Below are 72089 nucleotides of genomic sequence, written 5' to 3'. Positions count from 1 at the left end.
AATTTGATTTTGCAAGAATTCGTGATTGGTAAAATTTACAACCGTACTGCATTGAAACAATAAATATATATAAAACAGTTAGACTGATTTATTTTTGAAAATATTTGAATTTTTGATCAATTTAAAAAAGATATAGTAAGCAAGAAGGAAGTTGCATTGTCAAGTTTCTCTTTAATATTTTTCATGTTTTGCTACGCTAGACAAAGTTTATAAAAATCAATTTAAAAAAAAAAAAAACAGAAACAAAATCTATGTATAAATGATAGCACTCAAATCACTCAAAGCAAATAAAAATATTATTTTGAGGATATTAATTCACATGCGAAATTCAGAACAATTGTTGAATCAATGCCGGACAAAAAACGTAAGCAATTTTTTAAAAAATTCCTTTAACCTTATAGGCACATAAAATACGTCACTAGATTTAAAATGGATTTCATCGAATAATTAAATTTATTTCTTAAAGCTGCGATATTTAGTTATAGTTACAGATGTTTATTAAATTGAACTCTCGTGCAGAGGATTATGCAAATTGCAAACTAAAAAAAAATAATGAAACTTATACAAATATATGTTTTATTGCATTACAACTTTAAAAAGTTAAATTTTGAAAAATCCGTTTACTATTTATTTCAAATTGAAACCCAAACTGCTTTCGAAATAGTATAACGTGTATAAATAAATTTACACATACTTTCTCTGCTATTCGAAAATATTTGAAATTATAGTATATTATTTTTAGTGTTTCATACGCTATACTATGTTTACTTTTACAAACTATTCCTAATTGAAATATTTAATAAAAACATGTAATGCCTGAAGTTCCTTTTCGATTCAGTAGATTTGAATTCTTTAATGCACAATTAGAAAAAAAGGCAAATAAGAATCATTCTACAGGAAAATACGCAAACTAAAACACACTTACACACCCGCGCAGGACGGTTTAATAGGCTTTTATAATAGGACGCTATTACGGTCCACAATAGTGTGCTGTTAATTATATAACGGGTGATAAGTTTTCATCAACACACAACCGTGATACGTAACAACTTGGAAAACGAAAGTTCAACTTTTTTAGCCATTAGGGAATAAAAAGTTGAACTGTGTGCAACATAGAAAAGTTTGATTGAGATTTCAGTATTGTTTTCGAAAGATTTAAGTAAATACTAATGATTAATTTGTCTTTCAAAACAATTAACACTAATTTCTTATTTTTTATTGAGAGCTGTAATTTTCTTGACATTTAAAAATGCTTTTTAGGTATTACGATATCAATTTGTCGGTTTACAAACAAGCAAATAATGTTCCAAAATCATAATGAAGCAAAACATTTTGGTGATATTTTGATAGTTGAAATTTTAACCGTAACTCCAGTGGATGAACCCTATAAACTGCAGTATAAAGCGTTTATTGTTGTCCACTTTTTCGTCTCTTCATTCTCCTTAAATAACAGTTTAAACAATAAAACAGTTAAGTCACCGGATACAGTTCAGTCTCGTCAAAATAAAGCGGTTCCCTGCATGCCAAACATTATCAAAAAATAATATCAATTTATCATGGCGTGGCTTGAGTCTTGTATATGACGTCAGCGTTACTCGATCATTTGGTGTTATATATATAAAGATTATACTAGCGACAAAAGTTCATGTTTTATATATACTACATTAATATTTTAAAAGGTTAAAAAATATCTAACTGTTTTCAATGCTCGTCTAAACAATAAAAAAAGTGATAAATTTTAAGTTTTAATTTACAACTTTTATATTAAATCAGTATCACAACTTAGCATGGAGTGTTGATTTTTAAGTAGATTTATTCATTTATTGCGGCACAAAGGAATTGAAAAATCAAACTAGGCTGTAGAAATGTGTTTATGATATTTTTTTATCTAATGTTAAAACTTTTCCAATGACACTGTATGATTATGTTCGTTTTCAGTTTCCTGTACACAATAAGGGAAGCATTGCAGTCAAGAATGTTTATTTAATTAAATTTATGCTTAAACTTAAATCAGACATCAGTTTCGACTTCAATTTTGAAGGCGTCTGGACGTATTCATTTACAGAGGTTTTTAAAACTTAAGGGCAAAAACTTAAAGGGTGATAGAAAACAACTAAACAAGCAGGAGGTTGTATAGGAACATATGGTCGAAAAGACTGCCAGAAACGCAAAAGACGCAAAACAGGTCACAGACTCATTACCTAAAGAATATTTAACACATAAATTTAGCTTTTAAGAAGGATTTAAAGCGGAGGTTTGAAGTTACGAACTGTACCTCTAGGACACGTTCCAAAACAACAACGAAACGATATGTAAATTCTGCTCAGAATGGCTAATCGCTGTGACAGACAGTAAGTTGTCTGGCAAGCGCATGTAACAACTGCTTTAAACCACTGTTAAAAGCTAAAATTTGTGTAAAATTGTGTTTCTGTCTTAAGCTAGTAACATGTTTTGTATCCTGCAGTTTCTGGCTTTTTGCAAATGATTATCAACATCAGCATTGCCTCTACGACCATATGCTTTAGATCATTCTTGATTCTTTAGATATTTCGCATCCCTCCCCCCTTAAATTTTAGCCTATGAGCAACAAATCCAAAATCAATTTTACCCTTTCCAAGCCCATTTGAGTAAGTTTTCTGTCAGTACGTACGGACGCATGTGTATAGGTAATAATCCACAGGTGAATTTGAACTGACATCATATTTTTAAGCATTTCTTGGTAACGATTTAGATTTTATAACTAACACTAGCAGTACCCGCACGGCGATACCCATGCTAAGAATTTAAAGAAAGTTCGTTGTATAAAAAAAATTAAAAAATCCACGCAACATCCCCCTCCCACTGATGCAAAGTTATCATTTTTCTTTGACTAAAATGCGTACATACCTTTTCAAAAAAAAAAAAAAAAAAAACCTATTAAAGTTTCTTTGGAATTTAAAGCTACTCGTCAAAATATTTTAAAACTTGAAATAATTCTCCAACTGTACAGTTCATCGCTTAACACGCCAAGCAACCACGCTACCGTAACACCCAATTAGCGAGCGAAGCGAACTCCGACCGATTAGCGATCAAATCTTTCTAACGGAAACGTTTAAACGAAATTTCAGTAGCAGAAAAACAACGTAATTTAAAAACACGGTACATCTAGGACAAAAAGAAAATTCCGTACCCTGTAAAATGTTAGACATGTAAGAATTTTTTTAAAATATGCTTACATCGTCGTTATGTTTGCTCCGTCTTTCCTAATTTCTATTTTAATTTAACGTTTGTATTTATTTATGATTCGATATTTCATTTACCAAATAATTTTACACGTTAAAGTATTATTTAAAGTCTATTTTGCGAATTACTTTAATTGGGTTTTTCCATTTATCGGATTACTTTTAATGACTTGGTTTAAATTATTTGGAAAACTACTTCTGTGTCTTGTTCAAAAAGTACAGTGACAAAATAATGCATGGTTTTCCCAAATAAGTAGTTTATACGTCGGTTTAACCAATCATTCTAACAATAAGCTAAACAAAAACAATCGCCAAGTTTAATAAGGTGCCGTAACATACCTATAACGGAAAAAAACCGTGTCTCCGATATAATAAAGGTAACAGTTTTCAAAGAGCATCGACTGCCCTTTAAAACCCTTGTCTGGAATAGTTTTGAAAATATTCATTGGAATGGGTCTAATAGCATGAAAAATACCAAGGATATTTCGATAATTGGGAATCTGGGGCGGTCGCCTTATTTTTGGCGTAAATAGTTTTGTTTTGGTAACCCTGCTGATTTATAGTAACCTTTTGTGAATAGATGTTTCCGTTCGCATATCGACCGATCCCAAGCGGTAATTCTGTAATCCACGCTAGGGCTTGGTTTCTTCTATGCTCGATAGATGGCGCCACTACTTTTTCATGATTTTTTTTTTTTTTTTTTTTTGATTTCTTTTCAAAAATGTCTTACGATCAAAACGAAAATTTAACTTACAGAGTAAAAGAAATCACTGATGAAAATGCTGAAAATATAAGTTTTAATTTTTTTTCTTAATTTAATTGTGGATAATCCCGGAAAAAAAATGTTAATAAAGGGACAGAACAGCCGATTTAAATTATTGGAATTTAAGAAAAAAATGTGAAAATTCATGTGCCTAAAGGTTTAACGTTGTAATTAATAATTTAACCAACGGTCTAATTGATACAACTATATCAATTAGATAACATTATATGCAGTATTCGGGGGGGGGGAGTACATATATATAGTGTGAAATGTAAGTCAGAACAGCTCTTTTACAAAAGTACTCCAATAGGCTTTCTAGTTTTTTGTTTATTTATTTATATATTTTTTGAAAAACACAAAGACACACATATATAATAAATGCCAATGATTTTTTTTGGTGGGGGGGGGGGGGTGATCGCTTCCTTTTGGCGGGGGGACACATTCACCCTTAGTTTTATTTACCCATGTTTTGTAGCATTTTTTAAAATTAATTTTCGGTTTAGTTTGTTCTTTAACTTTTGTTGTTTTTCCACCAGTACTTACATGTTCTTTACTAAATTGCTATATTGGGCCTTTTTTGGTTAAAGATTTTTTAGCTTGTATTTGTGTTTCAATAAAAATTGAATTAATTTCTCTTTTGAATGGCTTATTCAGATTTAACTTAAATATGCTTGTTAATTTTATACACAGAACTGGTTAAATCAACCGATTCCGATCCGCCAATATCAACTAATTTCAATCCGCCGGTCGAAATGCGATCCGAAAACTGCTGGAAACGACAGTCCGTTTTGGAAAATTATAGGCAATTTTTTACTTGAACTTTTTGATCGCCAGAAAAAAAGTCTTTGTTCAGTAGAAATATTTTTCGAAACAATCGGGACTGAACCCCATTCGGATAATTAGAACCAGAAAATGTTCTATTGAAAAAAAATAATTGAGTGTATGTGATGTTACTTAGTTGTAAAATATTTTATTGAAAATGAAATAATAAAGTAAAATTGCAAAATTAAGGAATAATTATTTGAAAATGGGACTGATATTACACCAAAAAAATTATAATTTAAAAATGAATAAATAGAAAAATGAAATAAAAATGAATTATAAAAAAAATTGTAAACAAATTTTCAGAACTTATAAAAATTCTCCCCGAAATTCAAAAAATCCCCCCTGGAATCTGAAGTAACGGGGGACATTCCCCTTCTAGAAATTGAACCTTATTTCAAACCCTGTTATATATACATTTAATTGAAAGTAACTTGCCTTTGTATTGTGATTGTCAATTTAGCAGTGCATCCTGTATGCTTTGAAGGACCATCCCCAGAAACTATTCTGTCTGTCATGCACACAGCGATAGCTGATTTTGTATTTATTAAATCTCCCTGATTTCCGATATGTTGTTGCAACACGCCAAGTACTTTTTGTATCTTCACTGTGTCGCTGTAACCAGTTCCGTGTATAAAATTAACAAGCATATTTAAGTTAAATCTGTATAAGCCAATCAAAAGAGAAGTTAATTCAATTTTTATTAAAACACAAATACAATCTAAAAAATCTTTAACCAAAAAAGGCCCCAACAATAGCAATTAAGTTAAGAACATGTAAGTACTGGTGGAAAAAACAACGAAACTTAAAGAACAAACTAAACAGAAAATTAATTTTAAAAAATGCTACAAAACATGGGTAAATAAAACTAAGGGTGAATGTGTCCCCCCCCCCCAAAAGGAAGCGATCACCCCCCCCCCCCCACCAAAAAAAAATCATTGGCATATATTATATATGTGTGTCCTTTGTGTTTTTCAAAAAATAAATAAATAAATAAATAAATAAAAAACTAGAAAGCCTATAGGAGTACTTTTGTAAAAGAGCTGTTCTGACTTACATTTCACACTATATACCATGTACTCCCCCCCCCCCCCCCCCGAATACTGCATATAATGTTATCTAATTGATATAGTTGTATCAATTAGACCGTTAATTAAATTATTAATTACAACGTTTAAACCTTTAGGCACATGAATTTTCACATTTTTTTTTAATTCCAATAATTTAAATCGGCTGTTCTGTCCCTTTAAGAATATCTTTTTTTTTTTCGGGAATATCCGCAATTAAATTAAGAAAAAAAATTTTAAAACTTACATTTGCAGCATTTTTCATCTGTGATTTCTTTTACTCTGTAAGTTTAAATTTTCGTTTTGATCGTTTGTAATATTAATATTTGAATAAGTTAAAGCCGGATGATAAGCTATCCATGGTTAAAACTTCAAAAGACACAAGACATTTTTGAAAATAAAACAAAAAAAATCATGAAAAAAGTAGTGGGCGCCATCTATTGAGCATTGATGAAATCAAGCCATAGCGTGGATGTACAGAATTACCGCTTGGGAACGGTCAATATGCTTTCCGTTCTCTTTGTTTAGATTTGCAAACGAAAAATATCTCTTGCGCAAGAGCTGAAGCCAAAAATTGGCGCCAATAAAGAAATACCTTTCAAATAATAGAAATATTCCTCAATATCGTCATTAAAATAAACATATCATTCTCCCTTAAAAATTACGTTAACAAAACCAGAAGGAGTCAGACATTTTTAGGACTACGCATCCATTAAAACCATACATGAAAACACCGACTTGCGAAAACCTAATCAAAAGGGAATATATTTTTAACGCCCTGCTACAGACAAAGCCCCAATGCGTTAAAAACCAATTGCAAGGAATTTTACTTCTTGATACTCAAGCAAGAAATGGCAACAAATAATATTGTTCAGTTTTTCTTCTAGCTAAAATTAATCTCGCGCAAAAAATGGAGGAAGAAATTTCTTTTTGAAATAAATGAATTTTTACTTCAAATGCTTATAACTTTTTTTGTCTTAATTTTTCGATGTCCGGTAGCTTTAAACCTTGCGGATATTTACGAAATGATTTTTTTTACTGGCTTTCCAACTGTACAAAAACCGAAAAAAATCGGACCATTTTTTGGCATAGACGTATGTTTAAGTAGACATAAAATTGAGTTTTTAACTAATATCTCCGTTAGTTAGTATCCTACGTAGGTGAGGCTTGATTATGTGTAACATTCGTAAAATTTAGAATTTTTTAATACCTGGTTCGACCCTGAACTCTGTCATTTATGTTTTAAGTTTTAGCAGATTGGCAACATCGAGAAAACAAACCACGTAACTTGATACTGGAAAAATATTAATTTTAAAATTGTACTGATCAGAATTGTTGGTAATAAAATCATGATACAATACTTAACATGGTGTCAGAGTATTAAGTACTCACGTAGCCAGTAACTAGAAGCAAAAAGTGCTTTTCATTAGTCCTTTTATTTGTAAAATCTGATTTCGGGAGTTTAAGAAAAAAAAAATGGCTGCAAATCTTCCAACAATAGCAGCTTTTCATCCCGGCTCAAATCCATCCGAGGCTTGGCGCCATTGGCGAGAAGATTTTAACGATTACGTAGAAGCATTAAAATATGGTAAAGAATCGGAAAACACGAAAACGGCTCTCTTTCGATACGTTTGTGGCGATGAATTGATGAAGCAGTTACGAACTTTCAACATTACGCCTAACAGTGGATCAAACGAGGTAACATTGCAACAAATTTTGACTGAATTTGACAAATACTTTGAAGATTATGTGAATGAAGTTTACGCCTCTTTCAAATTCCTGGAAATAAGCTAGAAAATTGAAGAAAAATTCGTGGATTACTATTCACGTTTACGTTGCGCAGTAGTGGAATGCAACTATGGTGAACTTTCAGATTGAATGCTTCGTGATAAAATAATTCAAGGACTTGATGGAACTACTTTGATATACCCTCCCCCCCCCCCCCTAAATCGGCAATTTGGCGACTTTTTTTTCTTGCCAAGCAAAATACTTGTTTTTGGCGTTGGCGCAAAATACCTGGTTTTCAACATCAATATACAGTATACGCATAATGAAAGCTAAAAGATAAAAATCTACTATAATATTAAAATCTGTTCGCGTCCGTCCGTCTGTCTGTCTGTCTGAAGATCGATCTTCTCGAGAACCGCTGCGAATCGAGAGTCAAACGAGGTACCGATCAATTCGAAATTTTCCAAAGAAAACAATAGTACCAATCTCGTAATTGTGGTTCTTTAATTAGCGGAGATATTAATTAAAACGTTAATTAACATAACGTTATTCAGGAATTTTTATTTCTTTCCTGTTGCCATTTTGCATATGCGTGAGCAAGTAAAATTCTAATAATTGTTTTAAAAGAGATTTTTTTGGCTGCTGTCCAAATCTTAAAACAACACTTTTATCTAGAATTTCATTTTAAATTAGTTTAAAATTGGTTGCCCTATTCGGACATAGCCTTTGTTTTATCGTCTGTCCTTTTTTATTTTTTACATTCAACGTTCTTACCTCTCTTCAGCATATGAAAGTTGTTTCTTCAGCTATGTTTATTGATTGTAGTGTAAGTTTATCATTCACCGTCATAATATTTTGGTACACTTAGGATGTGCGACTAATTATGTTTATTTTGTTGGACTTTTTCCCGTCATATGGGTGAGTTTTCGAATTGTAAAAACTCTCTTTTTCCTTCCTGTTTCTATTTTCAAAATACAGTTTATATTGTTAAAAGAACATGTTAAATTAAGATTGTTTGGGTTTCTTTGTGAAACAGAGTTGAACAAAAAAGAGGATTTTTCAAGGATTTTAACTAAAACTAAATTGGAATCTGATGACTTGGTATTAAATGAATGCTTATTGGTAGTTATTTAGTCTTGGTGCTTTAATTTCACGTAATCAACCAAAAAGTATACGTCATTCAATGTAAAAAGCTGATTGTAATTGTACATAAATAGTTCAGATATAGTCTATCAGATGTAATTCATTTTAACGTAAGCACAGATTATAGTTGATAATGCATATATTTTCATCTTTTATGCTAATTGAAAATACTCATAACTTGTATCATTGATAACTATGATTAACGTTAAAGAGATTTTTCACAAAAATATGCTTTACTGGTGTTTTGCAAACCTTGCATTACGCGTATTTATTTACTCCTTAGCGCTTTAGAAACTGATGTCAGAGTAATACAAAAGCATCAATTAAACATCTCCTTCATTTTTTAAGTAGCCCGTGCAACGCCGGGCACGCAGCTAGTAATTAATAGAAAAGGTGTAACTTTGATATACACCCCCAAAAATTACACGCCAAATCTGGCATTTCCTACGGACTTTTTAGGGTTGCTGTTTCTTATTTTGGTGATGCCAATTTAGGTTTTTTCAGCTTTTAGGTTTTTGCTGTTGCCAAATTTAGTATTTTCTTGTATTTTGTACCATTTTTTGAGTTTTTTTTAAAGTTTTATGGCAACAATTTTTGTGGCAACAAAGTTTTGTGTCAACAAAAACAAAAAAAGTCGCCAAATTTCCGATTTGGGGGGGGGGGGTATATCAAAGTAGTTCCATAGAAAAAAATATAATTGGAAAATACAACCAGATTTGCGGCAAAATACAGCAAGTCAGAAATCTGCTTGATCACTTCACAAAGAAATGGCGAATGAATGAAATGGCGCTAAAACATATATGAAATCCAAAAACTGTTGCCACAAAACTTTCATTAAAAAAACCTCAAAAAATGGTACAAAATACAAGAAAATACTAAATTTGGCAACAGCAAAAACCTAAAAGCTGAAAAAACCTAAATTGGCAACACCAAAATAAGAAACAGCAACCCTAAAATGTCCGTAGGGAGTTTCAGATTTGGCGCGTAATTTTTGGGGGGGTATATCAAAGTTATACAGACTTGATGATAAATCGTTACAAGAGCGATTGATTCGGGAAACTTACAAAAATAAGAAAACTCTGCATGAAATCGTGGCTGAATGTAAAACAGCCGAGTAAAGTAAATTGGAAGCGGGAAAAATGGGTGAGAAAGTTGAGAAAATTAATTTAGATGATGTAAAATACAAGGAAAATCGCACGTATTCGCAAAGACGCGAATTTCTGTTTAAAAAAGTGAAAAAAGTCATGCGCATTGAAGATGTCCTGCATTTGGCGATAAGTGCCGAAACTGTGGCGGATTTATATAGTAATAGCTAATTCCGTGCCTGATAAAAGCGGTCAACTTAGACAGGTGATCAACTTACAAGGGTGGTCAACTTCACAGGTTTTACTGTACTGAAAGGTTCACGCAAAACGTGTGTTCTGCCGTCGTAGTTGAACCATGTGACCGGATCGGTGCATTAGGTTTTCCTAACCAAATGATCAGAAAGTACCGTACCTAGCAACATTTGTTTCTCGGCTGAAATCCATCTAAGCTTTGGCACCAATGTCAAGAATACTTTAAGGATTATCAAACTAATCAGTACATTATTAAAGGAAAAGATGAGGGAATTTAAAGACGAAACAAATTTTATTTTGGTCCAGATAAATTACAACAGTGTAGTTCTGTACACAAAAGATCAGTGCAGTGGAAGATTTTTATCTTTGGTGGAAAGAACAAATCAGGCAATATATGAAGTTTTAAAAGTTTTCATTCAAAAGGTCGGATTGCTAATCCGTCGGAGTTGACTTCTCTCACTGATCGGCTGGATTACAGTAACGTGGTGGCTTGGCGACTTTGGATATAAACAATAGAGTTGCGTGATCATTTGTTTACATTTTAAAGCTACTGTTAATGTAATTTATTGTATTTTTTGGTTTATTTGGCGAAATATTTCAAATTGCAAAGAATTGCTTTTCGTTTTTAAAGAGTTTTAAGTCATTTTAGTAGAAGAATGTGTTTATTTTACATCGGGAGGAAGGGGGAAGGAAGATATGAGCGATTTTCGCTTATTCAGAGAACTGTTTTTACCTTAATAATTTTTTTTAAAACGATATCCTTTCGGTTGTTTTATTCTTTTTCATATGGGGGGATGTTGCAGTGGGATTTCCCGTTTATTCTAGATGGATAGTTAGTTATTTACCCTTAATATTTGAGGACGTTTTTTATCCTTTGAGTATGGCGGAACAAACCATCAAGTACAGGAGAAAAAGTGGTTACTAAAACAACTGCTCAGTGGGCATAAGAAAAATCAAGTTGTAATAAATGTACACATTCTGACACCAAGCATCGTAAAACATTTTCTTTATACACTTATTTTTTCAACAAAACGGTTCAAACACTTGATACTTTAATGAAATTTTTTAACTTTTTAAATTTACAAAGTTTGAACAGAACAACGTCTGTCGGGTAATCTAGTTGTTTTATAAAATGACTCTTATTCGGTGTCAGCAGTTGTGAAGGATACGCAGATCCTAATCACAGCATTACGATGCTGCCAGGTTAGGTTTCCCCTTCTCTAGTCCTCAAATGTCAAGAAGGGAGATTGGATGAATAGCGGAAATCCCTCTCACCAAGGACAATTGGACAAAAAGAATGCCAAAGCGACTTTAAACAACTATGAAAGAGATTTATCTTGAAAAAATAAAATCTTTAAATAATAAAAAAGTTTGTGTGTGTCTTGTAAATTAATATATATATATATATATATATATATATATATATATATATATATATATATATATATATATATATATATATATATATATATATATATTACATTTTTAAAAACACGAATTAAGCGCACTTTCTAAAAAAGAGTAACGTAAAATCCGGAATGTTTCAACATGATGAGTATAGCATTGCTAGGGATTAGCAAAAAATAACGTCGGACGTTTGCAACGCGCAGCGTAAAATCGAGGTTCCACTGCATTTTAAACTTTTTAGACATCTTTACTCTGATACTTTCAAAGCTTTAAACAGTTTTTGCTGTAAATCTTTACTAATAATAGAGCTGAAAGTCTATCTGTCTGGATGTCAGGATCTATATGACGCGCATAACGCATAGACCGTTCAACCGATTTTCATGAAATTTGACACAGAATTAGTTAATAGCATAGAGGTTTGCACCTTGAAGCCATTATTCAAAAAATCCATTTTGTTCTTTTTCTATTCCAATTTTAAGAACATTTTACCGAGCAAACTATCACAACGTGCACGACTAAATTATTAAATTATCATCACTTGGAACCGTAACATGGGCTAGCAAATGAACATAGCAAATTGGCGAGAAAGTAATCATTCATTACTTGTAAATATACAGGCGAACAGAATGACCTTTTAACTTTCTACTACAGGCAAAGCCTTGCGGGTACCATTAGTCCAAAAGTAAAATACACGAGATGATTTTTAAATAATAATGTTTATCCCTTAAGTATAAAATTTGATTTCGATTAAAAAGCAAATCACAAAAGTATAACACCCGATTCAAAATAATCTTCAAATTTACTTAAATAAATTTATTCTGAAGTAAAACTCTCGACGAGTCCCAAAAGGCAAGCAAGATTTTGATTATTTTGTTGCGTTTAAATGAAACTTTATTAAAAATCACTTGCTGAAAATCAATATAGGGAGTCATTTTCGTTCCTTTGAACACATTATTAAGATTTTTCTAAAGCATCCTCTAATAACAGATTCTCTAATAACAGTTGTTTGAGTTGATATTTGTTTAAGGCAGTATTTGATGACATATTAATAATTCTTTGCCTTCGAGAGGAAGTCTTTTGGAAACTTTAATCAAGCGTCTCCCTATATTTTTCTTCAAACTGATGTTTAAGATTTCCATTTTCAGACGGAAGACATTTTCATTTATTTTTATTAATATAAATAACGAAAGGAAGATATTGCTTTATTTTACTTATTTTTAGGAGATTGAAACTGGTAAGTTAAACTGAAAATACTCTTAAGATGTTGCAGTATTACTTTATAATTTAAAGATTACTTTATGATTTAAATAATTGCATTTAAAATAATATAAATTAAAATAATAAAATGTTTACAATTTTCAAGCCGACTTGCTTAGAGAGCCATAATTTTCATTAAAGCTAATTTTCTATTTCAGTTCATGACTTACGATTTTTGCAAAAGGCATAGGGTACATCGGGTCACGTTTACGAGGACTTTTTTCAATGAATTTTTTACGTTTTATGTTTTAATGTAGGAAATTTTAGACTTTGCGGTTCTATTAATCAGTTATTGTAGTCAAAATTGGTATATTCAGTTGTTGCTCAGTTTGTGTTTATAATCGTTAAAAAAATATTTTTGAGTCCAAGTCAGTTGCGTAAACGTTCCCCGGACACGGGGCACGTTTACGCATAGGGTCTGGTGGGGTAAAGTAATCATAAAATCGTAGGTTTTCAACTTAGGTGGATAATAAATACAATAAATTCTTTAAATACTTCAACATTTTTTGTTATTATTTTACATTGCATTATTAAAGAACACGTACATTGAATTTCAGGAAAAAAAATATTGATTTAAGTAGTTTTATAACATTTTCATTTCCCTTTGTATTTATGACCACTTTACCCCATAGGGTGGGGGAAAGTGGTCATAGTATGGGGTAAAGTGGTCATAGTTAAAAAACAGCTGCAAAACTGTTACAAATTACCCTATTATTTGTATATTTCGGTTATTTTTATAGTTAGAAGTATATGTACGAGTATATGCGGGTATGCACGAGTATATACGTGTCGTGTAAACAAGAGTAAACATGTTCATATATGAATAAATACATGTATACATCAGATACATGCATGCATGTGCCTACTCAAGTATATTCGTGTATACACGAGCATATAAGCATGTATACGTGATTGCCTACAGGAGTGTATACGTGTCTACACGACTACTACTACATACGAGTCACGTGTATATGCGAGTATATACGCGCAAAACGAACATCATTTGTGTGTTTGCACATGTATCTCGAGTACATATTGCATACCTGAGTTTCTGAGTATATACGTGTATAGTCGACGTATATACGCATATATAAGTGTACATAGATACACTACTGGCCATTAAAATTGCTACACCAAGAAGAAATTGCCAGAATGAAGCTAAATTTTACACACGTGATAGTAAAATTGACATTAGAAAGTGATTACAAAATTAAAGCAAATTGATCATTTATGGTTGGAAAAATCTCGAATAAATGGAGGTTTAAGTACCCTGTTAAGCCACCTCTAGCGTGAATGTATGATGTACTTGAAGCGAAACAATCGGGCATTGAGACATAACAGTCTTCTACGATATCCTGCGTCATCTCGTGCCACTCATTCGATCAAACTCATACGTGTTAGCACTCACGACGGGGCTCCCAGGAACCATTTTTTTAACATGACAATGCTCGGTGAAACACAGCAAGGGTGTAAAGGGATTTCCTCTTCCGCATTATCACTTTCTCTGGTCTGCGTGATGCTCTGGTCTGCGATTTGTGACTTGTCACAAATTGAGCATATCTGGGATCACTTGAGACTTTAAATTGGACAGCCTGTAAGTTTGATCTAATTAGTGGCGCGTTTACAGCAACTGTGGTACGAGAAGACGTAAGACATCGTACGAAACTGCTGTACCTCAATGCTCGACCGTATCGGTTCTTAACCCATATTGGACCGCTGTCCTATAAATAGGACAGCTGAAATAAACAAGTATAAATCACAAATAAATAGACCGATTTTTATAAACTTTGTCACATACTTTTTCTGACGTAGGTGTGTATAATATACAAGCAAAAGTTTGACAAATAAATTTAATTTAAATTGGGAAATAACCATTAAACTTAGAACTTAATAAACACATGTTATTTTATGATTAATTAAAAATTATACATTCATTTTAAAAAGAAATTTATGAATTTATTTTTCGAGTAGTAGAACAGTGCTTTTGCTATAAATAATAAAATTCAAGAAAACAATTATATTTTATAGGTTTATTTAGCGAAATATTCGGGTGTCCTAAAAACAGGACAACAGTCCAATACCAACCCTTATTTTTTTCTGTTTCACATTCCTACAAAAAGAGTCGTGCAACAAGCTGTATTCATACAATAACAAACCAAGATCAAATGGATGGAGTTTTAAGGTGGAAGGGTGTCCAATTGACTGACAGAAGCTTCCCCTTTCCCCACTAAGTAATATTTTGGTATGTACAAGATATGTAAAGATTTGCATTCCTTGAAACGAAATCTTTTGTATGCGTACACCTGTTCCCTTTAGGGGAAACCATTCTGAAATTTAGGACTCCTTTAAGAGCGGAGTATCATTTACTTTTTCACTCGCTTTGCAGTGCAGGGTGTTTCTTAGATGATATGTGAAATAATGAGATTTTTATAAAATGACGAAAAAATTTCTGACAGTTGAGGAAGCTCTTGATTATATAAATTCTCTCTCTTGATGATGAAATTGATGAACCAGAAGTGATTATTATTCCTCCCGAACCTGATTTAGTTAGTGACGAATATGAAATAGACGACTCTTTCACAAATTGTCATACACCAGCATTGAATGACAATTCTGATGTATAAGATGCTGCTGGAACTGTAGAAATTTTTACGAAAAACAAACCCGATGCGGCTATTTTCGAAATGAAGGATGTGAAGTGGAAAAATTGTGAATCAAAATAACTTTTTCATATAATGGCTGAAGACATGATATCACACACCGTTAGAGAGACGAACTGATATGCTTCCCAAAAGAATGATCATTCTTTTCTGAGAGTGAATTCAAGCTGTTCCTAGTGTTATGTTTTATAGCGGTTATCACAGTTTATCTCGTGAAAAAATGTATTGGGAAAATGCTCCAGATATATGCACAACATTAGTAATGCAAAAGAAAAAAATCAAGAAAAAAATACAGTGACATCAAACATTATCTTCATTTCAATGACAATTCCACAATCGACAAAAGAGATCGTTATTACAAAATTCGATCATTGTTTGAAAAACTTAATGTTGCTTTGCAGTAGTTTTGGAGTTTTTTTTTTTCAGAGAATCTAACAATTGATGAAAGAATGGTGCGTTATTTTGGTAAACATAGCTGTAAGATGTTCATGAAAAACAAAAAAAACAAACCAGTAAAATTTGGATACAAATTATGGATGCTGGCATCTTACGATGGCACTTTCAATATCATTCTCTATCAAGGAGCTCATGAAAAATGTAACGAAACACTTTCTCAACGCGTTGTTGAAAATTTACTATCTTGTGAAAAATCCTGCATTTCACAAGGTATACATGGATAACTTTTTTACCTCCCATGGGTTACTTGTTCGATTGAAACAAAGGGAATTTTGTGCAACTGGGACTGTAAGAGACAAAAGGATGGCAGAATGTTCATTGAAGTCTGTGAAAGAGTTGTCTAAGACAGAAAGAGGTACTTCCGACGCAGCATTTCACTCTGCCAACAAAATTGCTGCTGTACGCTGGAATGATAATCGTGTCGTTTCTTTGATGAGCAATTTTGAAAATACAAAAGTAAAAAACAAAATAGAACACCGGGTCATGGAAGGCAGAAAAGAAGTCGATGTGCAATATTGTGTCACCACCTATAACAAATATAAAAATGGAATAGACCTTTTTGACAGTCATGCTGAAGTTTATTTTGCTTCAATCCAAGGAAAAAAGTGGTATTGGCCACTTTTCTTGAACTGCTTTGAAAACTGGTAAAAAATGCTGATGGTTACCAAAGAAGATGCCAATTGAAAAATTGCAAGCGGAAACCAACAACTATATGCCAAAAATGAAATGTTGGACTTTGTTTAGTATGTTTTCCAAAGTTTCATTTGTAATTTTTTTTCCTCAGAAGGTAAGATAAAAATTTGAGATTTTTGTAGTGCTTTGGACCGTTGTCCTATTTATAGGACAGCTCGTATTTTTTAAAATATAAAAGATATTTTCAAAATTTTTGTTTTATATATCTAAACACATCCTAGTAATAATGTAGTTACAATTTTAAAAAAATTTGCTGTCGCGTTCTATGAGTGGTCCAATATGGGTTAAATTCCAAGTAGAGGTGGCGCAACAGGGTACTTAAACCTCCATTCATGTGAGATTTTTCCAGTAATAAATGATCATTGTGCTTTCATTTTGTAATCGTTTTCTAGTGTCAATGTTGCCATCACGTGTGCAAAATTTTGTTTCTTTCAGACTATTCCTTCTTGGTGTAGCAATTTTAACGGCCAGTAGTGTACTTACATACATATACGGGTATACACGAGTTAATTCGTTGATATATCCAGTGGGTGTTTGGTACGTATCTACTCACGTATATATATGTGGAAGCAAGAGTATATACGTATGCTTATGTGTAAACACGATTCTATACTTGTTAGACGTATATACGTACATTTACGTATAAACACCAGTACATATATCCACATATATCTACGAGTATATCCGCTAATATACATGTATGCTTACATAGTGAATCCAAGATCTTGGGCAAAATCTAAGTGGTGTGAAAGGGTAGGATAAGAAGCAAAGAATCATAAGGAACTTATGGTAATTGACGCGCTACATGCACACAAAGCCAGAAATCGATGGAATGAAAACAGAGGTCACAAATTTGTTACACAAAGATGATTTTACCCGACATTTTAGTACTTAAGAAATATTTAGACAGTTAAAAAGTAAGGCCTGTAGTAGCTCTAATACACGCATCGCAACAAAGGTGCAGCGACTGATGAAAGTTTTTCAAGAGTCTCGTAATTGCAACAGAGTGATTGCGAGCATGTATTACAGATGCCGGCCGCAAGTTTCATCAATCACTTTAAAACTTTCTTAAGTCGTTGTGTAAAATTGTCGATTTTGTAATAAATTTGTGACCTGTTTAGCATTCATTAGTTTCTGGCTTTGCGTGCATGTAGCGCGTCAGCGTTGTGTTTGTGGCCATATGTTTCTTATGATTCTTACTTCTTATCCTCCTCTCTAACACCTTTTAAAAATTTCCCCGAGAGTTTAAACTCACACTGCATACATGTATATCATATGCTAGTATGTAAGTGTCAGCTCGAGTACGTACGCGTATATACGTCGTGTCTACCTGAGTATATAAGTGTTTGTATTTGTACGAGTATAAGCGGGTATATACGTGTATAGTCGAATGTATATCTGTATAGATAAAAAATACTACGAGATACCCAAATACGTGTTTATTGGTGCATTTATGTGAATACGTATATATACGTGCCTACACGAATATATGCGTATGCATGCGCATATACTCATATATTTAACCTTGCTTACTGTAAAAACAATACATATTAAGTTAAAATAATATTTAATTTATATCTGCTTTATACTTAAAGATTAAGTGATTTTAAAAGAACAATATTCGTTAAGCCTTATATTATGACCACTTTACCCCATCTTACTAAAATTGTTCTAAAAAAATATTCAAAATAGATTCAGCTAACTGCTAATGAGTATGAGTTCTTGAGACATGTAGGAAGCTTCCTGCCCAGTCAATCTGTTCATAATTCTAACAAACAAAATTTCCCAAGCAAGTTAAAAAAGGTGTTTATATTTTTAAAAAATTCATAATCACACAAAATATTTTTTTTTACCAAATAAAATTTTGGCAGTTGTAAAATTTTGTATTCAAAATGTAGTTTCTAACTGCACTACTCTAAAATAAAATTTTCACATTCATTCGAACATTTATTTCTAAGCTATAGCCATTTATTTGAATTATGACCACTTTACCCCATTGACCACTTTCTCCCACCAGACCCTACTTATTGTGACACCCAACGTGGTTCTATTATTGTTTTGAACATAATGTCTTACCATCGTTAAAAAAAAAAAGCTAATTTATTGCAGACTGAATAGTGTATAAAGTAAAAACTGAACGGGCATGAAGACGGCACTAAATGATTGTAAGCTATACGAATTCGTAACTCAATTAAAAATTAAATGGTAGTTTTCAAAACAAAATAACCAGAAAATACTGAAAAGTTTTGAGACAGTTCGGAGCAAAAAAAGTCAGGGCACGTTTAGAAGTAAGACACAGTTAGAAATTAAACAAAGGTGATCAGACGTCAACGCGTAAACTTGCCCCGTTGCCAAGTTAGGATTTTTTTTAACGTGCAAAAAACTTGAATAGCATTTCAGTTCATATATTTGTTTATTATTTTTATATATTTGTTGTTTGTTAACTAAGTATTATTAATTCACAATAAGCCTCAAAACGTTCAACTCAAAACTTATTCGATTTGGCAGGAAACAGATAATTCTTTATGCTTGTTACACCGAAGGTCTAATTGATGCTCAAAAACGTAGGAGGATATTTGCTATGGAGCAGCATCAATATGTTATGACTGTTGGCTCTCCAGTTATAATTTGTTTTGGAAAAAGGGCACTAGGTAAACGTGCCCCGGTCTACCCTACACTAACCCGAAGTTTTTTTTTTCGTATTGTAACGTACTGTAATTTCTCAGTGGTCTTCAAATTAAATTAAATGATCTAAATCAGAATAATGTTCCATAAAAATTAAATACACATATTTTGAATGAATACTATGCCTGCCTTGGTCTGGTTTTCACATGTCTTTAAATATAGGAGCCAAGAATTGCAATGCAGCTGATTTTTTTTTTTTTTTTTTTTTTTTTTTTTTTTAATTTAGCAATTTAAGTAAAAATATATTTTTCTATCTGTTCGAATAAAATTTCGGTCAACTTTAAATAACGTAAAAAAAGGAAACATTTCTGTTTCTGCACCTTATCTGTAAAACGGACGTATTCAGCCTGGATCTTCCTCACGTAGTTATAAGTACATCTTACGGAAGGTGCAGAGAATGTTTCATTAATGATGGCGTAAACAACTAAGTATTGCTTTTCAAAACAAATTAGAAAACATCTTTGAATCAATACTTTAATATTTAAATAAAAAATTGAAATTGTCGTAGTTCTATAAATAACATAATGTTTTCAGATTTATAATAGCGCTTAAAAAAAATGTTGAATTTCTACAAATGAGCAAGGTTTCAGAAAATTGAGACACGAATATATAAGATTAATTATTAACGAAGCAATTCACTAACAAAGCATTAAAAATTCATTGTATATGCATTTTTTGCGAATAAATATTAACACATAAACTGGAAATAGCGGTTATACATTTAAAATGTACTGAAATAGCAAATTTTAAGTTGAATAGGAAAAAAAGCAGTATGCATCAGAAGTACTTATGCTTCAGAAGAAAACGAGAACAGATTAATATTCAAGAGTAACTTATCCCACTACTTTTATTAACTTTGATTTCCTCGGATACCGGATATTATTTCTGAATGTAAAACAAAATTGTGTACATGGGGGATATAGTAGAAAATTAGTTTACTAAACATTTTCGGCAAAAAAATGTCAGATTAAGAAGGATTTTTAGGGGAAGCCAATACCAGATCGGAGAAAATTTCAAACAGTGAATATTTTTTTATAATTCTTCACTCCTGAAAAATACTATTAAATGAATATTTTTTTATAATTCTTCACTCCTGAAAAATACTATTAAATGTGTCATTAAAAGAAAAACATTTGTACTATAAAAAAAACGTTATTTACCCTCTCCCCCAGGACCACCTTTTTTTTTTTTTTTTTGAATAAAAATCATTTTATCAAAATAACCGCTGAAATAGGTTTTACGAAAAATTTTATTGCTTCTCAAGCATTCAACAGTGTATTTCTTTCAGAGCAGAATGATAAACTTTTAGTTGTTAATCATGTTCTAAAATTTAAAAAAAAAATGTTCCTTTAAGGGGGTCCGGGACACATTTTGAAATTTTCTTTTATTATGTACTTCAGAGTTTTGAAATTTTTTGAACTGATTCATCATTTATTTAATAAGCAAAATCATAACATAAATATGAAAAAAAATTATTTTTTTATTTAAATTTAATTAGTTTTTTTCAAAAAATGGGGTTGCTTTAAATTGCTATAACTCAAAATATTGTTGGTCAATTTTCAATTTTTTTCAAAAAAGTATGCACAAATATCTAAGCTTTAATTTTTATTCGGCGATTTTTAAAATATTGATTCAATAAAAAATAAAAAATATTTGAAGAAAAATTTCGAAAAATTCGAAGATACTTTTTTTTAAAAAAAATCATAATTTTTGCAGTAAACGTTTTTTTTTCAAATTCGCCGAATAAAAATTAAAGTAAATTGCTTGAAAAAGATATGCTCTAAGTTTCATTACTTTATCTCTATCGGTTCCTGACTTATAAGAGTTTGAATGCAAGAAATCGGGAAAAATTTCATCATGGAGAAAAACGCGTTTAAAGTTTTAAAATTAGGTACACATTCGTTAGATGCATGCAACAAAAATAACTATAACTTTCGTTCTATTTAAGGTAGAAACAAGATTCAAACGTCCTCTTAAGCAGAAAAAAACGGAGCAATTTTTCAAATTATAAAAAAAAAATGCAAAATTTGAGGATTTTTGTGTCCCGGACCCCCTTAATTTAAAATTAACATCTATTCCACTTAAAAAAGACACAAATTACTGAAAAAACACCCTACTGAAATAATAAGCATTATATAAAATGGTTAATTATTTATAAACTTGACCTACACTTAGTATGCAAGAAACTATTCTATCATGTTAGTGTTGCATAGTGGCCAGCAGAGACGTTTATTTGTTTTTTTTTTAGAATATCAAAAACACCGTTTTCAATTTAAACTATTCTTTATGACACAGAAAAACATCCATTAGTATTTTAAAATTCCTAGATTACTATTTCAGTTCTAAACTATAATTTATGTCATAGAAAAAACATGGGTCCTGCTAGATTCCCGAAAAAGTAGGTATTTTATGGCACCGAATGAACTTGATTTATATGCTCTATTGGAACTTTCATAGTTTCGTTATTTCTCTTCTATGTAATCGCTATCCCTTTTTGATATCTTCTGGACATCCTCGCGTAGTGAATGAAACGGAAAAAAGGAAGGGATGACAGCCACAGTGCCATCTATCCGAAAGTAAATCGCATTTGAAAGGATCTCAACTGAAAAAAAGTGGCCTCTTTCCAGTTATAGAAAAAGAGCTCTCTTGAAAAGAAGGTGATATGTTATGTTTCATTTCTTCGGTGGAAAATATGTCATTGTTCTCTGTCTGAAATAGTTTATGTTATATAAATTTGGACAGCTACAAAATAACTGCGGAACCAGCGGTTAATAGAAACAGGCTATATCTTTTAGGCTTTTTAAGTACATTATTTGTAAAAGTACTTATTTTAGAGAGCAGCAATTTTTGCGAAAATAAAGGTATCGGTGATTTTGCAAATTTTAAAATTTCGCGAAATTTATGTGATCAGAATTGAAAGTTCTTTTAATATATAAAGTTGAAATATTTGGCGAGGATTCAATTTTAACGATTTCGACATGCACTTGAAACTTGCAGAATTTAAAAGCTTGTGAAAGTAAGTGATTATACTGTACATGTACACAGTGATTTTGTAGTGCAATAAAAAAAAATTGAAGCTATGCACGGAGCAAGCTGCCATAAAACCAACTGAGGTTTTTTGCACAGGGTCTGCTTTTGGCGCTGGTATGATCTCGCCCTCGGGCACGTAGATACATAGCACGCTTTCTAAAGAAAATAGATTGTAATTATCTTGCTCTCAGTTGGATCTCAACAATACAACTATATATTCGTTGACAATTGTAATCAATCTTTAACTATATTAAAGTTTTGTAAGCATTCACTTTCACGATTAGAAGAAGTTTAGATTCCGTCATTTCTTTTCTTAAATGACAGGAATTTCATTTTTGTGTTGCAGTAAGTAAGAACAGCATTTTCTCGACAATGACACGAACTTCTTCACGGCTTTTTCTAAAAGCATATGTGATGGCAGCATTCTTTTGTTGAGCTCCAACACGTCACGGCTCCATTTCTAGTCAGTGCTAACGAAAAGGTCATTCTCAGTAAAAAAAAATCGTGTGAACACCTTTAATCAAGGCATAAGTTTTAACTTCGTTTTAATGTAAATAGAAACGAAAGCGCTTTCATTTTTTCAAGATTTTTATCTTAGAGGAAAATTTTTTTAATTCAAAACGTTTTTATTAGTATCATCACAAAATTAATTTTCGCTAAACCTTAGTTTTCGTCTTATACTTTATTTAACCAATAATCCTTACAAAGTATTTGCTTCTAGCTTTACCTCATATTCGGAACTACAGATTTATAACTGAAACACAAATATTAAATACCTAACGCATAAAAAACGTTATTTATTCACGTTGTTTTAGGAACGTTATGCATGTTCTTCAAACTTTAAGAAATTAATTTAACCTACAATGTTTTCAAGGAAAAACAGAGGTACACTAATTGCAATTCTAAAGTCACACACTGAATTTAGTGTATGTACTTTTTTTTTAATGTTTCCTCCACTAAAAACTGATTCAACAATGCAATCATATTATAATGCAAAGAGAAATGTTTTTTAATCCCTGAGACTTTCGTAGTGCTCTTTATTTTTTCGTTGGCTCTTATAGTGCCCTGAGAAGGCAAAAGACAGTATCTGCAGAAATGAGTTTATGAGATATGTAAAGAAACGTGTTTAGTTTTTTATGCGAACGATAGGAAAATGCTGGAATTTGACATTTTGTTGTGCTTAATTTTCAGTGGAAAACAAAAAAGCAAGTTTGTACAATATAGCTAAAATCCAATACATGACAAAAAACAAAACAAAATTTAAAATGAAAAATTTCCAGATACTGCTCTAACTTCCCAATGCAGTGAAGTATCTATAACATAAATGAAAAAAAAAAAAAAAAAAAACTCAAAACATATGAAACGTAACACATAAAACAAAAGTATTCAAATGATTTGAAGAATCTTGATTGTTACCAGCATAGAGACCTAACGAATTATTAAGTAAATTTTTACGTCTAACTGCTCTCTTATGATGCAGCAGAAGGTATGTTAAGAAATGCCTCTTAAGAGCAGGGGGTAGTAATGGCGTTTTACTTGGAGCAAATTTTTATTTGACATAGTTCAATAGTTTATGGTTTAAGTATGTTTTTGTAATTCCTTCAGAAGCATCTTGAGTATAAACCATCATTAAATAAAATAAATGCTCTGATGAAAGCTATAGCAACATATTTTCAGATTCAAGAAGTTTAGAAAGTAGTTTCATATGCATGTACTATGTATGTCTAATCTTAAACCAAACTTGACTTTTGCTCTTTGCATCTTTGTCTGGCATGATATATTCTTTTGAGATACAGTTGGTCTTTTATCTCTGAACATAAAAGAGGAATGAGTAGAAAGAAGGAAAAGGATTTGAAAACCTCATCCTCAGATTTTTCAGATATAAGATGCAAATCAATAGATAAAAGGAATAAATTTGTACTTTTGTCCAAAGAGAATATATTTATGAAAACACAGAGAATTTTTCTGTCAGCAAAACAAAACATTTATACCTGTTCTTTTGAACACGTTATTACATTTTAGAAGCATGTGTTATTTAAAAAAATAAAAAAAAAACTTCATCAATTCCTTTGAAAAGAAATGACTAAAGACTCACTCAAAATGAAATTACTTAAAATTCTCTTAAAAATGAACTTACTTAACATTCACTTGAAATGACATTGCTTAAATTTACTTGAATTCCATTAAAAAAACATGAAAAATCAAGAAATTTCTTATCAAAATATTAATTTTATTATAACAATATGAACTGTTATTGAAGATATCGGCGTGGAAGGGAACATCACCCCTTTTTGCCGGTTTTGCATTTTACACTGACATTTGTTTAGAAAAATATTATATTTTATTACGTACAAGGACGAGAATTCTCCAATTAATAAGAAATGAGAAAGTTAAACAATAAATCTGTATCGGGAAAAAATGGTGGAAACATTATTGACTGTAGATAAAGATCTCAGTGTAGGAAAGGAACAGCCCCACTTTTTGCCGGTTTTGCGTTTTGCAATGAAAGATGCGAAGTAACATATTATATTTTATTTCGTACAAGAACGAGACATATGCAATTACAATTAAATGATATATTTAAATAATTGAACTGTAATTGGAAAAAGTGAAGAAAGCATTAATAAATTTATTGTACTATTTAGAAACAAAAGTGTTGTTTATCTCAAATTTTGCATGGTTTTTAAATTAAAACCAAATATAAATTGAATTTTTGTTAAAAACATTTAAATGTTTTTTAGTTATTATGTAATGTTTGCAACAGAAATGGGACAGCTGAAACGCATAACAGCTAACTATACATAGGTAACATTAAGCAGGGTGTCCACAAAATTCTTGTCACATTTTTTTTTAAACCTTGAAAAGGAACAAAATGCAGTATGAATATACGGTTCAAGACATAATGCTTCACAGGTTCAAAAATTTTTAATGACATCGTAAACAAGAAAGAAAGAAAAAAGAAAGAGAAAAACGGGTGATGATAAGTAACTTACTGGGATGGCTGTATCGACACAGTTTGAAAAAAAAAACGTACTGTTAGATGTTTCATCATTCTACTAAACATAAAGCAATACCTTTCATTACCAGAGTTCAATGTTTTCACCGTTTGTGAACATGGGAAAAACTTGAGTACCGTTTGTACGTGGTTAAAGCAACATACGGCGTACCCATTGAACTATAGCTATAGAAGGTACTGCTTCTGTTTAATAAAGTGCTTTAACACCTCAAATAACGCCTGTGACGATACAACAGACAGAACAAGTTACTTTTAATTACAATTTCTCCTTTTTTTCCTTTTTTTTTTCATTTTCTCCTTTTTTGCAAAGTTAAAAACATTCTCAAACCTGAAAAGAATAATAGCGCAAACCTCATATTGGTTCGATAATTTGTTGTTTTATTTAAATATTTTAAAAAATGTTTCAAGAATTTTTCGAAAATCGTGTATTTAATTAAAAATTCAATGAAATTGTTTCTTACATGTAAATTCCTACATAGTATTAATGAAAACTATGAAGATAAAATCTTAAAAAACTAATTTTTAAAACGTATGATGACAATTTTTTAGCATTTTAGAAAGTGGAATGGTCCTCTTCGTTATCCTTGGTCTTATAATGTCTTCTGGCTGGAATGTCTACTTACTTCGTAAGTACAGTTGGCTCTCTGTTTAACGACGCTCTATTTAATGACTTTATCTATTTAAAGACATCGTTTCATGGGCCCAGATGGTCCACTATAGTTATAAAATCATTCTATTTAAGGATGCTTTCTACTTAAGGACAATTTCTTGTGATCCCTTGAAAGTCGGTAAACAGAGAACGAACTGTATTTAAATATGTTTGTCATAATTTGGACAAATTCGTCTTTTCTGTGAACCATTAATTTACGGTGATGGCAAAAACTAATTTCGTGTTATTTAAGTCATTTAATTCAAGCTATTCAAGTAATTAAATTTGTAATTTTCGTCTCGGATATTCAGAATTAACCTAGAAAGGTACGCAATAAAGTAAGATTAGTTGTTATACAAAACAGAAATTTATTTGTACCTTGAAATGTAAATGCATTACAGCACTACAGACAATACTAAGTTTAAAAAAAAAATAATTTGAATTTTGTCATCTTGACTTCAAATTATATTTTTCGCAATTACGAGTGTGTGTGTGTGTGTGTGTAAGCGTGTGTGGGGTATGTGTGTGTGTGTAGGCATGTGTGTTTTGTGTCTTTGTGCAGGCATGAGTGTGTGGGTAGTTGTGTGTATGTGTGTAGGTGGTATGTGTATGTGTGTGTAGGCATATGTGTTTGTGTCTGTGTGCAGGCATGAATTTGTGGGTAGTTGTGTGTATGTGAATGTGTAGGTGTGTGTGTTCGTGTGTGTATGTTTGTGAATGTGTGTAGGTGTATGTATGTGTGTGTAGGTGTACATATGTATATGTGTGTAGGTGCGTGTATGTATGCGTGTAAGTGTAGGATATTGACGAAACCTGGAGACGGTTTTCGATAGAGGTGCAGCATCGTGAGGAGCCGGTCGACGGTGATGCTGTGGAGGGTGCTGGTGGAAAAAATCAAATGAACGTCAAAAACAGTCAAATGAAAGTCAAATGAAAGCAATCGTGTTTGCTCAAAAATGGTATATTTCAATGCTAGTTTTAAAAACACCTTAGCGTTTCTAATTTACCCAAGAAAGTTTCTTACAAAAAAAGTTACAAAAACATTTACTGCAAATTCATCTGCAGAATTGCTTCTTATGTTAACTCTATTTACTTGTTTTACGCTACAAAAAGAAAATATGTAACATAGCACAATTTATTTTTAGATATAATATACCCATTCCATAAGTCTAATGAAAATGAAGTGGCCTACCACTGGATCCACATTGATCAGCATTGAATTTCTTACTAGAGTATATGCTATTATAAAAATAGTTTGCTTTTTGGAACAAAAATTTAACAACTATTTCTGAAACAATTAATTAAAATACTGTCAGAAAATAATAGAATTAAGTTTGTCAATGATTTTGTTGTTGTACTAATTGCTGAATTTCATACTTGTACGAAAATACACAATCGAGCTTTTAAATAGTCGACTGCTTAATCTTTTACCCTTTTAAGGATAATCCTTTTTTTATACATTTATAACATGCATTTCTCTTGAGGGTATTTGGAAGAAAAAATATATAATTTCCAAATTTATTAGGGACTTGAAACATTTTTTTTTGTTCAAATTAACTATTTTGTTGTAACACAAAAGCAAATGGGCAGAGATGGTCCTCCTACCAATCCTAAAGATACTGTCAGAAAAGTCTTTCGATGTAAGGTATAACAGGAAAATGTACGTAAAAATCCTTCCTAATTCATAAATTTTGTTGTTGAAAAAAACCACTTAAACATAAAAGTAAATACATTTATTTAAATAAAGAAAAGTGTTTTGATGTCAAAGCGCTTAAATATAACCAAGAAAATAGTTTCCATATTTTTTTCGCTTATCTATCTTTCCAAACACACCCTATTTTTCTGAAGATTCAAAAGTTTCTATACTGTTTTATTCTTTTCTTTTGAATGTCCAACACATTTCAAAATCTAGTGATATATACATGAAAAAGCGTAGCTTTTAGAAATCTGAAGGTGTAAGTATAAATCATAGGCTTTGAGCTGTACAATCCAGCTATTTTATCAGAAAATTAATGCCATTTCTGTTTTTTCTTATGATAAATCGAGTTTGTTCTATGGATGTATTTTACTCTTTTTCTGCAGTGTACCCCTCCTGTTCGCAATAGCTATTTTTTTCAAAAATGCGTTTAAATCCCTTAAATAAATACTTTACTACAAAAAACATTTTTCTTGAAAAGTGACATGAAAATATGATTTTGTAACTTAAATCCACTGCGTATTCATTTAAAAAATGAGGCGTTAAAAAGTAGGGTAAATCAAGAGTACTTTTGTTTCAAAAAAAGAAAAAGATATTTAAGAGTTAAATGTTTGAACATATGCATCGCGTCCCCAATTAGCACGCAAGACCTCTATTTTTGCAGTCGTTAGTGCTAGAGGCACACTTACAATTGCAAAAATCTTCAATTTAAGGTGAAAATGTAAGATATTGAAAGTTGGAAGCAAAAAATAAAATTAGAGAAAAAATTCAAAATGGTATTTAATCTTTCAAAATATTATTTTTATACGCCCCCTAGGTCCCTTAATTTATACTAAGGAAAATGATCTACTTTTAAAAATATTTCAAACACTAGAAGTTTGACATTAGAACGAAAGTGTAATAATACGCTTTTAAATTAAGCAGCAAATAAGAAGCTAAAACTGAAACTGAAAAACTTTAGACATAAAAGAAGCTTCGCCATACAGAAATATGTTGAATTTCTAAAAGTTGGAAATGCCTTTCTCTGCAACTACTACGCTTTATCAACAAATATATTATTATAGTTATATAAAATCTCGGTTTTTTTGCTCTTAATCACCTTCAAATTTTATTTAAACTCTATTTGTACTTCTATTAGGTATGGTATTATGATATATTATTTTATTCACAGTTATATATTACTAAAGCAACTGCATATAACTGTCTTGTTTTAAATTTTAATCGGAATTTTCAGAATGAGCTTTTTAAAACTTTTATTTTCGCAAATCTTTGTTAGTATCGACTTAGTTTTAAATTTATACGAATCAGAAAGTCATTAATAATGACTAAAGCATGAAAAACCTAATGGATAACCTAATGCGCGTATACGGGTTGGGCATATTTTTTAAAATAACTTAAAATGGTTTATTGCATTACAACAATCACTTTTTTTTCAGTCTGTTCGAAGCAGCAAAAAAAAAAAAAGTCTTTTACAGCCTCACTGTTTTAGAAAAAAATACTAGATAAGTTATGGTTGCGTAATACAATATCCTTTACACACATCAGTGATAAATTGCAGCAGCTTAATTGCAGATAATCATTATTTTTGCTTTAATGTTTTTATAAAATAATCTTAAAAAACACTTAATGTTCTTCTCAAAAAATATCAAGCCGTATTTCTTTTTTACTCAGCAGAATTAACCCATAAAACCGATTAAAAATCGAATAATGTATTCATTCTTTTTTAAAATAGAAAAAATACAAATTTCTTTTCTGAAATTTTAGCATATGGTTTTGATGCTTACTTCATTAAAATTCACCTCTTTAATAGAACCAGCTGTGTTTTCTTTTGAGAGAAAGCAAAGAGTATAACTTAAAGAAAAGCTACAGAGACAAAACCTAGTTGTTGTTAATAGAAACTAAACTTGTCCACCGATATAAATATGTTTCGTTGTAACTAAAAGATTTTACATCTTCTAGTTCATAAAAAAAATAATACATTTTTAAACTTCTAAACATTAAAGGTTACACATATACACACACCCAAAATGATAAAATTGTAGATATACGTGCTTACTTAGATACTAAAGCTCAATTTTCCGGAAATTGTTTTAAACAGATATAAGTATTTTATTCCTTTCAAAAAAAAAACTTAATCTATACTTAACAATAAAAAATGACTTTGTATATATTTTTTAGAATCATCCCCCTTAAATAATTTACTGTAACTATAAAAAGTTGTCCCAGAGAAATTATGCTTTTTAAAGTAAAGGAAAGCACTCGACTCTAAATATTCAAAATTTAAAAAATGTTTCAGTTTTTTTTTCTTCCTTCTGTTCATTTTATGAAAATTAAGCTCAGAACTCCATATTTCACGCTTGATAAAAAAGGCTATTTTTACATGAATTGTCCCGTACGTTTGCTTTGTTCTGGTATCTTACACGCTCTTAACAATGCAGAGTAAAACTCAATATGCAGATGGATTACAGGGAACATGAATCACTAAAGAAAACACCGATGACTGGAATTGTTATTTCAACAACCACATATTTGTTTCTACACACGGTACAATGTATGTAGAATATGGTTCAATCAATGCAGAATATTCACGTTATTCTCAAAAATAAAAATGTCACTTCAGAGTTGAATCAACAGCTTAGAGCAGGTATCTTTCGAGAAGAGAACCCCAACCAAAGTATGGAAGTATTCTATGAAAAACAGATATGTGAACTCATTGGTTAAGCTTTAAAGGAAAGAGTCCCGCACTATGAAACTTGTCAGAATCCTGGATTCAATATATTTTCAATAAAGACGGTAAAATACCAGTTTAAATGTTTATACCACAGTAAAGTTATTTCTGAATAAAACAAGGATTAGAGAAAGAGAATATAAATGCCAGACCTACGTCATAGTATAAAGGCCTAAAATTTTTCAGCGTAAAGACATCATAGCAGGAAAGAAAGGTGCGCTGTTATTTAAGCTGAGTTGCGCTGGCTTTGGCAGGAAACAGGTAGCAAAGTTGCGTCAAAAACTGAGTCATTCCATGTCAAGTGACCTGTCCATCCGACTATCTCCGATTTGAACGAAATTTTAGAGAGGTGCAGACAGACCTTTGAAACTGACGTGCTCAAATTTTCAGCAGCCAAGACCCAAATCCTGAGGATCTAGGATCGAAAAAAAAGGGGGGGGGGGGTTCCAAAATGGCGGAACAGCTTTATGAAACGAATTGCCATGTTTGGCACTGTTTCCCGATTGGAGGCCATTTTGAAGCTCACTTTTTATTTATTTTTTTTTTTTTTTTTGAGGTATCCTAGATCCTCATGATTTGGGTCTTGGTAGCTGTAAATTTGCGTAATTTAGACTAAAAGGCATGTCAGCACCTTTATAGAACGTCCCCTAAATTGGAGATGGTTGGATGGTGACCACCCGTTCACGGTGACATGGAATAAAAATATGATGTTTAACTTTTTGCAGCTACTTTATGCACTTTTACTACCTGTTTCCTGCCAAAGCCAGCGCGACTGAGATTAAATAATAGCGAACTTTTCTTTCCTGCTATGAGGTACTTACGCAAAAAAATTTTGGGCGTTTATACTATGACGTAGGTCTGGCACTCATGGGCTCTTGGACTAGATGCACTTGTTGGGGAAGGTGCAATGCAACAACGCAGGCAAGTTTATTGGTGAATTTGGTAAATGTTTTTTCTATACTTTTATTTTATTTTTTTAATTTTCTGTTTTTCTTCTAAACAGTTCATTACCTCAACTTAAAGTAAAATGATATAAACTGATCTTGCACCATAAATGGAGTAAGATCAGATGATTAAACTGTGTTTTAAGTCACATACAAGAGGGAAGTTTGTGAACAACTAACAGGCATGTAAAATATTATTTAGATTTAAAAAAAATGCATAAAAGAGATAAAGTCGAGGAAAAAGACTATTTTTCCACATGATCGAGATCTGCTTCCATTAAATATGTTTCGAACGATCTCCAACCGCTAATATTAGGTATCAAATGCGCGTTTTTTTTTTTTTTTTTTTTGAGCAAAACATATATACACATGACATACAAACATATATATACACATAAGAAAATTAAAATATGAATGTGTGGTATCAGTCAAAGTCATTATTTTATTTTCCGTGCTGTACATTTTTAAATATTTTTTGAATATTTTTTTCCGTTTTTAGGTATCTCTTTTTCCTTCTTAACGATGGTTTTGCATGAAAAATATTTGGTTTTTATCATTTTTTTTCAAATATTTTCCTAAACTGTTACAGAAATTAAGTAAAAAAAATAAAAAGGTGCAAAATACTTTCAAGTATTACCTATCTGATTTCCCTTTGAGCGAAGCAACTTTTCCTTATTATTTTCTAAATTCACCGTTATTTTTTTAGTTCTCGAAAGCTTGATATCCGTGCACTTAAAATACTTGTACAAATATGTCTTATAGATGTGCATTTGGTATGGTTCTTAATGTTTTTGTGAGAATTTAAAAAATAACTAATTGCAAATGTTTTTAAGAAAAAACATTTCTTATCACACGCATCCAAAGGCAATGAACATGCAGCATCACAGTTTCAAGAATGAAACATTTCTCGTTAGGACTATATTCTGATATCTAAACACAGATTCTTCATGACAGGTCCTCCTAAGCGTGAATATCATTATCTAAAGTTTGGAAAGAGTCACACATGCTGACAAAGACGCAGCAGGAAATCAAACAGCCAGCGGTAGGTGCGTCACAAGTTAATTAAGGTTATGTCATTGTGACAGGTGGATGAATAATCGAACACAGAAATAATGACTTCCTAAGCAAAGCAAGATAACTTCAGAGAAATGTTTAATACTTCTCTCAAAACTTAAATGGGACAGAAGAGATTCAGATAAATAGAAAGTACAGGAATATTTGAACAAATAAGGTTTGGCCACATTACACAATTAACAATAAAAATTATTTTTTCAAACTATGGTAAAATATATAATGCTACTGTAAAGACACAAATAGAAGGAATGGTATTAATATTAAATGATATTTAAAATGTACGAAATATTTGCAAGAGCCTGAAATTTATTGAGTTTTTGTAAAGGAGTTTTAGCGCATGCAATTTAAATATGCATTTGATGTCCATTTCTTTTGAAATGGCTTTGATATCATCATGAGCTTCCGCTGGTGTATCGATAGTAAATCTAGCAGAGTTCTAGAGATCCAAGAAATTTTTCATTAGTCCAAAATTTTTCATTTTGACATCCTTAACCCGTAACTAAATTACACTGATTGTTTTCTAAGGAATGTGAAACCAAGTATATCAAAATTATAAAAATATCAATAGTTTGAGAAAGCACAACCGTTTCATATCTATTATAACCGTTCTATACATTAAGCATATGGCTGTGTGAAATAGTTAATGCAGCTTAATGAGCGTGCTTAGTTTAATCTGAGCCGGAAATCATTCTGTAATCACTGTGTGTGTAGTTTACTTCCAAAAGGCTGCAAAATTTTAATTACTTATAGCAAAAGGTTGTAGAAATTTATCTCCAAAACTCATGGTCAGATTTGGGAGGTAGTATGAAGAGGTGTGGTTCAAATAATACGTATCTTATGGAATGTTAATTACGGGAGATTATGTCATTGTCAACTGTAATTTCGTCGTATTCTGTGTAAGAAGGGACGGCAATATTACCCACGTTTCTTTGGAATCACGTGTGATAGTAAATAATTTAGGATTCTGGTTATGAGTTTACAGCTTGTGTGTTATTATTATTTTATAGCATTTCCCGCTTATTAGAATATCGGTTAAAAGAATATCCCGCTTAATGTAATACATTTTCAATGTACCAAAACGTTGTTGTCTATTATTTTAATCCCGTTTAATAGAACATCCCGCTTATTAGAATATTTTTTCGTGGAAAATTGGCTATTCCATTAAGCGGGCTCGACTGTATGTGTGTGTCTGACCGTCTGTCTGCAGTCATATTTCCTCCAGACTGCTAATGTATTCCTGAGCAATACAGGTAAAAAAATAACAGAAAGTAACCAACGTTTTGTCACACAAAGTTACAAATTACTAAAGACAAGTGTTTCGGGGTTTCAAGGAGTCCTATTTCAATGCAAAATAGGGAGTTTATGGATGCAATGATTGGTTACATGATTTTCGAAGCCATTCCGCCCGTTCTGATCCCTCTATACTTTCGCGTGCAAAATATATAAATTGAACACTTTACCAGTCAAATCAATAAGCATCACTCGGTTTGGGGCCAAGTTGGATTAAAATTTCCAAATAGGTCACCAAATTTGGTGACACGTCACCATGTCACATTCGCTTGAAGAGCTTAGCGAGCCACCTCATTTTGCGGATGGGTGTTAGCGACCCAAGAGACAATGGTTAGGGGGGAGTTCCAGAAGTAACCGCCGAAGGAGGGTCACAAGCGAGCCACTGTTACCCCTGAGGCAAACACTGCAAGTGTCAAACGATGGTTTGCAAGAATGGGCCAAGTTAATACAATTAATTTTAAATTTGCCAGTCACACTTAGGCACACATTTTTTTCTATTGGAGCATGTGCATTCTAATTATTGATATTAAGAGAAAATCAAAAAATATTTACTTCCCCCCAAAAAAAGAACTGTGATAAGATAGACTGTTAAAACAGTCATTAAAAAAACTGGTACGACAGGTTACTCGTAGTGCAGTTTTGTAGGCAACTTAAGACTTTATTCCATTAAAGATTAAAAACGGGGAAAACATTTCCTATATTTTCTTTTCTAATCTTAAATAACTTATCCATAACCGAAAACTTCTTAGTGCAGATACTGGATCTTTTAACTATTTTATTATTTTTATTTAATCCAAAATTCACATATAAGCTGTTTTAGGATTAGTTATGTATTTAAAAAAAATCTTCGATTTTAACTAACAAACCTTTAAATTAGTCATTAAAAAGCTCATTTGGAGATTTCAAGATATCAGTTTTATTCAAATCTGCGACACGCTTTCCGGAAGCTCTGCATACAGATTGGTTTGGTACATCCTGCTCACGTGGCTTAGATATAAGTGTCGTTAGCTCCACCCATTTGTTTTGGAGTGCATGACAGAAACATATTTACTGTTGTACAAACTGACATCAGTCACCGACGCTCCAAGAAAACGTATTACTGTGATCTCTCGCTTATACGCGACATTTGTTATACGCGTGTTTCGTTTATGCGCGTTTTTCTTACGGGCCTGGCCAGCGATATAAGAAAACAATGTTAACTCTTGTTCATTTATACGCGAAACCTAAAATGTACCTTTAACTTATGCGCGATAAAATTTCAAGTTTTAGTGAAATCGCCGATCAACGCTTTGCTTATTGGAAGATTTGTCCCATTCTTACTATTTCTATACATTCACTCGCCTTTTTTCATTGTTTGGATTCGTCCAAGAACGCGTTTTTTTTCACAGAAGTGTGCAATTGTGGGTGAAATTAGTCTTGTAATTGACATCGAGGGGAGAACGGGTTACAAAGCAAAATGTTGACGTCACTATTAAAGTCGTTGTCATTAATGCCCCTATAGGGGTTCTAGTGGTCAAGCGATAAGCGTTGACGTAGACTATCAAGGATCTTTTGCATCGTCATAGGTTATAGTACTGATCACGCGACATTTTTTAGGTTTTGGGGAATTGGTTTGCGTACTGTACAATGGTGTAAAAATTGAAAAAACGTACAACTTCAAATTTTACATTTTTATTAAATTATAATGCATAAACGAAAATTATGAGCGTATTTATCCATTAATATTATTTGTGCACTATCAGTATTATTATAACTAATGCTAACTTAATTTTGGGTTTTTCACTTAAGCGCTAATCTCACTTATGCGCGAAAATTTCGTTGTCCCCTTTGGTCGGGTATAACTGAGTGGTTATTAAGAAAATTTAAGGAAAACAACGGAATATCCTAAGCGGAAAATGTACACAATCTTCGTCATTTTGACGATAATTTCCAGCAAATTATCGTCAAGTAGTCAAAAGCCAAAGCCAAACCTCAGTATGCCAAAAGAGATTTGACTTGCGAGAGTGAGTCTATAACCTGCTATGACTATCAATAGTCTTTAAAAGATACCATCTCCGAGGCTATCTTAGAAATCACAACAAAAACATGTAAAAATGGCACCTTAGGCATTTGAAAAGTACTTATTACAGTCAAAGTAATTGAAAACATAAAGGGCCTTAATTTACCACAGCAATAGCGTTGAAGCAGCATTTCATGACTCTTGAAATCATACTATGTAGAAATAAAATTCCTTTGTTAAAAATAATGATTATACAGAATAAGCTTAATTGAAACTCATGCAAAGAGCTTTTCATCAACAACAAGTTATCGATTCGCAAACCTTTGATAGCATTATAATCCGTCAAACAATTAAGCGCGAATGCTTATTGTGCGTTTTTTTTAAATCGCTTTTCATACCTCTACTCTAAAACCATTAAACACTTAAAAATATCGCTAAATTGAATACGGGAGTATGATTAAAAAAGCCTTTAAGTAGATACTTTAAACCGGAACATAAAATTTTTACAAGAAAATTCTTCAAAAGCCATCTTTGAAAGAGGTAAACATCTTTATCACGCAAATCCATTCTGGAATAAAAATTATTCATTCCGTTCTAAAGTGAGCTTTTGCGTGTGTTTGGAATGTTAATGCATTTTCTACTCATTTATAACGTTGAGATTAAAATCTTTAAGCCAAATCGGAACTAAATAAAATGATGTAAAGTTTCGTGGAATATGCAACAATAGAACATCGCGTGTTTAGTCTCTATGTATATTCTGCTATGCATTTATTATTTCTCTATTTTCTTTATGCCAGAAAGTTGGGGTGGATTATCTTAAAAAGGACATACTTTCAGTCTAATTCCTAATTATACTTTTCGATATCCATCATCCTTTTCAGTTCCATGATTATTTTTCCTCATTTTTGCCGTCTTAACCATCACGGATCATCGATAGCATTATGTGTAAAGCTAAATATATATATATTTTTAAAATCGCATTGGTAGAGATGATTTGAACTTTGACATTTTGTTAGGAATCTTTTAAGTATTTTTGCAGCCATACGCTTCAGATGAAGGAAGATAAAGATTTCTCAAAATAAGTAAAATTGTACTTCGTAGTTTTTAATTCTTTATACGAAAAATAGAAATACTGCATTCGCATTAATAGATCCACGTAGCTTTTAACAACCTTAGCATGTTATCACTTTGAATCAACTTTGACTATTATTTTCGTGATTTCAATCTGCATTTTTGTACGTATTAACGGGTAGGCAAGAAAAAATCAAGTGTATGCATCGCTGAGCTTATTTTGGCAATTTTTGCCATGAAGCCTGTATGTGCGCTTGTACAGTCATAGAAAAAAAAACGAAACACTTTTAATTTTTCAGCCATTATACATGCTAGAAAGAAAAGAAAGGTGTCATCCAACTGGTTTTAAAGTCTTCTTCAAAACTGCGTAGGTTAAATTTTGATAAGGGACCATATACAAAGCAAAATGAACACCAACTCTTGGTTTTCAAATGGGAACCCCCATTTTTTGCTACATAATTAAGTTTAGACAGCAAAATTCAGCCAGGGTATGAAATTTCACTGCATTCCGTGCAGTAGAACAGGAGTTATTAAGAAAAAACGTTTTAGGGACCGTCCCCACATTGAAAACGCTTCTTTCAAGGTCACGGCTTATCAAGTAATGGAATGTAAACAACAACAAAAAAAAAAAGAATACTTTCATTTAATTTGAATTTTGACATCTTGAATTCAAATTATGTTTTTCGCAATCACGAGTGTGTGTATGTAGGCGTGTGTGTTTGTGTATGGGGGGTATGTGTGTTTGTGCGTAGGGGTATGTGTATGTGTGTGTAGGCATATGTGTTTGTGTCTGTGTGAGGGTATAAATGTGTGGATAGTTGTGTGTATGTGAGTGTGTATGTGTAAGTGTCTGTATGTGTGTAGGTGTATATGTGTGTATGTGTCTGTGTGTGTGTATGTGTTTGTGTGTGTGTGTAGTTGTGTATGTATGCGCGTGTGTGTAGGAAAGGGATGCAACCTGGAGACGGCTTTCGCTACAGGAACAGCATCGTGAGGAGTCGGTCGACGGTGATGTTACGGAGGGTGGCGGTGGGAAAATAAAATGATAGGACGCCAAAAACAGTCAAATGAAAGCAATAAGCAATCGTGATTGCTCAAAAAAAAAGATGGAGATTATCCAGCTCAATTCATGATTTTTTTAAGGTCTCTTTTTTTCCGTAATTCGATACTTTTTGGCCGATAATGTTGCGCCACAAAGCGATTTACGGTCGCAAACTTTTTTTTTTTTTTTTTGAAAAAAGGTTAAAATATTTACTGATTTTTGTCTGTCTGGCTTAACCTAAGAAAGACGGATGGGGTTTGGCTGGTCCATCGTATATATCGTTGCTTAATAAATCGAGTAATGACAAATTGAAAGTAATGGAACTTTTTGCTTTTTGTGATATGAACCTATTGGATTGCTTATATAATCATTCAGCAAATTAACCTCATAGAAATGAAAATATCCAACTTATACCTAGAATCATGATGTGAATATGTTTAATAAATGTATTACACCTATGTTACAGGTTTATTTTCGAATGAATCGAAAGTATTTGATGTAAAATGGAATTGCGCGTTTTTAATTTCGCAAAACATTGAAAGAAGTTTGAGTCATCGCATACAAAAATATAAAAAATATACCGCACAACGTGGGAAGACGCAGCATTAAATGATTGGAGACTCGAGCGAAGCAAGGTTAATTTATTCCGTGAAAATTTGCTCTAAATACGTAAAATGAACCGAAGTAATAATCCAAAAAATAAAACAGAAACAGGAGAATATAAATACCCGTTAGTGAGCAAATCGTTCATACTTGAACTTCATTTGAGAAAAATTTGGTTATTTGAATTTACACAGTGGACAAACACAGTCATTGTTCTAGCGGCTTTTTTGTTATCAAAAAACGAGAATTTGTTTCAAATCCAAATTTGATGCGGAAGATCATAATGCGTGGTATTATTAAAAAAACATAACACAATTGGCGATTTTAGTTAAACATGTAAGGGTTCTTAAAAGCAATTTAGGAAAAGAATTTCCCAATGCTGTTCTAGCAACGAGATTCGAGATGGTCTAACCCGTAATTTAAAGAGACAAAGTTAGTTTAGCTTAAACCAAGGTGAACCAAAATCAGATGTCTTGTCATTTCTCTGATTTTGTAACTTTGCACTAGCAAACAAAGCTCAGTATTATTTAATTTTGTATTGCGAACCACATACTTGCAAACGAACATTTTCTATAGTACAGCATACCCTTCAGGAAATTTTATCGAGCCTTAGGTTACAATTCCGTCCTTGGTATGGATTTGGCAGACTGGAATCGGAACCAACTCGAGTTGTATGCAGAAGTCAGGTCATTGAAGCTGAGAACGCGAACAAACTGGTAGGTAAAGTAAATTTATCTGCTGTATATTTAAGGCGTCTTACTGGTGAGATAAATTTTCTTCATCCACCAGTTTGTAGGCACTCTCAGCTTCAATGACATGACATCTGCTTCATTGCTCGGCCAAACCTAGTTCAGGGCTGTTATGCTCATTATTCGGACTAAAGAGCCGCCTACGAATGGGATAACCAAACCGAAATTTTATCACAGTGAAGATGCTGGCCACATTCGAAGCTGCTCTAATTGGCACGTTGCTTGTTTGAAGTATAAGATCAGAAAGCAGAATTAGAATTCCAGTGTCATAAAATTGAAGCAAATATTCAGATATTGGGGTTCTGAAAAACATGCATTTCATAAGATAGGCATTCAGTAGTTGATAACTATAATTTATTATAATTCTTTTTTTCGATATTTTTTCATGTTACTCGAAAAAGAAGAAAATAATTTGAAATTTTATCTTTGTCTTGCGAGACTGATTTTAATGTCAAATCACGGACAATGACACAGAAAGTAAGTAGAAAATAGTATTTAAATTATAATTAAGAATAGACAAAAATTCAGCTTAATCTAACACCCAAATTAATGTTTTGTTAAATCTTTGACGAAGTCAAAAAAAAAAAAAGTTCACAATTATCCACAACTATTCTTTTTGTGCAGAATACGGGCTCACAGCACGCGGCTCACTACTGCGACTGACATTTCCTCTCCTAGATCTTAACACATTGAAAATTATTCAAACACTTTGCAAATAATAATAATAATAATAATAATAATAATTCCTAAAAACCAGCAAACTTATCTAAGAGCAAATATTACCTATTGACCCATCTGGATACTGTTAAAGAGTAAATTTCACGCTGTCAGCTATTTTTCGAGTGTTTTTTCCCGATTTGGACAAGGCAATAGTTTTTCCTTTTAGCAAATTATCACCGGGAAGAGCCATTAATTCTACACTGCCTACTGCAACATGACTAGCAAGACAATGAGGTTTTATTGTATGTTTCTATGAAAAAGTTGTGCATGTTAATTTTATTTTCTGAGTTATTGTTTTACAAAAGGCAATGGCTAAACGCAGAAAAAAAAAGAAGTATTTTTAGTGTAGAATATAATTTTAAAAGTTCTATAAAATATTCTTTAATTAGACAATTAAATAGTGTTTCGCATTGCATACACATTGACGTTTGAACGATATCCACAAAAAACTGACGGTCGCAATATTGTGTTGTTCTTCTGCAGAGACAGCGAATACATTTATACATTTAAAAATTCATAGACGTAGCTCTAATGTAAAAAAAACCACGTTATAATTGGTTTGCTTATTTTGTTGAACATTTTTCTTTTTTTTACGAAGAAACTAACTTTCATAATTTCTGTTTTAAAAAAGTATACGGTCCCCTAAAAAGGGAAAAAATGAATTTTTAAGCACAGCGTAAAAACTACTGAATATTTTTAGCTCAAATTTTGGATTCCCTCATAAGAGCTCTTCTAGATTGTTTCTCTGTTAAAATTTAATATGGTTTCAGATCATATTTTTTTCAAAAAATATTACAATAATTCATAAAAAAATTAAATTTACATTTTTGGTGTTGTAAATGATGTTTTTATAATTGGGTCGATTCATATTTTGATAAAAAACAGCAATCTTTGCTGTGCCTAATCTAGATTTTTTGTTATGAGCAAAAATATCAAAATACGTTTTAACATTACGAGAGGAATTTTTCAAAACTCGATTCTGAAGTAACGGCTGGATCGAATTCAACAAAATTTTGTATACACAGTTAAAAAAGGATGCTGATCACAAATATGTGATAAAAAAGGGGGGTTCTCATTGAAAAATTTGAAGTTGATGCTCGTTTTAATATGAAGACGACCCCTTAACAACAATTTTTTAACATAATTATGTAGAACTATTTATTCCTGAAACAATAACACCTTACATGTGTCTCTAGTGTCAATAGTTTTTGAATACGATTGAGTGTTTCGTTTTTTTTCTATGAATGTACATACGTATGTATGTATGTACACATTTACGTATGTATGTATGCACGCATGTACGTATGTTTATACGTATGTATGTATGTATGTGGGTTTGTATGTATGTATGTGGGTTTGTACGTATGTACGTATGTATACACGCATTTACGTATATATGTATGTAAGTACCTATGAATATATGCGTGTATGTGCGCATCTATATGTTTTTTACGTACATTTAATTCTCACATAATCTAAAAACGGATTGTTTGATGGTTGATGAAAACTTCTTAAATATCACCTGTTAAACTTTTTTTTTTCGTCTTTGATTTAAGTTACAATTGAATGTTCTAAGAAAACTCTTTACTTGTTTTTTGTGAAAAATCACGTTTAATTTCAGTATACTTATTTCTTTTGTACATTATTTTCTCCAAAGTATCCTTAAACAAAGAAGGAGTTTTCAAAGAGGAAAGAGAGTATTGAATGCTACTTCGCAAATGTTAACAATGCATACCTACCAAACATTTTCAGTTATATATACATATACACTTAGTTAATAGGCATTTTTTAATACGCGTACAAGAAAAAAGTGGTGCGTACATGATATTTTGTATGAATCTGGAATGCACATTTTCTATGTACATTTCTTCATGAGCTTTATTTCAGCTACAAAATGCATCTAAATCTATGCAGCATATTTAGATTTATCATTAAGCAAGTCTTTTGTTAAAATACCACATAAAGTGCTTCATGTTTGCGCATTTCAAGAATGATTAGTAGATGTATGTTGCTAGATAAATGTAAAACAATACGCAGATCGATTTGACGTTAATATAACACATCTACATCCTACTGCATTTTTAACTTCAAAGTTCAATGGTATAGCCTTAATCCTATGACGCAGATTTACTGCCGTCACCACCAACGCCTTCATTGAAGGACGAATATCGACAAAGTCAACAACTTCGTTACTGACAACGATCAGGAACTGGCGTGGGAATCAGACTGACCAAAAGAAAAAACTCTGAACATGTAAACAGCATGAAACATAAAGAATATGTCGTAGGAAGATGCTTACGTGTTAGGAATGAAGAAATTTATTTCAAAGAACGAAATAACTAAAATTAGTCATCCAAAGTTCACGAAAGAGTTTATAGCCTATATTCGTTTGGGTTTATGATGAGAATAAACACAGAGACAACATGAAACATTATTTTAGGTAAATAGTGTTAACAATTAAAGTTGCTACTATAGAAGCAAATGTAATCAATCGCGTCTAAGAGGTAGAGCTTATTCAAAATAATAATTGTAGTAATTGCATGAACTTGCAGAATTTGGGCTGTGTCAGGAATCAAATTTTGATAAAAGATTTGTATGTATCTTATTACGCTAAGTTTCAAACTTTTCCAGAAACAAAAGGAGGGGAAAAAGGATAAAGACAACTTCAAACTATTTTTTAATTTTCTTTTTTCTGCTTTTCTAATTATTTAACTTTCACTTAAATAATTAAAAATTAACGTAAATAAATAAGCTTAGGATTTTTGTTTCCATTATGAGTTTTTTAAGGGTTAATTTCATCATTGTTTTCTTTAGCCACACATATCTTGTCTAGATACAATAATGTGTGCATAAAAATTAATAAACTATAATTGAAAAACTTTTAAAGTAGTCTGCCTATCATAATTTTAAATTTTTAAAGAAAACTTTGAACACGCGATTGCTTATGTTTCTGAAAATTTTGACATTTACGCTTTGCAAATAAATATTATCATTGGCTAGAACATCACCGTACTAGAGTTTGAGTCTAGTGCGGTAATGGCTCTCACTGGAAACGGAATCAGCTCTTAAATTTTACATCAACATATATTACGTAATCTAATAATTAAGATGTCAGAAAGCATTTCAAATTGTTCCATCTGGAGCTGTGTTTTTGGGGAAAATTAGTTTACCAGATAGACAAGGATGCAGACGGGGTGTATATTTCTAAAAGTTTTTTTTCCCCTAAGAGTTGAAAAACGTGTCTTTTTTTTTTTTTTTTTACTTTCTGCGTCGTTGACAATATTTTCATAGTTGCCAAAAACAAAAACGTATGATAGTAATTTTAAAGTTAATTTGTTCAATAAAGTTCACATTTGAAACAGTAAGAGCCAAAATGATGTATGTGCCGAAATTAAAAATTTGGACATAATCAGTGCAAATGGTAGATGCATCGCTCATATATCTTGGGGTAAAGGATATTTTTAGCAGTAGGGGCTATTATACAGCATGGTTTTCAAACAAAAAAAATGATAAAAGGCTACCTAGAGCACAAGTTTAAACACGCTTGGATCAAAACTTGAAAATACGTCCTTTTGCTTCTCAGTGCCTCATATAACTTTCAAAGCAGATTATTCATCAAGCATTGATAAGTGAGATTTGGGTTCTTGAAATTTTTCAAGTTTTCAAGGCGTTGCTTGATTAAGTAATCATTTTCAAGTCGTTAAAAAAATGAATTAAGCGAGTTTTAATATATCATATTTTTAAAATGAACTAAAAGGTATAAATTATCTGTCTAAACTTCATGTAACTTAGAAGCACCATACAGTATAATTATTTCTTTCAGATTGTCTGGAAACTTTGTTATTGTGAGCTTTTTATAGCTATCAAAATATTTGTAAGGTTTGAAAAGGAAAGTATGGGCCACATGCAACATAAAAATGATGCATTTATATTTTAACTAGCATTTTTATCGCTATGCAAGCATTTCATTCACAGCCATCATTTACACTTTCAGTAACGTGGTACATGCGCCCCATGCACACACGAATATTCCAATGATGAAAGTTTTAATATGTGGCAATTGAAAGAGCACATTAGAACATTTTTTACACAAAAAAGGATCCTAATGGAACACTTTTTTTACACAAGAAAAGTCCCCCACCTACTCCGTTAAGGGTATATATACAGTCGAGTCCGTTTAATGGAATAGACATTTTCCACGAAAAATTATTCTAATGAGCAGGATATTCTATTAAACGATATTAAAATAATAGGCAATAACAGTTGGTACATTGAAAATATGTTACATAAAGCGGAATATTCTTTTAACCAATATTCTAATAAGAGGGCCTGACTGTAGTCACTTGGTTGACTTGCTCAAGTTTCCCAACATTTTAAGAAAAGCGCCAAATTTAAAGACTTGGCGACAAAAATGAAAGGTAAACGCGCGACTTCACCATCCGCAAGTGGCAGAACATGATAGATGTCATCACCAGAACTCGCTAAATTTGGCAACGTTTATCAAAATTTCGATAGACTAGAAGACTGCAGATTTCCATAAAGGGGGCACGAGGGAAAATAAATTAGGTTTCCGAAAACATGTTTTACAACGTTCTCTCTAATGTTATTTTTTTTCATTATTACACCATTATATGGTTTCCTTGAAAGGATATAAACATTTTATTACGTTAAAAAATAGCCACATAACATCATAACAACGGCAGACCAATTTTTTATTACTGCATTTGAAAAAAAAATACCCAAATTACCTTAAGTGGGCGATTTTTTGTCCTCTAACTGACAAATACAACCCATCTATTGTAATATTTATTTCTTACGAAACTGTATTTTTGTTAGTCTTATAGTGGCTCTGGAATTAGATACTGTAATTAAAATTATCTTTAAAATCTATTTATGCCTTTTAGTCATAATTTGAAAAACATACTGCCAAATCTTTGTCATTTTCTGACAATTTCATGAACCGTTATTTCATTCAACTACTTTCTTTGCTCAAAATTAACAAAAAGTCTGTAATCAAAAGGGAAACTAAATATTTGTTTATTTTTCTCAGATTTACTTCAAAATGTTAGCCTTGCATACAACTGAACAGTATTTTCAACCATTCTTCTTTGCATGATACTTCATCAAACTTACTTGTAAGTAAAGTACAAAACGTTTTCAGAACCAATGTAATGGAAGAAACAAGTGAATCGGAAGAAAATGTAGGTGCTCAGCAATATCTTCAATCCACAGTTGCGCCTATTTTACAAGCTGCACTTCAGGATTTGGTTATTGTAAGGCCAGCTGATCCGATTCAGCATCTTGCTCAATATTTACTAGAACATAAATCGGAATATGCAGCTGAAGTTCAGTAAAGATGAAAAAATGACTTCAGAGAAAATATGTAGTTCACGCCACTAGACATGAGGCTTTAATGATTAAACTAATTATAAATCATCCTAATTACAAAAATTGTACATGATTACACCATATAACGACTTGTTCTTACTTTTATATAACTCATATCAATTGAAACATGAATTTCCACAGTAAATCAATAGAAATTATTAATAAAGCTACATATAACTTACTGACGCTTCAAAAGAAATATTTCTTACCACGTGGTTTTCTAAATATGCCGTCAAGTGACATGGCGGTCCTTTCTTTTAACTTTCTTTCTCCTGTCCTTGTCCTTTTATTGGGTGAATGTCTTGTGCTGCGAATGTTTTCCAACCCAAAAAAGGGTTCTTATAGCAGTTGTGTACTATTTAATTCGGACTTCCCACCAAACTATGGTACAATTGGAAAAGTGAATCAGCTCACCTTAGTCTAGCTGGCAAACGACGACAAGAACAAGTTACTTCCGGTATCATATTAATGTCAAATACTGTAACATGGTCATGGTGACTTTTTAAAAATATTGGCGCCACAAGTAATCTTAAATTTCGATTAAAATGTAAAAATTTAGCATGCAGCATGCATTTAGCTGCAACATGGTCATTTAAAATTTTCAAAAAAAATCTTGTTGCTGCTGCTATAATCAAAATAGTTCCATTACAAGACAAGTGTTCTACCCAATTAATCTCATAGAGTATGAAAAACTATTTAAAACTAAAATTATCCGCCCGAAAATGAAGCAAGTCAATAATAATAAATTGCATTAAAAGTTATATTAAAATGTGAAATATTACACCAACTATATGAATTCCCAGTGTAAATTGCCGTCCAAGTTACCGCGATACTTAACTGCAATAAAGTTGAAGTTAACAAATATTTCTGTATAGAAATATGCGCCAAACCGATTTTTACTGCAAGCTCTTTATACTTTTCTCAATTTATCTGTCTCCAAATCTGTAACAAACTACCAGATTGTGAATTCTTTATTCGTTTTTGCTTGGTTATGCAGTTAAAAGTTTCTATACACGTTTTTTTAAATTCATTATAGGTAGCGTACTTTTTATCAGGGATATTATTTTCCATTTTTTTTTATTGACGCCATATTCGGTAGAAGTAAAAAGAACACTTTGTTATCGATTACATACATTATTTTGTCTTTTTAATTAAGTTTGACCAAGGAAACCAATGAACAGTGCTAAAATTTCCACTAAAAGAAAATGCAATCTCCCAAAATTAAATTGAGCCCCAAAATTAAAAAAAAAAAATCTCCAGGTGAAAAAGACATTAAAGTGTTGAAACAAACTAGGAAAATAAAGTACTGTTTGACAACGGATTCTATGGAATTGGGAAACATCCAGCTAAAGCGACTCCATCTGTATGAGGGGAAAAATAAAAATTGTATGCGCGTATTCCGCTCATTTGAATGAGACTGCTTAATTTAGAGGCTAACATACATCTGCAAAATCTGACATCCCTGAAAACTAATAGATGCTTCCATTTCCGCGTGTAAACCGGATGTTTGCCTTTCCATACAATATGTGGTTAGACAGTATAAGGGACGTTTAAAATGTACGGCAGCAGGCAGCACGTGCTGCAAGACGGACTTCGAGAAAAACTCTAATTTCCATTTTTTTTTCTTATACTAGATCTGCCCGCATTGGCTACTAACAATAACTCGACGTTAAATCCCGGTTATCACAAATTTGCCATTTCATCTGCGCTTGCACGCGGACTTTGCTTATTTCAAAAATTTTGCTAAAATTAATTACAAACATTTTAAATTCATTAACCAATATAAGATGGCAACAGATAAAAATTAGAAATCACAAAGTTTTCTCTGATTTAGTTTTTAGGCCTCGGTGAAGATTGAGTTTTGCGTCTTAATTATTAATGGATTCGGTGACTGATTTTTCCTGTCCCTTTTCAGGGCCAAGTTTTTAACCTGAGAAGAGCGTACTAGAATTGCAGCATCACTTCTAATACAAAGCCAAACCCTTAACCTAAATAAAAATTTATAATACTAAGCTGTTTATGCCTAACGGAAAATATCCGCAAAAGACAGACATCTGTACTCATATTCCAATCATTTTTGAAGTACACAACGTGTTTTACGTTTACAGTGGCTCCCAAAAGTCTTCGTACACCTACGACTTTCAACGAAATAGGCCCCAAATCATTGGTTAGAATTAATATTTCGTGATAGGTATTTAATTATAAGATCTATGATCCATTTTTAACAAAATTGCATGAAAAGTTTTTAAAAAATATTAAAACTTAATTTTTTAAAAATCCAAAACCGAAAAGTGCCGGAAATTTTATCTCACAAAAGTCTTCGTACACTTTATAAAATGTCTATATATTATTAAATAATCTAACTTTTGATTAAGTTATTAATTAGTAGAATATCATACAGTATTCATAACACCTTTTAAACGTCTGGGAATAGATTTCATTCTTTTTCTTTCTTTTTTTAGCGTAATTTCCGAGTAAGTGTTCTACCACCACTTCGAGTATTACTATTTCTAGCTCTATTTTCGTTTTAAAGCCCTATTTTCGCAATCTAGCCTCCAGATATCTCTAAATACGTTACATTAAGTTCCAGTATGGAGATTGAGGGGGTATTTTCTAAACTTTAGGACAATTTTCGAGGTACTAGACGCAAACGTTGAAAACCGTGTGCTTCTTATCGTTATCTTGATCAAAAACAAAGTTGTTTCCAATAACCAAATTTTTGGCTAAGAGTTCAAAATTGGTTTTTAAAATATTTAAAGGAACAGCATAATTCATTATTTCATCAAAAAATTACAAACTACCAAGTCCTGATGCTGATATGCACCCTCACACTAAAACACCTTCACCGTCCTGATTAACTGATCCAACTAAGTTCTTAAGATTAAGTTCCTAATTTTTTCTTCTACTTACAGTTATACAACAAATTAACCAAAAATGTTGAATTAATTTTTATCTGTAAGTAAGATATGATTCTAAACTGTTTTTAGCTTATTTATCATTGATTTTGGGACGAAAAGCGTAAGCTTTCCGTTTTTCGCACGACCAAGAAAATTTCTGCGGGAAGAGATCCCATTTAATCCAGCTAATCAAAGAACTTGGCGAACAATTTTAGGTGAAAATTAAATGTAAAATGTTTCGTTTAACTCTGCAGAAACTTTTACAGTACTGAAATGTGTATTTTTTTATAAATTTTTTAACTTTAAATCTACGATCACATTTGTCAACTTTGCCGGTTGACCTTTTCTTACCTTGTTTTCGGTCCGATTCCTTTCTTTAAAGCATTTTATCAAGCACTTTACTATACAAACAAATAAATTAACTAATTTAGAGACATTTCAAACCAATTTACCACTACTGTGGGAAAAAATTCAAATTTTGAATGGCGTTTGCGGTTTTTTACGAATACCAGCCATTTTACAGTAATAAGCAATATATTATGGATTAAATAAACCAAAAATTAAAGCCAAATGACTTATAAGGGTCAACACAATGCAAAAATATTAATAAAACGGCACATGATAATTTTAATCATGAATTTATTCGAAAATATTTGAGTGTACGATGACTTTTGTGGCGTGTTATTTCTCTGTCTCTTCGTTTTCTGACCCATTTCAAAAAGAAGATCCGTCAATATTTTGAAAAAAAAAATGGTTTATATTTAGAATGACATAGGAATGATGTAAAAAAATATTGGACTTTATATTCGATTTCAGTTTTGAGTTATTTTGATTTTACTAAAAACTTTCAAAGTGTACGAACACTTTTGGGAGCCACTGTATGTAAAATAAATATTTCCAAACCGTAAAATATTAAAGTGTCATTTTTCTCTTTACATTATAAAGATTATCACTTATTCCTATCCGTAGTTTCATATATTATGTCACGCAATTGCTGTGAAAATATTCTAATCGCATTCATTAATTCGTTGGGACTCGAGCTCAGCCTAACATTAACAAGCAACACGAAATCCTAAAACCGAAAGCCCAAAAAGCTAAGTCCGCGCGCAAGCGCAGTTGAAATGGCAAATTTGTGATAACTTGGATTTAACGTCTAGTCTAACAATATGGACTTGTTGCAATTCCCTGAAATGAATAGATACTCTTTCATTTGCCAAAATTAAGGCGCGAATATTAGTGACACATATAATTTTGACTCCACGTTTCCAACAAAATAAGATACCTGGGCTCTCAACGATGCAAACTGCACCGGGAGTATAATATCTAATTACCATATTTGTTGCAGTCATAATCATCGGTCAACCAAAGCTTCACATGCCATAGATGGCGCTGCACTTTACTTAGATCATTTACTTAGCAACCATACAAAATTGAGGTGAGCCATGGTCCAACATGATACATAGTTTCCTTTAAATTCACAAAGCAGAGGAAGAAATAAAGCTGGTTCTTTCCAAGTTTATGTTGTTAATCAAAAATAAATGCTGAAAGAGAAATGACGATTTGAAAAAGTGTCGGAAAATCAGATACATTTGAAGTGAAAGAAAGGATATCTTATACGAAGCTAAAACTGCGAAGCAAATATTTATTGATGGATTTCAGAACTATGACTTCACAGCACTATCTTCAAGTTACTGTAGTTCCCATTTTGCTTCTGGGTTTTCAGGAATTGGCGAAAAAGAAACCAAGAGATGCAATTCAATTTTTAGCAGATTTTCTCATCGAAAATAAATACGTGTTTTCAGAAAAAGAAACGTTTTCATCAGAAAAAACTAAAGAAAAAAGTAAAGTTAATTTAAAATGAAAGTGTTTTGCACATCAATATGGAGTTAGCTATGTTTGTAAAAATTTAAAATATTGTGAAATAATCGATAAGTTATTATACTGGGTTGATTTATTTATTGTTTGATTGGAGCGTAGCAACAACTCTATTAAATCCAGTAAAAATAAACTTGACGATAAATAACGAGGAACTATCATCATGCTACACGTGTAAAATCGGCAAATCTCTATTGCTAAAATTGCTCCTGTCTCTTCATTTAATTTAACTGAACTTTAATTGCTTTTTGATGACTTAACACATTTATTTGGCGAGTTGGTATAACTTTGATATCCCCCCTCAAAAAAAAAAAAAATACGCGCGAAATATGGCACTCCCTACGGACTTTTTAGAGTTACTGTTTCTAATTTTTGTGTTGCCAATTTAGGTTTTTTCAGCTGGTTTTTGCTGTTGCCAAATCTAATGTTTTCTTGTATTTTGTACCATGAGTGAGAAAAAAAAGTCGCCAAATTTCCGATTTGGGGGTGCATATCAAAGTAGTACCGGCGAGTTATTTAACTGTTCACTATCTTAATTTAGTTGATTTGAGGGGAAGATTTCGAAAATTGGAAATCTGGCGATCCTTCTTCATTGGCGTCAATTTTTGGCTCCAGCACCTGCAGGAGAGGTATTTTTCATTGCAAATGTAAACAAGGAGAAAGGAAACATCTATTCACATAGGGTTACTATAAATCAGCAGGGTTACCAAAATAATTTTTTTACGCCCAAAATACGACCGCGCCAGATTCTCGGTTATCGAAATATCCCCGATTTGAGGATTTTTATTTTTAAATTTTATTTAATTTTTTCCCATTTCCACTCTTAAACAAAGATACAGGACAAATATATCTGGATGGGGCAACGAAATAAAAATAGGCAATATGGACATTAAAATGAAATTATTCACACTAAAACTATAACGACTGCTTAATGTTTCCAATTATAGAGACATCCTCAGCTTTTAACAAGCGCATACCGATTTCGGTATTTTTATATTACACTTTAATTTTCTAGTTTTAGCTGTTTATAGTATAACTGCAAATGTTATGTCTATAATTTACGGACGATATAATCAGGAAAAATCTACTACTACTCAAAACGTCTTTAAAAAAAGTTCAATTATCAAAATATTGTCTGATATTTCAAATGAGAAGAATTTTTTGTGAAAGTGAAGCCTCAGGAATCAAAACAAATTGAGGCAGTGAGAAGCAAATAGATATATAAGTAGACATTTTCAGGCTTTGAATAAAACGCGTTGGTAGGCTTTCACTGATTTTTTTTCTAAATCATGCTGTACAACAGTACCTACCAGAGCTACTAGTAGCATATCTTGCTCCAAGACAGAGAAGTACACCTACCATTTGTACTGGTTTTCTCCATTTTTTATATTTTGTTAGAGCTCTTTGCTTCTCACCTTCTCAATTGGTGCTTAGCCCTGTTTGGATTCTGGAAACGCCTGAATTACTGGGAGGCCTGTTAAGATCTTGTTATTAGCTCAACAGTGATCACAAAGTCCTTGTTTTCAGTTAATTAAACAATTTTAAACCTGGTAAAACAATAAGTGCTTAATATGCCATCTACGCTATAGTAGCGAATATAATGTTCATGCGTCGCTGGTGCAACATGGCATCATCAAGCTAAGGCCCCTATTTACAAGCCGATGCAGCTCGCTACGTCACCGAAAGAATACCAAAATCAGTTTTACATAATAAGGTACAGAGGTAAGGTAAGAGTGTTTAGATATTTGCTGAAAGTAGCTGTCATTACATCTGAAAGTAGCTGTCATCGCCAAGATACAGAGTCACGCTCTCTATCTTGGCGAAATAAAAACACCCTAAGTTGGCAGACATTGGCAACAAGGGCGGCGTTTCTTCACTACGGCGATATATTATCCTATTGGTTTAAAATGCTAGGTATACTCTTTGTTTATTTCTTTTTTTTCGTGCGTAATAATTTACTTTCAGATTGCTTGTTCTTAGGTTTTGCTTCCACATCTTTGGGGACAAGAAAAGCATTGTCCTAGCAAAAACGTTTTAATACAAAAAAAAAAAATGTAAACAAATACATTTATTTATGATAAGTTAAGATTTTCCGCAATCAAGGATAACTTCTTGGTTTTCAGACAGTTTGTTTTTCAAGCTAACTACTTTCTTTTGTCTATTTTCTACAGTTAAATACCCAACTTTTAAAAAGTTAGCTTGGCATTGATTTCGGACTATCTTTCCTGACTATTCTTATAAACTGTAATACTTCGGAAGTTTTACTTAAATTATCAAATAATAAATAATTTCTGCAGCGAGAAATTAGCATTGAGTAGCATGCTCTAAAGCATAATGTTAAAAATCTAACATCAAAAAATTATTTTAAGGTAAATGAAATGGGAATAATAAAATCATGAAAACATCTTTGAAATGAAGAACTTATGTCATCAGTCCTTATTTAGGCATGACTTAAAAAATAAGCTGCATTCATAGTTTTCGTATCAAAGCTTTTAAAGTCGAATAATATTCCAAACATATGCAAAATAATAGAGAGTTTGAAGAGTTTTCAATCCGAAAGAAAATTTCAAGAAAAAATTGAAAAAGAAAAAAAAAAAAAGATACATGGAATTTTTATGTTTGGGAATTGCAGATGAATATTATTTTTTTCTGAAAAGGCTGTGTTCATTAAACAATGTAATCATGAGTGTTAAATATTGTACCGTTATCTAGATTAAAGCTATCTGAGAATGATACTTTGAAAGGGAATTTTTCGACGGTATTTAATTGATATTTTTTTTAGTTAAAGTCCAATAAAGATAAAACCAGTTTAAATGTATTTCCTATAAAATTCCTCATATTTTTGATACCTCCAACTTCATAGCATCTGGCTGTACTCGAGTAACGTGACACACACACACACACGTTTTTAGTATTTATCTTATTTGGTGTCAGCTTTAAGTATAAATTTAATTCACACAGGTATAACTTCTTTTCAAAAGAACCTCTTTGTTCTTCTGTTTAAAAAAACGTAGGTTTTGTTTCAGACGCTTTTTTTTTTTTTTGCTTTTTCCCCTTCCTCCTACAATATAGTTTGCATGAATCATACCACCCACTTTAACTAAACAGGTCCTGAAAATACAGGTCAAAAGGACGACTTTGAAAGGTTGCAAGGCACGGAGAATGGGCAGGTTGTGACTGTTACATTTTATACGTCCTTTAATTACTATTATAGACATAGTAATAAATAAAAAATGTATATTGGAAAAAAAAAAAAGATGTCTCGCTAAACTTTGAAACCTCTAGTACACCACTCAAGGTCCCTTTTTGTGTTAAAAGTTCTTAATGAAAACTTGAAGTAAGTTAAACAAAGTTACCATATGCCTTAATGTTTGATCACATGGTAATAATGTTAAAAATTTATGTTCATAAAATTTGTGAACACATTTGTAATTTCTATTTAAAAAAAAACATTTAGTTAAAGCGGATGAGGGGATTTATTTTCGGAAGGATATGCTCTCAATGAAACCAATAAACTATATCATTTAAGCATTTAACTATTTTTTAAACATAGAATGAAATGAATAACTAATTGGAATGTATTTATATATTTACGTTCAGGTAACGATTTTTTTTAAAATTTATTATTACTATTTATTTTTTTTTATGGAATAACGTTTAGGTCAGTAAGGTAAGTGTTTTTTATAAATATTTCATCAGATTAATATTTTCGTAATAAACATTTATAAAATTGTTTTTCGAATTTCTTTGTTACTAATAGTCGATTTTTTCCGTTATATCTTTTTATTAAATCAGACCTCACACGTTATAAATCACTCGTTTGTAAGTGCAAATTTTATACACACACAGAAGAAAAAGGAAAAACGAAAATACTGCCTGTTTACTAAAAAATGTCTAGGAAATTGGATTTTAATGGGTTTCTAAAAAAAGAAACAACTTCTTCAGTTATCACGCTTAGAAACCTTTACGGAAGCCCAGTGTTCTAGAGTTTTTCAAGTAAACGAGCAGTTTTTTTTTTTAATGGTGTACTTATCAGTGTTTCTACTAGACTATTTCTGATTTAGAAAATTGTCTGTTAAGGTATGCCGAGGGAAATTTGCTCCTACATTGAACGAAGCAATAGCCTGTTTTGTGACATTTTAATAGTTGAAATGTTAACAATATCTCCTGTGGATTAACCCTATAAACCCCAGTAGAAGGTGTTCATTGTTGACCACTTTATCGTTTCTTCATTCTCCTTAAATGACTGTTTTACTAGTAAAACAGTTATTTGACCGGATCTAGTTCAGTCTTGTCAAAATAAAGCGGTTCCCTGCATGTCAAACATTACCAAAAAATATTATGAAATTATCATGCTGTGGCGCGAGTTGTTTTGTTGGAGACGTCTGAAGCGTTACTCGATCATTAAATATGCTATTACATATATAAGGATGATTCAAGAAACAATTCAAACACCTACCTCTTTTATGTTTACGTGGGTAGCATCATTAAAGGGTAGTAGGTAGTAAGGGTAGTCTAATCGCAGCAATACACAAAACAGAAGTTTCCAAATTCGCTTTCCATTTAGATTTAACATCCCTTTCGTTTTAAAAAGCTTTATACATTTAAATGCTAATTGGGTTTAAAGCTTATGATGGTTCTTCTTTAAGTCTAATTACATTTATCTCGCTTTAATTATGAACATTAGAATAATCATTGCAAATACATAGGTATTTATAGCATCTTTAAATGCATATTCAAGATGAACCTTTTATATATATTTACTTCTCATTTAATAATGTTAGGTTTTAGAAAAAGGGTTCAATGAAAAAAATTGCTCGAAATATTTTCTTCAACTACTTCAAAAGTCATTTTCTGTTTTGTTATACTTAAATACATCATATATAAATGAGCCCTATGTTTACACGGAGGATTAAATGCTAATGATGCTTATTGTGATTTTCTTGGACGTCAGCAGAATTATATTTTAATGACAAGTAATCGAAACAAATTGCTTTACATATGAGGATTGATTTAAAATTCAAATTACCTTTTAAAAGCTAAAATGATTCGTACATCCGAGAAATGTAGCAATAATGGCGATGTTGCTCCGACTCCCTAAGGTTGCAATGTTGCTCAAATGAGACATAAATTTCAATTCCTCTTATGGTAATTTATCACAAGTGTTGATTTGTCAAACTAATAGCTGGGCGTGAAGGAAATGATAAATTTACAGATATTCGTATTTAAATGCTTTGGGCTACGAAAATTGTTTGACAGCATTAGATGTATTGAAGTTTTGTATCTTTTCTCATGTTTATGAGATTGTGGTTTATTGTATTAGACCTAAAAAGATCAAATAATCACCAGCATAGCTGAAATGTACAACAAAGAAACATCCTGATGATAAAAAGTATCTAATCAATATTAGTAAAAAAATACTGCGAGTTCAATCATGCTAAACTCGTACTTAAGACTGCTCGAGGATATCTTAAGTGTTTGTAGTTTGAATCGAGGCAGTTGGAACAGTATCGATTTTCCATGTGTTGTTGTGGAAAGATTTATTTCTTTATTTGTACTACTTGACCAACCGACCATCTTGTGTACTCTTATTTGGAAAAACATAATTAAGGTAAAATACGCTAATGGAAATCGAAGAACAGACATTAAGTGTACACTAAGCCACAAACCTAAAACTGAATCAGAGCCCACAACAACAAGTCATTAACAATTAATAACGTTCATGTCAACGCTGGATCTAATCCACATTGAATTAGATCCCGCGTCTACTACGCAGACGCTAACGACATACCATTGGAAAGTTCAAAGTTTTCTGTAAACTTGAACTTGACGATATACAAAATGAAGCAAGACTTAGAAGAGTAATCTTGAGCAAAATATGAAATCAAAAATAATTTTATTTGTACACGTTTTTGAAAGAATACTCAAAATTTATTTTTTATTATTTCGAACATTAAAAACGAATTTTAAACCAATACGAAAACTATCGCTTTAAAAGCGCGCAAAAATAAGTTCAAGTGAATTAAGTGTAACTATTCAAATATTTGTATCGTTTTATCAGAAGGATAGAACAGTAACCATATAAGTGGGCCTGCAGACGATCTTTTTCGACAAATTTCGAAGAACACATGTTGCTCTAACCCTGGTAAAAGTGTACTTTCCGAACATCACAACAAAATAACTTGCGGTTGAACCTATTGAATTTAGAAAGCGAGTCTCATGATATATGCGCTAGTGTGGACCAAAACCTGAATTGAAAAGACATGAAAAATAAAATCGCAATAAAGTGCAAAAGTTAAAAGGAGCTAATTTCGGTCAAATTGCTGTTTGAGGTAGTTCGACAAAAAAAGTTCAGATCCAGCGTATATCAAGTTCCATAGCAGTTTATCATAGATGTTGAACTGTCCAATTTTCTTCTTTTTTTTTTTTTTGAAAAAAAGATATTTTGACTGATATCAAATTTGAAACTTGCGATGAGATTTAATCGTCAATAAACTGCTCAAAAAAATTGACTACTCTAATTGTAACGCAACTTACCTAGTTAAAAAAAAAATAGGAAAATGATACCGAATGCGTATTTTCTAACATTTTAATTGCATGAGTTTCTATTTATTATTTTTCTAAAAATTAGATGTTTAATTCCAAAGATTTAAAGGAAACCTATTATAAATAATGATTGTTAAATACATAAAAAGTTTTAACTATTTTAGCATTTTTAGGGGTTTTTTTAGATAAAAAATGTATTGAAGGATTTAATGAATTAATTCAGGAATCAAATAGAGGACGGAAAGGGAAACGAAGAAAAAAAAATACATTTCGTTAACAAAATGTGCAACAATAAAAATTTAACCTTCAATATTCCAAAATAAATGAATATTTTTAATAATCTTCTGCAGTTTAAAAAAGAAAATACACATATGTTCTTTTTAGAGAATCTAAACTGCACCCGCTAATTGAGAAATGTATTATGCAGAATAACACTTTAAGGCAGAATTGTCCTTATGTATCCCCACTCCAATATTCTTTGATTCGGACGAGTTAAAGTCATCTGGAGTATTTTTGAGATCAAAATCATCAATGATTAAATGAAATAGAATAAAAGAAAATACTTTTGAAACGTAAAATTTGATTTTAAGGAAATGAATACAATAAATAAATAAACGTTTTCTTCAATTAATTTGTTGGTTGTTCAGAAAACAAGAGACAGAGATTATCACGCATGCGAACTTCAATCTTGATCTCAACAAATTTCTATTAATTTAAATAAAAAAAAAGTGAAAGTTTCATTCCTTTTTTTCAATGGAAAAGTTTATGGCTGGTTAGCGCGAGAATAAACATTTTGAATATAACACGTGTGCTGCCATCTGTTGCTGAAATTTTACAGCACATTAAATTACGCTATCTCGTATTAGGCTTTAGGTCACTCGTATATCCGTACTCAGAAGACCACAGAGATCTGCAGAAACTGAAAAAATCTCAGGAGGGAGAAAAACATTTTATAGGAGCCAGAGAATTTCATTTTCAAAATTCATAAGAAAATTTAGTGTAACATAGTTTTTGTTTCGATAGAACCATATAACTAGTCTCTAAGTTTTTTTTTTTTTTTTTTTTTTTTTCCAGTCGCTCGAGCTTCAGCGTCCAGATTTATCTAACCCTGTCATATTTATCCATTTTAAAATCAATTTGATTGCATTGCGTAATTTACATCCTGCAACTTTAGCACACGCCTAAAAAAATAAATAAATAAACTGACTCAAATATATTTCTTCAACATGAACGGAAATCAAATAATAAAATAAAAAAAAGGCATTATTTAAATACTAAATAATTAGGGCAAAAAACAAAGCAATATCTTGTTTTTTTTACAGCTTAAAATAAGTAATTATGTTTCAGAATAATTGTAACGTGAAATTTCTTTTAACCCCGATTAAAATATTCCAAACAAATTGTTACAAAAGTGATCATTTCAACAAACTTTCTAAAAGTTTGACACTCTTTTACAACCTTTAAATTAATCCAAACAATGTTTCAAATGTTTAATCTTCCATGCCTCACATCAACGATATAACCCAAAGATACTATCTGCATCGATGTTAAAGAGGTAGTTTCTATGCATCCTTTGAAAAGTATAGCAACAAATATTTAAAGCTCAGCTAGTGGAATAAAGTGGAAAATATTTCCAGATACATGCATCGGGGCGATTAAATTTGAAATCCACGCACGTCTGGCTGCGAAACCACTATTACTACATCAGTTAGGGCATGCAACGGGAAATAATTCCACGCCTCCTGTATACGATCGCTAGGCTGAGAATACGTAAAAGGATGTTGTTTACTTAGTTTAGCAGAATATTTTATTGCTTTTAAAATGGGAAAAATACGTACGGGCTGTTTTCGAAGTTTTAAATCACCTATCTTCCGATGTGATGTCGACGATCATTACCCTGGTTTGGAACGCATTCTGACAGCTTCTGCATTTTAGTTGCTTGATATCGTATTTACACATTCTTTTCAATTGCTACATAAGCAAATAAAACTATTATAGTATTCCGTTACACTGAAATTTGTACTGTGTTTCAGATGTTCACTATTTGGACAATTTGATGCTACGTTTACTAACAAGAAATTTACGTTTTTTACAAATGTTTACGATTTGGCACTATTTTTTATTTGTAGAATTTTTACATATTTTATTAAGTGTCTCCCCAGTTTCGCCGACAATTCGATCTCCCCCCCCCCGGCGAAATCGAGGATAAACCTTATACTATAACATGCTCTTTGTAGTATACTACAGCCATGGAAAAATTATAAGGACAGGTTGAAGTTTGAGTGTTAGGTATGAAAGTAATCATTAACTGCAAACAAAATCAAACATAATTTGATACTTGTAAATATGAAACATTAGAAAGCAGTTAGTATGAAATAAAATTACAATATAATTGTTTAATCACAAATTAACATAAATGCATTAGGTGAAACATGGAAAACATTATAAGGCCATTAACAAATATGTCCCAAAAAATAATACTTATTCCATAAAATCTTTTTTATTTTCAATTACCCTCATCAATCCTTCAGTCTTTAACTCAGAAAGTTCAGTTAAAAGCTTATTTTAAAATGTTTTTACACGCAAATACAATGGATTACGTCCGCTCGTCTTAATTTGCATATTGTGTTCCATCCTTAGACATTTTCCTAGTTAAAATGCTCCACCTTCTCTATGGGGCTTAAATAAAGACTTGTGGGCGAGTCCAGAATTGTCACTTATTTGGCCTCAAACCTTGGATGTGATCCACAAGACACATGGCAACTTGCATTGCCTTGGTGAAATAATAATCACCTGTGATAAGGGGTACTTCAGGTAATACATTTTCAGCTAGTATATCAGCATATGATTCTGAATTCAAGGGATCTCGAACGAACACAATTGATGGTGCTCCATTAGCTGCAAAACCTGCCCCCACACTCACCAGAAAGCCGGATCCGAATTGTCTCTTGGAAAATAAAGGTTTCGTTTTGGAAATCATGCCAGTACTGTCTGACCACGGATTGTATGGAAAGACAAATATCCGTTTTACAGCAGGAAATGGACGAATCTATTATTTTTTAGCGATGCCAGCTTTTGCAGAAGCAGAGTCTCATTCAAATAAGTGGAATACCGGTATCAAACTTTTACTTTCACCCCTCATTCAGATAGATTCGTCTTATCTGCATGTTTGAAAATTCCGTACAATCCGTGGTCGGATTGAGGAAAATCATCCAGTCCTTGCAAATAAATGTTTTTCTTAAATCAGAAAATACGACATATTTCCATCGAGACTAAACAGAAACGTGTTTCATAGCATATTCCAATCGAAGCTTCTTTCAAACCATTGAAACTGGAGAATGTGACCATAATTCAGCATATCGCTGCATCAGAGCAACAGTATGATACATTGATATTATTTCTGAGATTAGATATCTTGCTATTACTCTGAGTCGACGATATGAAACATTGGAATTCTTTTGAAAAACATTACAAACTGTTCGGCAATTGAAATGTATGTCCTTTATCTTTTAATTCGAGTAGAACAGTGTTTTTTTTTAAGCAAGCTCCATGAAAAATTGCTTCTGTTCCTTAGTAAGAGTGGAAAGCTTGCTGGTACACTTGTTCTTGCCATGCTCTTTTAGATTCTTCAAAAAATAATAAATTACTGTTATAGATATGTTTAAATTTCTTGCAATTTCACGTGAACTCATTCAACATTTTTTTTTTTTTTTTGTAAGCAACAATTGGTCACTTCTCCTATTCAGAGAGTTGTGTGCTATATGGCCTGATAAAGAACGAAATAAAGTGAACTATCTTAATGCGTAACAGTTTTGAGTTATTGCAAATAATCATATGGTACGACAAAATGTGCAAATTTTTGTTCCTGGTCTCAACATAAATGTGTGTCCTTATAAGTTTTTTCAAATGACAAACTGGTAAAACCTTAAAAGTTCGTGCAATTTAATAATTTTCAAAAAAATTTAAGCAACGTTTGCTTGAAAATGCTTTGTTTCATGTATTTTTATGATGAAAATATTTACGTACTTTTCCAACCAAGTGGCACCTAGAATTGGCGACTTTTTGCTCGTCCATTAAATTTTTTCAATGGTGTATACTACACTTATTACTGTACTAGCTGTACACGTACGGCTTTGCCCGTAGTAGAAAATTAAAAGGTCATTTGGTTGCCTGTACATTAACAAATAATGGATGATGGATTTCTTGCCAAGTTGCTATGGTAAAATGGTTTGCTTAAAATTGGAATAGAAAAAGAACAAAATCGAATTTTCAAAAAATCGCTTTGAGGTGCACATCCGATGCTACAAACTAATTCTGTGCCAAATTTCATTAAAATCTGCCGAACAGTCTAGGCACTATGCGCGTCACAGAGATCCTGACAAACAGACAGACAGAGAGCGTGCATGAAAAACTTCAAATTTCTTTTAAGTTTGAAAGTGAGATTATCTAACTCCCTATCTCCACACCCATATATATATATATATATCGTGTTAATCAGGGTCAATTCCAGAATAAAAATACTTAATTTAATCTTAAGAGCGTTCTAAAGTAATATTTTCATATATTTATGTATCATTTAATAAATGATTTTTTTTTCTTAATTATTTATTTTTTTAAGTTAATACTTTTGTCGCCAGAACAAATCTGTGTTTTAAAAACCTAATTTCTTAATTTGATATTGGTTTTGTCTAGTAGATATATTTCTCTAAACTTCCTCCTTAAACCTTTGGTGGCCTAGTTTTTATTTAATTATTTATTTTGTTGGCCTACTTTTTATGCGTTTTTGAAAATTTGAAATGAAAGGGTTTACAAAATTTTGAAATGGATTCAAAATTTTGTAAACCCGCCACGACCATGCTGTTAAAACAGAATACATTCGCGATGATCGAAAATAATTAAGCGACCGTTTTATCGACGCGTTTCGATAAGCTAGGCGAAATGTTGTGAAATTGTTCCAAATGATTTAACGTATTATAATTACCGCAAAACATACTTTGCTGCAGTTACGTTGCGTCGGTGCCTGGAGTAAAGATTGTAATTTTATATTCTTTACACTAGGCATTGCCGCATTTGATTCTTATAAGTAAGCGAATCAAGTGCGGCCATGCACTAAGTTAATTTGCTTGAATGTTGCACAGTTGAGTTGAGCATTTTGTCGCTGTTTGTTAAAATTTTTTGGAAAACAGTCAAAGCAATTTCTATTGCTTGGTTTTTGAACGGTTGTGTAGTGTATTCGAACTATTGTTTTTCTTTCATACTCAACGAGAGAATGCTGATTTAAAAAAAATTCTGATTTTCTAACATGGCAATAAAAAAGTGTTTAGCGCAGAGCAAATTTGCAGTTTAAAGTCACTATTAGAGCGCAATTTTTTCGTTGCTGAGCTAATCTTTGTTTGGCAGTTTTTAACTTTTTCAGTGATATATGCATTTAAAGTAGTTGGAAAAACACGTGAGAGTTTTTTTTTTTTTTTTTTTTTTGTAAATCATTTATTATTTATTTTAATATTTTTAGCGATTTAGAACTACGTAGTTATGGAGCTAGTGAAAGAACTTCCAAACATCGTGAAAAAGTTACCACAGCATTTGCAGGAAAATATTTATGTAAAGAGTGGAATTTCTTCGCTACAGAAGGAACTATCTAAAATTCAAAACGAAATATCTGATTTAACTTCAAATGAGCAAAAACGTATAATTGAGGTATTAAAGCCGACAAGTGAGAATTACACTCTTCAGTCGTACCACCTTCCATACATATTAACGCCAATTTCAAGACACAGCGCAAAATCAAAGAAAATGCATCAACTGAAAGGAAAGCCCACATCGGACGCTTATCAGCAAAATATTCAAGAATATTTGCAAGACAATATTTGGCCAATAGTTCAAGATGCTCTTCAGGAAATAGCATTGAAAAAATCAAGCGATCCGGTTCAATTTCTGGCAACATTTTTAGTGAAGCATAAAGTGAAGTATTACACCAAATGACGAGTAAACTTTTGAAGTTCAAACATGTTTTTGAAATTTTTAAAATTTTTGAATGTAAGAGTAAAGCACGAAACCATCTTGTAATTTTTCATTTTTTTAAAAAAATGCTTTTAGACAGAAAATTTTTTAAAAATACAAAAAAAATGTCAAAACTGGGAGCATTTGACGAATTTGTTTAAAAATTTCACCAAACTTGTACATTGCCAAAAACAAATCTTCAGAAATGTAAAAGTTTTAAGCAAAATAAGCCATTGAAATAGGAATTTCACTAAAAATTAAAAGGTATACCATATAATTCAATTAAACTACCAAAGAAAAAAATAATTACTCGAATAATTAATTTAGTCTTTAAAAATTAATAAAATTGAATCTAAGTGAAATATTAATGCGTTGAAAAAAGGCAACAGCAATTTCAGGAATGGATTGTTTTTTCGGCAGTTTGCCATGTTCCACGATATGATTCAATGAGAAAAAAAACACGATTAAATACTGCTGTAGAAGCTGAGCTAATGCGCCAAAAAAAATCAATCATTTGGTGCATTTGATTTTCTCACCGAGCAAGCAGTTATCTTTTCGATTCCTTGTTGCCTTGTTTAGCGCACAAAGAAAAACCGCCAAATATTATAAAAAAAAAGCCAAATCTGTAGCTGCGGTGGCGTTAATACGTAAGTACCGTACATTTTTAATATTGATTGAACCATCGATAACTTATAGCAATATTCGGTTTTTGGGGATAGTTCGATAATTGGGAATTTGGCGCGGTCGTCTCATTTTTGGCGAAAATAATTTTATTTTGGTTCCCCGCTAATTTAAAGTAACCCTATGTGAATAGATGTTTCCGATTTCTTTGTTTAGATTTGTAAAGAAAAATACCTTTTGCGCAGGCGCTGGAGTCAAAAATTGACGTCAATGAAGAAAGATCGCCAGATTCCCAATTATCGAAATATCCCTCGGTTTATTTTTGACACATCTCATCGGCAACCACCAAAAAATAAAATAAATAAAAAAAAAATTGTGCTTAGTCTATGGCGTCAAAATAATTGGCGACAATTGAAAACCAATGTCATAATCCTCGTCGTTAATACTATCTTTCTAAAAAAAATGCTATAATTTGTCCAATATAATGAACATCATTGTGATTTGGCGAATAATTTCAACAGAAATGTTTTCGTATTTACTTTTCAGTCATGTTTCAGATATTGTTTCGTTACAGGTACGTCACTCAGTTCTGCGTTTTGTTTACTTTCTACCATGGTAAAAATTTAAAAATTCCGTTTATGTCATCGCTATGTTCGACCCTTTTCTTTTAAACCCCGAAACACAAAGGAAGTTGGGTTATAAGTTCGACATGTCTGTGTGTGTGTGTGTATCGGTATGTGGCACTCTATCGCCTAAACAGATGGACTGATTTTGAAAAACCGATTTTTTTTGTTCCAAAGGATAGTTGATCGAGAGTGTTCTTAGCTAGGTTGCGTCTTTGGATGACCCTAATTAACGAAGATATTAATTAAAAACAACTAAAAGATTTTTCAAATCAAACAAATTGGTGGGAGAAATTATCATTGCTGAAACTGCTGTTGCCATTTTTGTTCCTCTCGCTGTAGATTTGTTTAAATTATTTATTTAAATTAACTTTTTCATTGTTTTCTAATGAATTGATATATTATTTGATGAATTGTTTTGGTTTTTATGGGTTTAGATTATATATTTGGAGGATTTTTTTATTTTAATGGAACTTTCTGTTTTCTTTAATGACTATTGCTTTGCTTTGAAATCAAACATTTAGTTATAAATTTCAGCAGAACTTATTAACAACATTCAATAAGGAAAAAAAGGCTTTTTTCATTATGTATATCATGACTCCACCACTAGATGGCATTAAACGGAAGTTCAAGCGCATCAAGTGCTTGGATAGTTTTCTTTTTAATCGGCAACAAATAAATTTAACGGGGTAAAATTCGACCCTAAATATTGGATAATTGAGATTAGAGGGTATAATTTATTCTTTAATTTTAAATTTGTATTACAAAAATTCAAATCATTAAAACAATTTGTAAACATCAAAAAAATAAAGTTGAAGTGTTTCAGGATTTTTCTGAAAATATTGTTTACTGGGGTAACCCGTCCCCCGCAATCATCGCGCGGCTAGTTGCCTATGAACATTTATGAGAAATTACCTTTTTGACCTCTCCATTTCCAATTTCAATAACATTTGTCATAATGGTCAAATATGACAAAATAACTATCCCTGCTAATTTTCAGATTTCTATTTTGAAAATTGTTCAAAATATAATTCAGTTAAAGAACACAGAATGTGCGAAAAATACGAAAGTTTGCGTTATTTCAAACGACTGTATTATCTCCTAGGATGAAAACTTTAAAAAATATTGCAAAGCTGAAAAATGGAGCGTTTGATGGATGTATAACATGCTCTTCTTTGGATAGGTTTTAGTTATAGGGAAGTTATTGGTTAGTTATTGAAAACATTTTCAGAAAAACCTTGAAAGACGTCAACTTTATTTTGTTTAGGGTTTTTTTTTTCAAATTTTCATTCACTATTTGAATTTTTCCTATTAAAATTAAGTTAAAAGAACTATTGTATGCTCTAACTCCCAATAATCCTATATATAGGGGTAAGTATCACCCCGTAAAAGATGTTTACGATAGAAAAAAAACCATCAATTCAATATAAACAATAATTCAAACATCAATTTAATTAGTGTTTTAGGGATGTGCAAGCTTTTATTCCATCAATTGGTGATTTACACTTGGGTGGGGTTAATTGCAAATGTTAAACGTTATGATAACTTTTGGCTGTTCATATTTAACATTTTATTGGAGCTTTTATTGCTGTTATTGGCCTTTTTTTTTTTGACAATTAAATTACGTGAAGGACTTTTTTCAGTTTAATGCTACTTTTAGTCTTTTTTATTGATTTATTTGGTTTAAAAGTGCATTAATAACACAAACAGTATCACCAAAGAAGTCGTTTCGATGTTACTTATACAAAATATGGCGTCACATGAAAATCTCAAAAAAAAAAAAAATAATAATAATAATAATGATAATAATAATAATAATTAAAAATCATTTGCTAGGTATATCCCCAAACTTGCCAAAATTTGCTTCGTTACTATTGAAGACACAATTAAAGTTTAGATTTAAAAGCTAAACCACTCTTGAGGTGTCTTGCTATTTTTTTCTCCATTTCAAAATAATATATTACGCACTAGTTTTATAAATGACTTTTTCCTACAAAAGTATTAATGTTTTCTCAGAATAATAGGAAACAAATATCTAGTTGTACATTAAATCGATTACATTGTTTCAAGTTTTGGGGATGGATAATATCGTTTTATTTTTATGCTTTTAATACGCTGTTACCGTGTTGGATTCGGAATTAATACCAATAAGTCTTCTTCAAAATTAGCTCGATTTTAAACCTCTCTTGTAAGTTATTTTTTCATTCTTAGCTAAAATTATGAATAAGGTTCAAAAAGAGTTTTTTTTTTTTAATTTTTCTGATAGCAATATCCATTTCACCCAATTAAGTAACTAACGAAAATGTCCTAAATCGTATTACTGTTGTCATTTAAAAATACAAACTCAGAATGGAAAACTATCGTGGGCTCAAGTGTTGAGCCATGTGGAAATTTTTTGAGGAAAACTAAAGAGAAAGCATGCTTTTAGAATTTTTCTTACGATATTAAAAATCAATATACCGATACATTTTTATTAACAAAGTGTATACAATGAATGTTTATGTATTTTGCTTGTGTATTCATACATCAATACATGTACTTACATGCGTTTACTAAGCAATTAACATAATAAGCTTAGTAGAAATTAAAACAGATTTATTGCGTCTAAACCATTCTCAAATTGTATTTAATAAATGTTCTGAACCTCACAAGAATCAATTAGATTTATGTTCAAATTAATGATGCATCCACAGATAAATTGAGAAAACTATACATCTATCGAGTTTTCAAAACTCATTTCAAACGAGAAATCGAATGTTAAATTCTTTCAAACTCAATGAAATTCCTTTGAAAGTTTCAGTTAACGTACTTCAACTTAGTTTTATTGTGAATTCTCTTGCGGTTTTCGGTGGCGGTATTTGTTTTCCGTATGATGGTTTCCAATTGTATCCTCAACCCGATAATTTATACTGTGGGGTAATTAAACAACGAAAGGAAGAATTATTCATAGTTTCTCACAAAGTAATTAATTTCCCCATTCTAATTTCAATAGACAGGTTTTCTGTGGTATACTCAACTTTTCTCGTAGTGTAATCTAGTACTCGAGATTTGTTTATATCTCATCTGGGGTAATTTGGGGTAAAGGGGAACATAACTTCAATGTTTCATCTTTAGACCATTCCCTTTCTTTTGAATGAAATTCAGCCTAACGTTTTGTGCATTGTGTCTGCGACTACAATCTCTTACAATCGCTGGCTTTTAGTTTTTATTCCTATTTGTAAGCAATGAAATTATGTTTACTTTTACCCTGCATGCTACCTTTTACGCCACAGACCCTCCATGAACGATAATGCTTATATCCTGAGAAGTGTTTAGTTATGCAACTAAAAAACTACTTAAGCAATCAGCATTGAATTATTGATCTGTATGTACAACAGATAATAACCTAAACTTAAAATCATATTTGAGGCTTTAAATTCCAATAACAATTCAACCCGTGAATTAACAAATTTTTTTTTTCATTATTTGATAGCTCTTTATCAATAAATACTATTGTGTCACAAAGCCATTTGGGACGGATTCTTCTCCATAACGACGGAAGCCGCTGCTCCAAACCGTTTTACTTCCTAACAGGCGCATATTATAATTGATTTCTCAACTCACATTTTTGACTGTACAGGCTAATACTTGGCCGTTTCCCAAAGTTTCTTATAGTTGGATCGTTGTTTTTTTATACTTTTCTCCAATTTAGGGATTTAATATAAAGTATCCATCCTTCTAATTTTAGGTGTTCTTCTTGGAGGTTTGTCGGTTGGTCTCGCATTTAGGATCTTAAGTGGGATGTACTCAAAGGACATGCAGATAGATAACATACCCTGCCCATCTCATTCTTTGAAAGTACTTTTACTACGTAACACTATTTTTGCTATGTATTTTACTGCGTCTATACCTCGATAGTATAGGTATATAGTTCACAGTTATACTTTTTTCACCATACTCCACTTGTTTCCACTCCCCCAAACATACCAACTAAAATTATCCTTTCGAAGTTAAAAAATATAACTGCGCTTTTGGTTCCTTGCCCATGAGTGGTCCTATAGGCCCAAGCCTATGAGTGGGAATTGGACTAGTAATGGTTTTAAAAAACAACATATTTTTGCTCGTCTTGATAAGCTTATCTTTGAAATATTGTTTTCAACAATAATATGCTAGGTTTTCAGCAATTATTCTTTTTTTTTATTTCTGATGCTATCACATTAATTTAATTGAACTTAATTTGAATAAAATTTGAAAAAGGGCGAAAAAGAAGGTCAATTCAAAAATAAAATAATTTTTTAATGTAAATCAATTGACAATACAGCTATGTTAAAAAATAATATCAAATCAAGTCAGTTTCATATTTTATCTAGCCAGAAAATATTCTTTTGAAAAATAATGTAGACAGACCATGATTTTTTTTTTTGGTACATCTGAAATATTTTAAAATATGGATTGCACTGGTTGGATGTTGAGCCCCTGAATTCATACCATTCAGTAATCACAATTTTTTTCAACAACTCAATACTAACCATCCAAGAGAGAGAAAGGTATTAAATATTTCCCAGCTCTTACTATCACCATCTTCCCTCTGCACAACACTGATGAAATAATGAATGGAAGAAGAGGAATTCAGGAGGAGAAATGTTGAAAATAATCCACAAAACACTTAACCTGATTGCGTGCTGTTCCTCAAGTGAATCGGAAATCGTTATAGATATATTTACAGCATTGAACCAGTTTAAAAGGAATGCGGCTCGCTCTTTATTATTTGCTTTGATTTTCCTCTTGCTCATTTTAACTACCTACATCGATCATTTAGCTTATTTAATTATTTCTGCGATTTGTCATTTTAAGAAACAGTTTCATTGTTTCATGTTAATGATCTTTCCTCATTAAAACACTTGATTTCAAAGCGTACTGCCCATCTTTGTTGATTATGATAAATTAAAAGCTACACATATAAGAAATTTTAGTAAACATATGGTATTTTCAAATCATTCGGCAATTTTTTCTTGTTGTTTTAAAATGTAGACAGTTAAAAAACTTTAAAAATTCAATTTGTCATTTTTTATGATACATAATATCAAAAATTGTATAGAATTAAAATGTTTAATTGTGTCATTTATTTTTACAGAGATTGAGAAAGAAAAAACAACAGAAAAAAACATTAGTTTGAATTTTGATATCTTGAATTCTCAAATTATGTTTTTCGCAATCACGAATTGCGATAGGATCCTACTTGCTGGGTTTCTTGTTTCTACTAATAGGTTTTATTGCAATTATAATTGGGTTGTTTCCTTCAATCAAAAGTACTACTTTTAGTCACTGAAATTTATAGGGAAAAAAAAACATGGAGAGAGAGAAAAAAACATTTTTCCAACACCTAATTTTTAATAAATTTTTTAACTGTCCGATTTTGAAAATAAGGCGTGGTCTTTATGACGTCACAAATGATGTACATAGGCGCATCTGTCTACCACGTCTCCACGTTATGGTAACGAAGAGTCGAATTAAATATTGTGCTCTACGCTTGCTGTCGACCATCCTGTTGCTAACACAAGTGAGTAAAGAAGCGAATTAAATATTGTGCTCTGCGAATGGCATCAGTGAATGGCATTTCATCATTTGCAATGTCATCGGCAGAAGCGTAAAAGCAAAAGCACACCGATTGAAATATATTTTTGTAAATATTAAACTTCGTCAAATTATTTAAAAAATGTCAAATCCTATGTTATTAAACATGCTCTTTCAGAAAAAAAAATACTTTTAAAACTTTGGAAACGGCCCCATTGTGAAAACTATTAATGTGTCAGTTCAATATGTGAATATATAATATTATCTATTCACATAATTATTATGTACAACAAGATTTATTCCCATAATTGTTCATTTTCAATATGTAAAAAGAAACGTGTCTTTTTTTTTAACGTATTGAAAAAGAAAAAAATATGTAAAAAACCACATTAGTTCAAATTATGTTTTTTGAAATCACCAATTGCTATAGGACCCTACTCATTGGGTTTCATGTTTCTACGAATAGCTTTCATTGCATTTATAATTGTGAATACCACAACTTGATTTCAAGACGTCAAAATTCAAATGAATGTAAGACTAGAAGCTTGATGTTATGCGCTGAATGCTGTATGTTGTGTGCTGGAAACTGTTTTCATGTAAAAAGGATTGTGTGAATTGGAGAAGGTCGTTTATAAATAATTCGATTCCGGGGCACTTGGACACCACCTTCAAGGAGAAGGGATACGCTTAGCGAAGGTTCGTGGACTAGAGTATATAGTTTGCATTTTATCACATAAAAATAAAATCAAAGCACGTCAACTACTCTGCTGTGCTAAAAGCAAAAGTCGTATCTGCAGTTAAGTTCAAAGAGGAGAAATTGCCGTTCAAAGTTTTACGGCTGCATGTATTTGATTCAGATGCAATTTTTCCAAAAATTAAAAAAAAAAAAAAAAAAAAAAAAAAAACCACTGATAAATTACTATAAAACGTTGTATTTAGGTGAAATATGTGACAACGAACCACCTGGTGACTGTAACTCAATTTTAACAAAAAGTGTAGGCATGAGTTTTGTGCTTAGCTCGGCAGTAACTGTCAAGTAAAAACACAATAAGAAACAATATTTTGATTCCTTCAAAAAAATAAAATAAATAAATAAAAAAAAAACATTTTGGCAACATGTTCCAAACCTAGTTTTACTCTTCTCATTATCTTCAAATGTGAGCTTATTTACTTCAATTTTATTTGCAAGTTACAGTGATTGGTTATTTAATGTTTTTAACATCTTAAACTGCTTCAATACCTTTTAGGTTTAAAAAATTTGTTTGAGAAATATCACAATATTTTCAAAATATTGCCTCAAAATGTAAGTTAATTTAATGGGTGGCTGAATATCATTTTTTGATCAATTTTATCAATTCTAAGTTTTACCCTTGTTAAAGGGAATGCAGTCGAACCCGCTTATTAGAATATCGGTTAAAAGAATATCCCGCTTAATATAATGCATTTTCAATGTACCAAAGCAATGTAATAAGTTTTTTTGATCCCCGTTAATGGGATTTTCCGCTTATTAGAATAATTTTTTGTGGCAAAATGACTATTCCATTAAGCGGATTCTACTATATAAAGGAGCTTTGTACATTAGTAAGAATTTTGTAAAATTTCCGTTTTCAAAATTACTGTTGGGTTGGTCGTGAAGAGTAGCTAAATTTACGAAATAATATTCTAGTCACGCAGTTTTTTTACCAATCGAGATCATGTGTTGTTTGTAAACAGTAGGAGCTGCCATTTTACTTCATAATTTTACGATTTTTCACAAATAATCCTGCTGCAGTTTGAAACCATTAATTTTAAGAGTGTTTTTTAAATACAATCTAGCAATGAAAAAGCTTTGTTCTCAAGCGTAATTAAGATTTGCTAAAATTCCAGCACTGTGAGGCTTGGGGAACTCAATATTCCTAATTTATTTGTCCTGAAACATAACAGAACAACGCGCATTTAACAGAAATTCATTTACATCAACAAAAATGCTCACCACTGCATCTTATCGCTCAATCAAGAACTTGAGTGATGATTTCTTGAAAGCATTTTTGGAAGACACTGTAGAGTAGTATAAAGCAGATTGCCTTACGTTATGTTTTTAATTTCTTGTATCGATGCCTTCAACAAGTGAAGACATATTAGATTAAAATTTAAATGATAGACTTAACTTGATTCCAAATCGGGAATGAGCTCCTTACGTATTTTTTACCTCTTTGATTGAAGATGTAAATAAATCAAAACATTTCTCATTTAAAAACATGATGCCTAAGTTAACGTCATGGTTTTTCTGTTTGAAACGTTAATGCTAAACTTATGAACCAAATGATACGAACTCATCATATAGATTCATCTTTCACTAGGAGAATTTTTGTGCGAGTAAAAAATGAACATACTTATTTTACTGTAATTTTAATAAATTATTTATCTTTTGTAATCATGCCTGCATCTAAATACAATTCATACAGTTATGCGTGCTTATGTTTTGAAAAATGTTAACTTAAATGAATACTTGAATTGTGCATAAAAACGTATTTTTGCTTTAGAAAAATAAATTTTCGTAAACGTTATGGCTTTTTTTTTCATTACTGTATGTTTAAAAAGACAATTTCTCACATAAAAACAAAGATATTTGTTCATCTTTTCCACTTAAAAGAGAAGCACTAACTCCTACACCACGAGCAAAAAAACCTACTGAGAGTCATTTAATTCCCTCACTAGCAGTTACGTAAAGATAATAAAACGACAAGCTTTCTTAAC

Source organism: Uloborus diversus, chromosome 4 (genome assembly GCF_026930045.1).
Source record: "Uloborus diversus isolate 005 chromosome 4, Udiv.v.3.1, whole genome shotgun sequence".
In the NCBI taxonomy this organism is placed as follows: domain Eukaryota; kingdom Metazoa; phylum Arthropoda; class Arachnida; order Araneae; family Uloboridae; genus Uloborus; species Uloborus diversus.
Note: the sequence above shows the minus strand (reverse complement) of the source record.